Genomic DNA, 71,543 nt, shown 5'->3' with positions numbered 1-71,543 from the left:
ACCCTCCTCTTCCACCTTTCTCTCCTGGCATTTATTGTTGAGTGGGTATATAAATGTACATTGAAACTCAGTCTCCCACTCTCTAAACCGGGATGGAATCCTCTTCAACAGAAGTATTCATGTGCAGCCTAAGACAGACATAAAAGTTCACAGCAGCAGAGCATAGTATTTAGGTTCCTGTCAAGGCCAGCACTGCTAAGCTTTGGGAGAAGCAAATTGAATTTTTATTGACCCTCGGAGTACTTAACCTACACAGCCAGCTAAGTTAACTGAAACAACAAAGCAGCATCTCTTTGGTGCTGTAGACCGATGTGATCCACACATTCGAACGTGTAGTCAGGCGACAGAGGTATGAGTCCCAGACCAGCCCCTTCCTGACTGGGTCAGTCACTTACCCTCTCACAACCTCAGTTTCTCAGCAGTGGAATGAAAGTTACAATAATAGCCACACAGGGCTGTGAGAAATAGATGATTTGTGAAGGTGCCTGGCATATAGTGTTACCCAATAATGTTTGTTCCTTCCTTGTATGGAAAGATGGACTGACCTATAAAAGTCCTTCCTAGTGTTGATAATAGGAAAGCCTTGCTCAGGCATCCTTTGGACCAGGAAAGGCTCCACACTGCTGAGGTTTTACAACTGATCTTCTATTCCATGCTTGGGTCCATTGGGCACCACTACCTCTCCCTCATGTCTACCCATGCTCATCTTCATCAAGGAACAGGGGTCCTGGGTCCAGGTGAGAACTCATGAAGCCCTTTGAAAGGTCTCTTGGAAAAGCTGTCTCACCTCCAACCACGATCCCTGTTTTACATGAGGAAAGCTTATGGGAAAATTCTGGTCATTTATCACTTTTCAACAGGTGCAACCACCATTAAACCTAAAGCTTTGCTGCTTGTGAGCAAATATTTGCATCTGATCTAGAAATGGGGCCCACAGGCTAGAAATGACGCAAAGAAAATAGGAGGAAAGGGGACTAGAAAGGGGGGTGTAGTAGCCCCCATTCACAGAGCTAAGCACCGTTACCCCTGGAGCCTCACTCCAAGTGAACTCTTGATTCCTCAGGGTAAAGAAGACTTGAGCATTGTCTAATTTCTTTAAGAAGACACAAGATAAAGATTTGTAGATTACATTGTTACATTAATTATAGGAATGCAAGGTTTCCATAGTGAAAGTAATTCTTAAAATTTGCTGAAAACTTGTGTCTTCACTTATGTTCTATTTTTTTAATTTCTTGAAAAGAAAGAGAAGTAGTAGCAACATTGTATTTTTTATTTTTTTATTTTTTATTTATTTTATTTTTTATTTTTGGCTGTGTTGGGTTTTCGTTGCTGTACACGGGCTTTCTCTGTTTGCGGCGAGCAGGGGCTACTCTTCGTTGCGGTGTGTGGGCTTCTCATTGCGGTGGCTTCTCTTGTTGTGGAGCACGGGCTCTAGGCACGCGGGCTTCAGTAGTTGTGGCTCGCAGGCTCTAGAGCACAGGCTCAGTAGTTGTGGCGCACGGGCTTAGTTGCTCCGCGGCATGTGGGATCTTCCTGGACCAGGGCTCGAACCCGTGTCCCCTGCATTGGCAGGCGGATTCTTAACCACTGCACCACCAGGGAAGCCCAACATTGTATTTTTTAAATCCAAGTTGTTACCAGGACTTTTGTAAAGTCCTTGGGAAGTTTTTGAAGTTTAATTAAATTTTGATTGCCTTAGAAAAGGTATACCTTCTTATTTACTATTGCCATTTCTTATGCAGCACAAGAAACAAATCAGTTAATGGTGTTGCAACTAGGGTGTTTTAAATTATCGTTAAACGTTTTTTGCAGTTTGATCATAACTGTAATCCAAGTTACTTATGTTTTAAGAGTACAAAACTGAAAGATAACTTAAGTTTTGGATTCAGATTTACCAGGATTCAACGTCTAGCTTTATGATCTTGAGCAAGTTTTTTAATCTCTCTGAGCCTTAGTTTCCTCTCTGTGAAATAAGAATAACTTTTCTATCTTATGGGATTGTTGTGAAATTGTATATAAATGTTAAGTTTTCCTGGGACTTACCTGGTAGTCCAGTGGCTAAGACTCTGTGCTCCCAATGCAGGGGACCCAGGTTCAATACCTGGTCAGGGAACTAGATCCCACATGCTGCAACTAAGAGTGTGCATGCCACAGCTAAAAACCCGCATGCCACAACGAAGATCCTGCACTCGGTGACGAAGATCCCACATGCTGCAACTAAAACCCGATGCAGCCAAATAAATAAATAAATAAATATTTTAAAAATAAATGTTAAGTTTTTCCCTTTTATCACCTTTTTCTTGTACTTAGAAATCATTTTAAATTATTTTTCTGAATAAATAATGTATGTACATGATTTTTTAAAAAGTCAAAATAGTACAGAAGAGTGTAAGGTGAAAAGTACATCTCCCTGTCACCCTGACCCAGTGCCCCAGGCCTCATCCAGCAGTCTCTGTTGCCTACATGTACAGTTCCAGAGAGATTTCATGCAGAGAGAAGCATATTCTTTCACACGCACCTTTTTAAAACAGTTACTAGCATCATATATGATGCTTCCCCCCCACAAAATCTCTCCTATACATAGTTTTAAACATATTATCTATTGGTCACTGATCTATTAATTTTCCTTTATCCCCAAAGGAAAAAAAAGAAAGACATTTCTGAGGCTTTCTGCCAAACCAAAGACAGAAAACAGTTAGATGACAAGTTAGCCTAGGGTGTTTCAAGAATTAAATGTTAACATCCCTGAAGAAAACTTTACACCTTTGAAGTAAAGAAATCTCAGAGAGAGACTCACAAATACTGTCACAAGATGCTCTAATGGTTACATTTGTAAACAATTAGGACTTATGCTTTTGTGAATGTTTCCTGTCTTCATGTTAACCTTACAAGTGTCCCCTAAATGGCTCTACAGGATTCTCTTTAGTTTTTACATCTGCATCAACTATCCCCTTAACTGTCTAAATTCCTTTTTACAAAAGCTTGCAATGTCAAGGCATAGACAGGCTTCCATTTTCTCTTTGCTAGAACTGAGTCAGAAAACATATACTTAAAATTTGAGACCAAGAATTTAGGAAACAATAGGTTATCCAGAAAATAATATGCAGACCATTATATTCTTCTCCCCCAATATTTGGAGATTTTCCCACATCAGTGCATACATATCTGTCTGCCTCATTTTCTTTAATATTAACAAATGCATTGTGTATTGAATCAGTTCTCAATTGATGGACATTTCAGTTACTTAAAATCTTCATAATCTTTATGAAAGTCATATAGCTGCCAAAAATCAATGATATACAGAAGTAGCAAGTGGTGGTTAATTACTGGCTTTCTGATTGTATCTTACTGTGAAAGCCCTTTTTATTTCATGCTGAGAGAGTTCCAAGTTAAAACTATTTAAACACTAATTAGTGGTTGCTAATTGGGATAGTATACATCCCAGTCAGCTCAATTTTATGGAGTATTTACTGGCCCAATATGAAGACACTGAAATAAAATATATCTGAGTTGTATCCATGAGTAGTTTTTGGTCTAATTGGGGAAGGAAGATTAAAAAAAAACAACAACAACAAGTAGGACAACACACATAATCAGGTACTTATATTTTGCAGAGAATTGCAAAATCTTCTCTTTTATCTTTTTAAATTGCATTCATCAATTTCAGGATTTGAAGGTCTAGAAGGGACTTTAAGCCACACTAAGAGAACTCTAAACCAATTGATAATAAATTGATCAGGTTTCCACTATTGGAAATGTGGTTATGTCATTACTAACTTGTTGCAGTTCAACCATCATACCAAGCACAACCAGCAAATATGGAAAAAGCATTTTTTCAAACATTCTATCTTAAGACATTGACGAGCTATCAATGCAGTGAGGACTTCAGGAGCCACAAGCCCAGAGAAAAGGGAAGTTCAACAATGAGCATTTGAGGCATTTGCTAATTCATAAACAATAGCTGTGAAGTGACCAAAATGTGGTGGCTACAGATGGAGATGAGGAGAGCTCAGGCAGTCCTGTTGGGCTTGTGAGACAAAACTTAGAGTTCAGGGCCCACCAAGGAGAACAAACCCTGATAAACACCCTAGGCTTTCCATTGGAATCCCCAGAGGGCTTACTCTGCAACTAGAGGATGAACTAGAATTTGACTAGCCTTCTCAAAAACTGAAGTGCAACTCTGAATTTGCTTAATTTCTGATTGGATTAACGTGACATACCCATACCCTGAAAGTGGTATGTTTCCACCCAAGGCAATAGGAAATCCTCTGGAGGAAGGTACCACCATCAGCAGCCTCAGATTATCACAACACTTTTCATATATAATGTCTAGCAATCCATCAAAAGTACCACGCATACCAGATGACCAAGTGACCAAAAAAGAGAAAAAGCAAAGAATAGAACTAGATCCACAAGAAATACAAATATTGGAAATATAAGACATAGAATTTTAAATAACTTTAAGTATTTTTAGGAAACCAATGACAAGATGGATAATTTCAGCAACTAAATAGAAACAACAAAGAATTATATGGAATGTGAGGACTGAAAAATACACTAGTTGAAAGTAATAACTCAACAGAAGGTTTAACATCAACTTAAACATCACTGAAGAAAGGATTTATGACCTGGAAAGGAGAAAATATGCAACCTGAAACACAAAAAGAAAAAGAGGAGAAAAATACAGAAAAAGGCATAAGAGAGTTTAGATTGTGATGAAAAAAATCTAATTTACATGTAATTCAAGTCATAGAAGGCAAGGAGATAAATTGAGGCAGAGCAATATTTGGATAGATAATGGCTGGGAATTTTCCAGAACTAACAAAAGACATCAAACCACTGATTCAAGGAAACCACACCAATAGTAAAAGTGAAAAAAGAAAAGGGCAAAGAAAAATTTAAAAGCAGTTAGAGGAATAAAAGATACTTCCTTAACTGAGAAGAAATTCACATAACAAAAAATTAACCATTTTAAAGTGAACAATGGCATTTAGTATATTCACAATATTGTGTAACCACCACTTCTATCTAGTTTTTTAAAGTTTTCAACATCCCAAAAGGAAACCCCCTACCCATTAAGTCACTGCTCCCTATTCCACTCTCCCCAGCCCCTGGTAACCACCTCATCTGTGTTCTGTCTCCATGGGTATGCCTGTTCTGGATATTTCTAATAATTGAATCATATGGAATACGTGACCTTTTTTGTCTACCTTCTTTCACTTAGCATGTTTCAAGGATCATCCACATCATAGTATGCATGTATCTGTGCTTCATGCCCTTTTATGGTTGAATAATAGTATAATAGTTTGTTGTATCTATATATATGCCACAATTTGTTCATCCATTCATCTATTGATGAACATTTGGTCTACTTCCACCTTTTGGCTGCTGTAAATAATACTGCTATGAATTGGTGTACAAGAATTTGTTTGCATCCCTCTTTTTTTTTTTTTTTCGTAGTACATGGGCTTCTCACTGTTGTGGCCTCTCCCATTGCGGAGCACAGGCTCCGGACTTGCAGGTTCAGCGGCCATGGCTCACGGGCCTATCCACTCCACGGCATGTGGGATCTTCCCAGACCGGGGCACGAACCCGTGTCCCCTGCATCAGCAGGCAGACTCTCAACCACTGCGCCACCAGGGAAGCCCCTGCATCCCTCTTTTTAATTCTTTTAGGTATATACCTAGGAGTGGAATAGCTGAGTCATATGATAATTAATTCTATGTTTAACTTTCTGAGCAACCTCCAAACTGTTTTCTACAGTGGCTGAACCATTTTATATTCCCACCAGCAATGTACAAGGATTCAAATTTCTCTATATTCTCATCAGGACTTATTATTTTCCTTTTTTTTTTTAATTATAGCCAATTCTAGTGGGTGTGAAGTAGCACCTCATCATGGTTTTGATTTGATTTTCCTAATGACTAATGACATTGAGCATCTTTTCTTGTGCTTGTTGACCACTTATATGTTCTTTAGAGAAATGTATATTCAAGTCCTTTGCCCATTTTTTATAAATTGATTTATTTTATTTATTTATTTTTGACTGCATTGGGTCTTCATTGCTGCATGTGGGCTTTCTCTAGTTACAGCGAGCGGGGGGCTCCGCTTTGTGGCAGTGCACGGGCTTCTCATTGTGGTGGTGGGCTTCTCATTGTGGTGGCTTCTCTTGTTGCAGAGCACAGGCTCTAGGCACGCGGGCTTCATTATTTGTGGTGTGCGGGCTCAGTAGTTGTGACTTGTAGGCTCTAGAGTGCAGGCTCAGTAGTCGTGGCGAACAGGCTTAGTTGCTCTGCAGCATGTGGCATCTTCCCAGACCAGGGCTCAAACCCGTGTCCCCTGCATTGGCAAGCAGATTCCTAACCACTCTCCCACCAGGAAAGCCCTGCCCGTTTTTAAATTGGATTGTTTGTCTTTTTGTTACTGAGTTGTAAGAGTTCCTTATATATTTCAGATACTACACCCTTATCAGATATATGATTTTCAAAGAGTTTCTTTCATTCTTTGTCTATTCACTTTCTTGATAATGTCTTTCAAGCACAAATTTTTAATTTTGAAGGAGTCTTTTTTTTCTTTCATTGTTTGTGTTTTTAGGTGTCATATCTGAGAGACCATTGCCTAATTCAAAGTCACAAAAACTTCCAGAGTTTTGTAGTTTTAGCTCTTATGTTTAGATCTTCATCCATTTTGAGTCAACATATGTATGTGATGTGAGGTAGAGATACAAATTCTTTTGCATGTAGATATCCATTTGTCCCAGTACCATTTGGTGAAGAGATTATTCATTTTTCCCTGTTGAATAGTCTTGGTACCCTTGTCAAAATTCAGTTGAGCATAATATATGAGTTTATTCATGGACTCTCAATTCTATTTTATTGACTCTGTGTCTGTCCTTGTGCCAGGATCACATGGTATTGATTACTGTTGCTTTGTAGTAACTTTGAAATTGGGAAGTGTGAGTCTTCCAACTCTGTTTTTCCTCCCTCACTATGAAATATATTACTTTCTTAATTTTAATTTTATTGGAGTATCATTGATTTACAATGTTGTGTTAGTTTCAGGTGTACAGCAAAGTGATTCAGTTATACATATAATATATTCATTATTCTTTAGATTCTTTTCTCTTATAGGTTATCCTAGAACATTGAGTACAGTTCCCTGTGCTATACAGTTGGGCCTTGCTGGTTATCTATCTTATATGAAATATATTACTTTTAAAGTAGCAACAGAGGACTGACAGTTGGTGTCTTGACAGAAACAATGGAAACCAGAAAACAGTGGAATGAAGTGTTATGGGAAAAACATGCCAACCTAAAAACCTAGGGAAAAAAATTCATCAAAAATAAAGATGAGGGGACTTCCCTGGTGGTCCAGTGGTTAAGAATCCATAGTGCAATGCAGGGGACACCGGTTCAATCCCTGGTCAGGGAACTAAGATCCCACATGCCGCGGGGCAACTAAACCCTCATGCCATAACTACAGAGCCCACTCTGGAGCCTGCACACCACAACTAGAGAGAATCCCTCACACCACAACAAAGAGCCCACGGGCTGCAACTAAGACCCAATACAGCCAATAAATAAATAAATAAATATTTTTTAAAATTATGATACTCTTAAAAGTTTTTTTTAAAAATAAAGATAAACTTATAAAAATAAAGATGAAACAAGACACTTTCCAACAAACAGAAACACTGAAAGGGAGTTCTTCAGGCAGAAGAAAATTATTCCAGATAAAAACATTGAGATGCAGGAAAATTCAAGAGCAACATCAAGGGTAAATATTCAGGTAAAATGACAATCGATGTAATATAAAACACTAATAATAATGTCTTGTGGAAATTAGTTGACATTAATTGCACAAAAAGATGGGAGAGGATAAATGGAATAAAAGTATTCTTAAGACACTTGTATTTACAGGAATAATTAAAAACACCAATTTATATTAGATGTTAATAAATCAAAGATACATGTTGTGATCCAGGGTAACAACTAAAAAGATAATGGTCTCTAGGTTAGCAAAACCACTAAAAGAATAATAAATAATATATAATAAACTTATGAGGGAGAATGGAATAATAAAGTCATCTTTAAGAAGAGTTAAAAATAAAAAGGAGGAAAATAATATGGAACAGGTCGGATAAATACAAAACAATATAATGATAAATTTAAATCCCAATATGTCAGTAATGAATGTAAATGGATGCTTAAATACTCAAAGATAAATATAGACTAGGTTTAAAATTTATATACATATACATCAATGAATGTGTAATAGTTCTTTAATATGAGACAGAAATGTTGAAAGTAAAATGATAGAAAAATATATACCATGTAAATATTAACCAAAAGAAAATTCTTATATAAATATAACAAAATATGCTTTAAGGTAAAGAGAGACACTTCATAATGATGAAGGAGTTAATCCATCATGAAGAAAACAGTTCTAAATTTTTGTACCTAATATATCTTCAAAATATATGAAGGAAAAATTGACAGATCTAAAATAAGACAGTTCCACTATCACAGTGGGAATTTTATTTTTTTAATTAATTAATTTTATTTATTTATTTTTGGCTGTGTTGTGTCTTTGCTGCTGCACTCAGGCTTTCTCTAGTTGCGGCGAGCGGGGGCTACTCTTCATTGTGGTGCACGGGCTTCTCATTGCAGTGGTGCCTCTTGTTCTCTTGTTGAGCACAGGCTCTAGTTACCTGGGCTTCAGTAGTTGTGGCACACGGGCTCAGTAGTTGTGGCTCACGGGCTCTAGAGCGCAGGCTCAGTTGTTGTGGCATACAGGCTTAGTTGCTCCGCGGCATGTGGGATCTTCCCAGGCCAGGGATTGAACCCGTGTCCCCTGCATTGGCAGGCAGATTCTTAACCACTGTGCCACCACCAGGGAAGTCCCAGTGTGAATTTTAAACACACCTCTTGGTAACAAGCAGAGAAATACTCATTAAGGATCTAGATTTGAACAACATAATTAATAGACAAAATGTAATTGACATATATATGGCACTCGTCAACTACAGGATATATATTATTTTCAAGTGTACATAGATCATTTACTAGAATAGACCATATTCTGGGTGATAAAGCAAATGTCAACAAATATATAAGGACTGATGTCATATAGAGTATGTTTTCTGACCACTGGAATTAAGTTAGAAATCAATAACAAAAAGATATTGGAATGATAGGAATGAAGTAATAAACTTCTAAAAAAAAACCTCATGAGTCAAGAAATTGCAGTTGTAATTATAAAAAAAATTTTAATTGAATGCCAATAAAATCACAGCATATCAAAACTTGTGTGATGCAGCTAAAGCCATGTTAGAGGGAAATCTGTGGCTTTAAATGCATATATCAGAACAGAAGAAAGGCTAAAAATCAGTTTTGTAAGCATTCCTCTCAGTTAAAGAACAGCAAACTGAATCAAAGGAAATAATAAAGATCATAAATTAATTTACTAGAAAACAAATATACAGTAGAAAAAAAATCAACCAAGTAAAAGTTGTTTCTTTGAAAAGACTAATAAAATTGACAACCTCTGCTGATCAAGAAAAAAGACCCAACTGACCCATAAGAAGAACAAAAAAGAGGACATCAGTACAGAGCTTACATACATTAAAAATAAGAATAATAAAGTTCATAGAAGCAGAAAGTAAAATGGTAGTCACCAAGGATCAGAAGGAGGGGGGGAAATGGAAATTGTTGTTTAATGGGTATAGATTTCAGATTTGCAAGGTGAAAAAGTTCTTCAGATGTTTCACGACAATGTGAATATACTTAACACTACTCAACTATACACTTAAAAATGGTTAAGATGGCAAATTTTATGTTATGTTTTTTACTATAATAAAAGAATTAATAATAAGAGTATTATGACAACTTTGTGTTAAGAATCTCTGAAATTTAAATGAAAATGGACAAATTCCTTGAAAAATACCAATTACCAAAATTGACACAGAAGAAACAGGAAATCTGAATTCTCCTACATCTAAGTAATAAATTAAAGTCATATTTTAAAATCTTCCCTCAAAGAAAAACTCTAGGGGTAGGAGATTAACAGGTACAAACTACTATGTATAAAATAAGCAAGATACAAGGATATAGTGTACAGCACAGGGAATATAGCCAAATTTTATAATAACTTTAAATGGAGTATAATCTATAAAAATATTGAATCACTATGCTGTATACCTGAAACTAATGTAACATTATAGATATTATATGATTAATGTTATAACATCAACTATAATTTTTTAAATAATTAATTAAAAAAAATTTTAAAACTCTAGGCCTAGGTGGTTTCACTGATGAATTGTTTATAACATCTAAGGAAGAAATAAAACAGTCTTACACAAATTTGTCCAGAGAATAGAAAAAGAGGAATACTTCCAAGTCCTTCACTGAGACCAGCATAACACTAACACCAAATCATGACAAAGACATTACAAAAAGGAAAATTACAAGTTAATTTACTATATGAATATAGATACAAATATTCTAAATAAAATATTAGCTAAATGAATCTGACAATATGTAAGTAGGAAAAATTACAGCCAAGTTAGATTTGTTAAAAAATGCAAGGTTGACTAGGGGTAAAGCAGGAATAAAGATGCAGACCTCCTAGAGAACGGACTTGAGGTTATGGGGAGGGGGAAGGGTGAGCTGTGACAGGGCGAGAGAGAGTCATGGGCATATACACACTAACAAACGTAGTAAGGTAGATAGCTAGTGGGAAGCAGCCACATGGCACAGGGATATTGGCTCGGTGCTTTGTGACAGCCTGGAGGGGTGGGATAGGGAGGGTGGGAGGGAGGGAGACGCAACAGGGAAGACATATGGGAACATATGTTTATGTATGACTGATTCACTTTGTTATAAAGCAGAAACTAACACACCATTGTAAAGCAATTATACCTCAATAAAGATGTTAAAAAAAAAATGCAAGGTTGAAAATCAGTGCGATTCAACACATTAACAGAATGAAAGTGAAAAGTCATATTTTTATCTTAATAGATACAGAAAAGACATTTGCTGTAATTCAGCACCCATTCTTCCTTATCTAATAGTGAGTATTTTCAAAACTACAGCAAACATCATACTAAATAATGAAATATTTAAAACTTTTCCCTAAGATTGGAAATCAAGATACCTCCTGTGATTTCTCCAACATTTTATTGGCAGTCTTAGCCAATATGAAAAGGCAAGAAAAAGAAATAGATGTAAGGATTGGAAAGGAAGAAATAAAACTGTCACTATTTACAAACAACATAGTAGTATATGTAAAAACTCCAAAAGACTCCACAAATCAGCCCTTAAAATGAATAAGTAAATTTAGCAAGGTCAATTTTCTTTCTATATGCCAACAATAAGCAATTAAAAATGAAATTTTTTAAAAGATACCATTTACAAAAGCATCAAATATACATCAAATACTGAGGAATAAATCTAAAAGAATATGTGCAAGATTTCTACACAGAGAACTATAAAGCATTGAGAGAAATTAAAGATGACTGAAATAAATGAATATACCAGGTTGATAGGTTATAAGACTCAATATTATAAAGATGTTAATTCTCCCCAAATTGACCACTGCAGTTTCAAACAGACCCCAGTAGGGGTGTGTGTGTGTGTGTGTGTGTGTGTGTGTGTGTGTGTGTGTGTGTGTGTGTGTAAAATTTGACAAGCTGATTGTAAAATTTACATGGAAATTTAAAAGGCCAAAAATAACAAGACAATCTTGAAGAATGATGAAGTGGAGGAATTACTGAACTCGATATTAAGACTTTTTATAAAGGTACAGTAATTAAGATTGTGAGGTATTGATACAAGGATGGACAAATAGCTTAATAGAACAGAATATGGTCCTAAAACGACCATGCATTTATGAACACTTGAATCATACAAAGGTATCACTGTACCGTAGTGAGTATAAGGATGGTCTTTTCAATAAGTGGTGCTGCATCAACTGCATATCTATAAAGAAAGAATGAATCTTGATTCCTACTTCACACCATACTCAAAAATGAATTTGAAGTGGAGCATAGACCTAAATATGAATGGTAGAACAATGAAGCTTCTGAAAGATAAAGTAGAATATCTTCAAAACCTTGGGATAGACAGTTTCTTAAACAGGACTCAGAAGAGCACTAACCATAAAATAAAAGATAGATAAATTGGTCCACACTAAAATTAAGAAATTCTGTTCATCACAATACACTATTTTAGAAGAAAACCTATAATACTTATAGCAAAGTAATAACTAATACATATATTACTTACATAATGTCATAAGTAATACTTACGACAAAGGACTCATACTCAGAATAAAGAAGGAAAAGACTGACAACCTGATAGAAAAATGAGCAAAAGAAATAAATACATGTTTCAGGATGAGCAAGATGTACAAATAGCCTAAAAACATATTAAAAAGTGCTCATCCTTTTTAGTCATCAGGGGATGTAAATTAAAACCACAATGAAATACCATTATATACCCACCAGAAGTGCAAAAATTTAAAAGTCAGAAAATATCAACAATTAGTGTAGATATAGAACAACTGGAATTCTTATCCACTGGTGGGGGTAAAAATTGTTACAGCCACTTTGGAAAACTGCCAGTATCTGCCAAAACTGCCAGTATATGCATACCCTAAGACCCAACAATTTCACCCCTAGTTTACCTAAGAGAATTGCATACACATGTGCAAAAAAGAAACACAAGAATATTCCTAACAGCAATATTCATAATAGCTCCAAAATGGAAACAAAGCAAACGTCCATCAATAGAAGATTGGATAAATAAATTGTGGGGTAGTCGTACAATGGAATATCATGCAGCAGTGAAAATGAACAAACTACTGCTATATTCAATGACATGGATGAATGTCACAACATAATATTGTCTGAAAGAATCCAGACACAAAACAAGATATACTCTGTTTCTATTTATGTAAAATTGAAAATAGACAAAACTAAACCATGGTCTGAAAAGTCTGGAGTGTGGTTTCCTTTGGAGGAGAAGAGAGAGCCTAGTGACTGGGATCAATAGAGGTCCTTGTGGGGTGCTTGTAGGGTTCTAGTTCTTGATCCAGTGATTTCATGGGTGTGTTCTCTTTGTAAAAATTCACTGAGCTGTATACTTATACTTTGTGCACATCTGTATATAGGTTATACCTCAAGAGTTTACTTAACAACATTACATAGCCAATAACAAAAATAATAATAATCAGTTAATCCGTAAATAGGATGTTTCCAGGTGTTGAAAAATATGCTGTGCTTTCTTGGCAAAGCCAGCATCATGCCTTTCTCTGAAATTCAGCTGCTTGTGTGTTCCTCTCTTGATATTATATTTTTCTCAAGTAAACTGGTTAATAGCTGGGTAGATTACTGAGTAAATTCTGACCCATTATTTATTACCAAAGATTTAGTGTCAGCTGATCAGTACACTAACACAAAAACTTAGGTCATTTCCACTTCTGGCAGCTTTAGTTCTTCCTGCAGAGCAGGAAGCCTCTTCTTTTGCTGGGTTTCTTTTGTTTGTTTGGTTTGGTTTTTAAATCTTTAACCCTGGGACTTCCCTGATGGCACAGTAGATAAGACTCTGCCCAATTCAGGGGGCCCAGGTTGGATCCCTGGTCAGGGAACTAGATCCCACATGCGTGCCGCAACTAAGAGTTCACATGCCACAACTAAGGAGCCCACATGCCACAACTAAGGAGCTGTGAGCCACAACTAAGGAGCCCTGGAGCCACAACTAAGGAGCCTGCCTGCTGCAACTAAGACCCTGTGCAACCAAATTAAAAAAAAAAAATCTTTAACCCTTTAGCCCTGTTGGACTATGCAGATTCCTCTGAGGGTTGAGACTCAGCTGTCAGAGATCAAAGATCACATCTTTTACTTGGGACTCCTCTAAGAGGTCTGCTTATACAAATGGTAAGCATCTTTGAATTCATCCCAGTTTTTTAAATGCAGAAGTTTTTAATATAGGAAAGTTAAACAAGAAAATAGAAATGGTCCTACTACTCATACTAGTGCATGAAATGCTTTCATTTAATACTTGTCTATACTCCTTATAACAGCCTTCCTCTCCTCCCTGCCCATGATATCATTTGAACAATAAGAACAAAGTTACAGAACTTATAATACCTGATTTCAAGATTTAAAAAGCTGTAGTAATCAAGACAGTGTTATATTAGTGTAAAGACAGACAAACGAATTGCTGGAATAATGCCCAGAAAAAGACCATACACACTGATCAATGGATTTTCAACCAAAGTGCCAAGGCAATTCTATTGGGAAAGGATAATCTTATAAACAAATGATGCTGGAACAATTAAATATCCATAGGCAAAAGCTGAACTTCAACCTTTATTTCTCACCATATACAAAAATGTATTTCAAGTGGATCATCTAAATGTAAGAGCTAAAAATATAAAACATGAACACATAGGAGAAAATTTTAATGACCTTGGATTTGGCAAATATTTTTTTATTCAGACACAAAAAGCACAAACTATAAAAGGAAAAATCAATAAATTGGATTTTATCAAAATTCAAAACTTTTTGCTTTTCAAAGGGCATTGTTATAAAAATTAAAAGGCAAGCTACAGACCAGGAGAAAATATTTGTAAAACATATATCTGACAGAGGACTTGTTTCTAGAATTTTTTTTTAAAAAAATCTTACAAGTCAATAATAGGAAGACAACTAAATTTTTTTAGTGGGCAAAAGATTTGAACAAAAGGCTTCACAAAAGAAGATATACAGTTGGCTAATAAGCACAGGAAAAGATGCCAAATATCAGAGAAATGCAAACTAAAACCACAATGAGATACTACTACACTCCTACTAGAATGACTGAAATGTAAAAAACTGACGATGTAAATGCCGACGAGGAGCCAAGGAACTGGAGTTCTCATTCACTGCTGGTGGGGTACAACCATTTTTGAAAAGTAAACATACTTTTCCAGTGATTCCACTCCTAGGTACCTACCAGAGAGAAAGGAAGGCACATGTCCACACTCAGACTTGTACACAGATGTTCATAGCAGCTTTTTATTTGTAAAAGCCAATAAATTACCATATGGTTCCACTTAAATCAAATTCTAGAAAGATGCAAACTAATCTGTGGTCTACCTGGAGAGATAGGAGTAGAGTTGGAGAAGTGCAAGAATTATCAGAGACACCAGGAAACTTTTGAAGGTGATGGAGGTGTCCACTATCTTGATTCAGGTGATGGCTTCAGGGGTGCATACATATGTCCAAACTTGTCAAACTGTACACCTTAAATATGTGCATTTTGTTGTATTTTGTTGTATTTCACATATACTTCTATAAGGCTGTAAAAACAAACAGTTGTTCAGAAAAGGAAGGACCAGAGTAAGCATGGCTCAGCCCTGAATAGCACAAATAGTCAAATAATGTAGACACAATCTTTTAAATCTTTTTTTTTAATTAATTAATTTATTTATTTGGCTGTGTTGGGTCTTCGTTGCTGCCTGCGGGCTTCCTCTAGTTGCAGCAAGCAGGGGCTACTCTTCGTTGCAGTGCAAGGGCTTCTCATTGTGGTGGCTTCTCTGGTTGCGGAGCACAGGCTCTAGGTGCGCGGGCTTCAGTAGTTGTGGCACGTGGGCTCAGTAGTTGTGGCTTGCCGGCTCTAGAGCACAGGCTCAGTAGTTGTGGTGCACGGGCTTAGTTGCTCCACAGCATGTGGGATCTTCCTGGACCAGGGCTCAAACCCGTGTCCCCTGCATTGGCAGGCAGATTCTTAACCACTGCGCCACAAGGGAAGCCCTAAATCTTTTTTTAAATTGAAGTATAGTTGATTTACAATGTTGTGTTAGTTTCTGGTATGATTCAGATATATATATGGATATATAGGTATGTATCTATATATATACTTTTTTATATTCTTTTCCATTATAGTTTATTATAAGATATTGAATATAGTTCCCTGTGCTATACAGTAGGACCTTGTTGTTAACACTGAATTTTTAAATCAAAATATAGTTATATTGGGGCAATGGAAAATATGTGTGGATGTGGTAGAGGGGAGGGGAAAAATCCTCATTTTCCATAGGAGGAGTGCAGTAGATAAAGGCTAAGACTGAAACAATTAGGAAGGATCAACACAGGCATATTATTTAGGGACATGGATCAGCGCAAAGTGGCTGTCTGAGAAAGGAGGACTGGAGATTACTGGTCTTAACATGTGTAGAATTAACCATGTAAATGAACTTTGATATAAATAAAAACTTCTTAATGCATTATCAGAGCTTCAAAGTCACATCTGTCCGTCTGCTCAGCTGATGACTCTGTGCCCACCCTACCCCCACCATCGGGCTCAGCCCAGAACAGGTGCTCAAACAGGAGGTTTGACAGTTCTCCACGTGACCGTGTGTCCCCAGACAGAAGTCTTCAAATGTATAAGTGGAATCTTTTTCTCTTAAGAAAAAGACAGGCAGCTTTTGCTTGAAGAACTCCAGTGGTTAATCTCTTGGGGATCCAAGCACTGGAATTTACGTGTTTAAAGTGTGCTTACACTGAGGGATGCCTGTATTCTTTTCATGATAAGAGCCCAAAATGGAGATATTTGAGAAAATGTGATCGTTTGAAGTAGTCTGTGTTCTTTCCTTCAAGCCATGTGGGGAGTAGAGGCCTGACGACCTATTAAGTCTGTTTTTCTTGTTCCTTTTTTAGGCGGTCACTTCTTTCATCGGAACTCTCTGTCCCCTCGGAGCCTGGTGTATGAAAGTGAATTCTCCACAATCGAACCTTCTTTGGACATGTATGATGAGAACAAAACCTGATTTTTAAAAATGGGCTGTCACCTCTTTTGTGATTTGATTTATGATCACCTTTCTTATTTTGTATTCTTCTGTCAGTGTCCATTTTGAAAGAATGGCAGTGCTTTCCAAGCACAGGTTGGGGCTCAGGGTTAAATTGCCAAGTTCCCCCAAGGTGAGGCTTTGAGGACAACGTTATTGCCCAGGTAGCCTCATGGCACCGAAAACCTACCCAAAGCTAGCCACTGAATATGGGCCCCAGCAAGCCTGGCTGTTTCCAGAGAAGAGGCGGGGCCCAGGGGTTAATGTTGCATTGCCAACGTGTCTCTGAATAATCACATGCTATTCTGTGTTGGGGTGCCGCTGGGGGTTTTTAAATACCTTTTGTGCCCCCCACTTATAATGCATACTAAAGCCTGCAGGCACTGCTTCTTACTGATGTAGGGCACAAGTTGCTGCTCCTTGGCCCCCTCTGTATTTTCCTGTCTCTTACTTTACTTCCTGTTAAAGGACCTCTTTCTAAAGGTTCCTAAGAGAAAGCCTTGCCTTTTGTCCCTCCTCTGAGACTGACCCAGCGCACTGCAGTGGAGCTGCAGGCTGTGCAGGATGGGCAGTTGTCTGTGTTGTTGCCAGCGTCCCTCATAGAGCATGACATAAGGTGACAAGTGCTTATGTGACCACTGAAACACTGAAGGCCCTGTCCCTGAGGCCAGTGGACTTGTCTTCTTGGCAACTGCTGAAGTGTATGGGGAGATAGTGCCCAGGAGGCCAGCTGGGCATGGTGATCCCCAGGTGACGGCCAGTGGTTGTCAAAATCAGAATGTTCTGAGTGCTTTCTTGAGAAAACCAAACCACCTCCTTGCTGTTAGATACCATATAAACACCCGTCTTCAGTCTTCACACATCCAGCCCAGTCCCCTCCCACCAGCCTCAGCTTCAGCATGAAGCAGGCACAGGAGCTTACAGGAAAGCCTTGGTAGCCAGCGTGGCAGACATGAGGGACACACATGCTCTTCCCACATGCCTGGGATAACGTCAAGTTAACATCGCAAGAAACATGTATCTTAAGAGTAATCCCAACACAGAACCACAGTGAGTAAATTTATAAAAATTACGCATCCTTTTTGCTTAAGGACACATCATAGTTCAGCCTGTTTCTCCCATCGATATAAGCTATGGAGAGATGTAAATGTAAATCCTCACATCCTTGTATGAGAGTGGAAACTTCAGTTCCATATGCCTAGATCCAGCAGCAAGCCATGCAGAGTTGCCCTGTGATTTGTATTGACTCTGTAGGACAGAGTTTGAAGTGAACACTTGCCATTTTTCGTGTGCAGCTGGCTTCTCCTCTTGTGATGTGTTGCTAAGATGCCTCAGACACAGTTGTGCCTGGAACAAAACCCCTCAGAGAACCAGGGAGTGACGTCACCTCCGAGTGACCAGCAGCATGTTATTATCATTTGAGGCTGGAACAGTGCAGAGTTTTAAGGTTGTAGCAGCTTTTTCTTTTTACCTTTAACCAAGGGCTTTTGTTTGGTTTTCCTTTGTACTATAGTCTTTGTAATGTAAAAATATTTTTGATAAACAGTTCCAAGAGAACACTATTCAGAAAGACAGGTTTGCCCCACTGGCTTTACAGTGAGAGAATATGTCTCAAGGAGATTAGAACTCAGTCTGCCAGAGGTTCCAGACACTCACCTGCATTTATATTTGGTTTGGCTCACCAGACAGAGAAAATGGCTCAGTTCTGACTATGTCGACCCTACCATGACCTTGTTTTCCTGAACCAGAACTCAGATCCGAATGGAGTATTTTCTTCTGATTAGTAAAATCTTATAAAAGCATATACAGGGGCTTCCCTGGTGGCGCAGTGGTTAAGAATGCACCCGCCAATGCAGGGGGCACGGGTTTGAGCCCTGGGCTGGGAAGATCCCACATGCCGCAGAGCAACTAAGCCCGTGCGCCACAATTACTGAGCCCACGCACCTAGAGCCCGCGAGCCACAACTACTGAGCCCGCTTGCCACAACTACTGAAGCCCGCGTGCCTAGAGCCCGTGCTCCACAACAAGAGAAGCCACTGCAATGAGAAGCCTGCGCACCACAATGAAGAGTAGCCCCCGCTCACCGCAACTAGAGAAAGCCCAGGCGCAGCAACGAAGACCCAAGGCAGCCATAAATAAATAAATAAAACAAATACTACATTTCATATATATTTTTAAAAAAAAGCATATACATTAAATTTCACTCCAGACATTACTGAAAAGAAATGAAATTACTTGAGATGATGAATGAAATTACTTGAAATTAAATATTCAGGTGCCTAAAAGTCCACCTATTAATGTAATATTTGAATTTCTGGTAAATCTAGGCACACATTCACTGTCAAATAACCAAGGAGGCATTTCTGACAGGGGAATTCTCTGAGCATAGTGCTTTAGATCCCAGCTCAACACCCTTTTCCTAAAAATTGGGGCACTTTCCTGCTCAGCTAGAGAATGTCCTGCCTTTGTCAGGAGAGGCAGTAACTTCTCTGGGGAGGTCATATACTCCAGGAATAGCGAGGGTAGCATTTTTCATCCCAAACAACAGAGCTTTGCTGTCTGCTGGGCCGAGGGGAAAGCCTCGGCCCAGCCGCCCCCAGGACCCTGGCAGAGGATAGGGCACCAGGGCTGCTTGCCCTGTGAGCTTTGTGAGAAGGCACTTCTCACCGTGGGCAGTCCTGCCCGTGAGAAGCTTGCCGTGCGGGGAGCCGAGTGCCTTGGCCATGTGGCAAAGTTGGGGTGTGGAGAGGTGCTTCTGCCCTGTATGAGTATCTCAGTTGTTGCAAGTCTTCCGGCTGCAGTGATCATTAGCCAGGAATAATATGATAACCTCTGATTGTTTTTTGTAGGCTTTGGGGGGAAGGGGGTGGGGAGTACTATTTGAAGAGTGGAAGGGGCAGAGGAGTGAGCTTCTTACACCATAAACTCTCTGTCCCTCCGGTGGACTGCTCTGAGCTGGGCCTGGCTCCAGCCTCTTCCTCCTGGCAAGGCCTCTACCTTGTCTCCAAGCTGAGCTGGGTACAGAACCAGCAGGTACCACAGGACGAGGGTGGAGCAGGGTCCGGAGCAGCCAGAACCGTCAGCTGATCTGCGAGGAATTCGGTTGTGACAGTTAAAATGCAAACGCTTACAATTTGGTGATTTTTAACTTCCTAAGGGAAGAACTGCCCATAGCCCTCCTTTCCTGTTATTTTCAAGAGAGCAGAGAGACGGCTGGCCAGATAACAGCCAAACTGTCCGCAGTACAAGGGTCGGGCTTGGTGGTGTGAGTGGGCAGCATGTCTGTCCAGGGCTGCCTGCCTCTACCCCCTCAGGGGAAGACACGTTCCACCACCAGGTGGTTAATACCCCCTGACAAAGTCTGGTGAGTCCCACTTTTGAAGAAAGGCTCCATCTCCTGGCCCCTCCTCAGCCCTGTCTCAGAGGAACATCATGAAGCACTTCCCTGAACACCGGTTTGAACTGATGCATGCAACAGCCTAGCTTCCGAAAGATGTGGCCGCAAAGGGTTTAAGCAAAATAGGATTACTAAATTTGACTAACTTGATATTTCCTGTGGACTTCATAAGCTCTTCTCCTATTTTTATTATCCCTCACATCCAGTTCTTTCCTTGATCTACATGTTAAATGAAACTGGTTTTAATTGAAGAAAAATCAAAATGTTATCTTGCTTGCTGTTCACCTTTATTATCTAGGCAGTGGTTCTGCTGTAGGAAAACAAGGAGATGGTGTTAATGTCAGGTCACCTTGACAATGGTTGCTGCTCATAAATGTCGGGAAACAAAAGCACTATTTCCAGGAAGCAGCATTTAGAAGGAAAAAGGTAGTAAGTTCTCACTATGTACCAAACACACATACAGGGAGTTAAGTTGAATCCAATGATTATTAAAATTTTAGCTGTTATGGGAACTGGCACATTAACAACCAACTGGGATATAAGCCCAAATGAAATGATGGTGAATGGTGAAGAGGGGGTTTCAGGGCATAGATGGAAGGGCACGGTGCAGCACAGGGACCCCACCAACAGGACCTGTGGTTGCCGAGGATGCTACACCCCCAGTGAAGACAGGCCAAGAGAAGCTGAGACCAGCAAGGCTGTGGGTTTCACCTCCTGGGCAGGGACGGCTTTGCTATGGGGAGGGCCCAAACCTCTGTTTTGGAAAGAGAGGGAGATGGGGTCAGGGTGAGCTGGGTAGGCCCTGCAATGCCTGAGTGCTGGGGTCTGACAGTGGGAAAGGAGGGAGCCATGAGATTGAAGAGGAAGCCCAGGCACCAGTCTTGGTGACCCAGTGGTTGTTGGTGGGACACAGGGAGAGAGAGCCCTTGTGGGGACACTTTAGATCTGGGGGCTGGCAGGACCTCTAGGGGAGGCACGGAGACGTAACCTTGGATCTCAGGCAGTGGTTTGGTGAGGCCCCTCTGTGCCTCAGAATCCTGGGAAGCTGTGTTTTAAATGTACATGTCACCTACACCTACCAAAGTAGTCTCCATGTAATCCAGTCCCTCAGGTGCCCCAAATCTCTCCCTCTCCCCCCTCCCACACACACTCACTGGAGTTAGAATCTCCCAGAGTGGGTATCCAGCCAGGCCTGGGGTTCCTAAGCTAAGTTCAGATGATGATGGAAATCAGAATGGGGTGAAAACTGCCCAGTGATTTGAGAAACAGGCTTGGGATAAAGCCCTGGGTACACTGATATTTAAGGACAGAAGGGGCTATAGACAGCAACTGATTTAGAAAAACCACTGAGTGTAACTTCCCTATTCAAGAAAAGTGGTGTTCACCTCACAGCCATGCCAGGAGCAGCCTCACTCATGCCCAGAGATGGGGTTTGGAGTTATTAAACTCAGCATTCACTCCCAACTCCACATACGGGAGTCGACACCCACAGCTTAAAATAAGTGTCTCTTCCCTGTTAAAGGCAGTTGTTACAAGTGGGATGCATCTAGTGTTGCCTTTTCTTTTGGCTTTGTTGGTAAATCATTCCAAAGTCCATTTGGAAAAGGATGAAATGAATGTCGAGTATACAGGTTCATTTGACATCTGTAGATGGTTAAGATCCTTTCAGCAGGACTGGAAAACGCCTTAAAGATTTTGTTTCATAACATCAGAGAAAATTCAGAAAGAAGGATACAGAAGTAAGGTGCCTGTGTTTCCTTCGTGGAACTGTGCTTTTTTTTTTACTGTCCTGCAAAGCTGCAGGAAAAGCAAAGCATGCCAGTTCCCACAACCAGGGAGAAGGGTTTCTCCCACAGGGGCCGTGTCCCCAACTGGCCAGCTTCTATCACTCCTCTGGGAGTCAAGTCAGGAGGTTTGCCCTCTTTCTTAGGGGTGCCCTGAAAGATCCCAAAAGACTGAGCCTTGAAGAAGAGAGTCCAGTGGGTCCTCACCAGACATAGGGTAAAAGCAGTCACCTGTGTTCTCCAGAGCTGCGTCCCACCAGCCTTCAGTGACCACGGAGGGGAGGCGATGCCAACGGTCTCGACTGCTAAAAGGACACGTCTGCCCAAGACTTGGTTCTAATGGTCTCACAAGGCCCTGGTGGGGGGGCCCAGTCCGTAACCTGGGACTTATCTGGGGTTTTGCCTCTTGCAGTTCCACCATAGCTCAAGCCATTTTTTTCTTCACTCTGACTTGGGGAAGAGGGAAGATAATTTATGACAAACAAAAAACAGAGAAATGTTGAACTTCATACAAACTTGAGAATTAAAGTTTCATAAGGATTCAGTGCAGTTGGAGTCACTCAGACCTGTCCCAGGCTTTCCTGGTCCCTCCCACTGACTCTTCCACATACACGTACACAAAAAGATGGAGGTTTGAAGTGACACAGACCCAGTTTGGCAGCCTGAAAGGAGTGACTTTCTCAGAAACAACAGGCCTGGGGAAGCATTGCTGGTGGCTCAGAGGCAGCTGCCAGAGCATGCATGCTCAAGCCAAGGCTGGCGTCCAGCTCAGCTGTAAACACCTTTTCAAACCACACACATTCTTCTGTGGAAAAGCCAAGAGCTGGAGGATGTCATTAGCACATTTTTCTCAGCTGCAGTGGGCCCTTGATCCCCTGGGACACAGCTTCTAGGGTCCCCCCCTCGTTTATTGCTGGGCTGAAACAGCTTATTTGTCACCAGTCCATTTGGGCAGGTGTGTGTGTAAGGAAGGGTCATGCCGGTCATCTGGCAAGTCTGACTGGCCTTAATCAGCTCCTTCTCCCTCAGCTGATTATCACCCTCTCTCTCCAGCTCTCTTTACAGCTATTAGTTACAGATGAATGTTCTGAGCTATTTTTTACAAATTTAACCCAACACAAAGTGAACTCTAATTTGCTCTTAGAATTATCCTTCATCCATAATTTGGTCCAAGGATATTTACACTATGTGATATTAAAGGAGTTTTCTAGTGACTCGGAGGTACTGAGCCAAGATGTTTGTGGAATACAAAAGATGTGGGATAGGTAGACTATCACACCTCAGGCCATATCTTTCCCAGGTGAGTAAGCTGTTCCTAAGCAGAAAGGCTAACTGCCTGCTGCTTACTGCCACTGCATCCCACGTGGACCAGGTCAGTAGGTGCGGCCAGTGCCAGAGTCCCAGCTCCTTTGCTGGGTGCCCAGCCTGAGATGGCATGTGCCATCCTAGAGAGAAGTGGAGAGGGCACTATGTCTGTTCATCCCCTAGAAGCCCAGGCCTGTCTTGCTGACCCAGCTGGATGAGGGGTACCCTCGGACCATGCTTGGGGCCAGAATCTGGTGTCTTAAGCTGAGAATGGAAAGCAGGGTCTACTTCTGAGCAGCAATGGCTCTGGCTAAGGAAACTTGACCAGTGTGATTACAGAAACAGGAAAAGACTCCAAGCTAGGACATGCTATTTGGAATATGGGGAACACCATCACCTAATAGAACAATCCTGTTCCTGTACAAGAGAAGGAGTTGGTCCAAGTCCTAGGCCACATATGTCACAATTGTTTTTTTACCTTCAGTAGCTTTTATACTCATATCAAAGTTACTGCTTTCATATTTAGGTCACTCAAAGAGTTCCTCTTACTCTGGGTTCCTGCTAACTATGCACAACATCTCAGAGGGTGAGTTACAAAACTATTTTTCTAACTGTAGCAAAGGTAATTTGGGGTGGGGGAGGCTTGGGATATACCTAAATGTAGCTAATGACATTGTCCACCTTGAGAGATGAAAGGGAAACTGCACTTAAATTTAATTCACCATTGGATAGCTCGTGCCGTAAAGAACACACATCAAATATCCAAGAAGCAAAATTGATCATTAGCTTAATTTGGGAGCTCACTATAGGGGGGTTACTTTGTCTAGAACACAGGCACCTGCAAGTAGAATGTGAGCTGACTTCTTGGCAATCAGATCTTAGCCCTTTGAAATGTACGGTTGATGTAAGTATAATTAAGTAGTAAACTTGTATGGTATATACCTATATTCCAATAGTGTATACCTGTATGTGTGGGATTTGCTAATATAACCATTTCAATAAAAACCTATTGAAAAAGATGCATTGGCCACATGGAGTACTGTTGGTGGTAACCTGTATCAGTGAAGACTCTTGGTTGCAAATGTCAGAAACCCCAACCCAAACTGGCTTAAGCCAAAGAGAAGTATGGTGTCTCACAAAAGCTTAAATGCCATGGGTATGCTTACGTCACTTATAGCATGGTTTGGCCCTCAGACACTGACACCAGGACACATTTGCTAGCCTTGCTTCCTCCAAGTAAACTGCATTCTCAGGCTCAGAGAGGTCATAGCCCCATCAGCACAAGAGCTGGTTTACTTCCCCAGGAGACCAGAATGGCATCTCCTTGACCCTGATTGGCTTGGTTGGAAGCACATGGACATCACCAAACCACTATGGTCACAGAGGTAGAATGTGCCATTAGCTAAGGCCAACATGGGCTCTACTTCTGCAGCCCAGGAGTGCATTCAGCTTCACCTGAAAGATAGGAGCTGAGAGTTGTAAGGTGTGGTTGCCACAGCAAAATCATGATGCTGCACAGGAAGAAAAGGATGTTGGGGCAAAAACAGCCAATGTCCAATACATGTAGAATAGAGTTGGAACCTTAAAGGTCTGGACATTAATATTACCTCTGCCACTTATTAGTATGAAATTGGCAAATCACTTCACCTGTCTGGATTTCAGTTTTATCTCTTTAATATGGATCTTAAAATATCTACCTCGTAGGGTAAATGAGTGGGGATTGGATTTAAAATAATGAAAGTAGGCTTAATATCATATATCCAGTAACAGTCTAGTATCTGGAATATATAAATAACTCTTACAGCTCAACAATCAAAACGCCAACCGGGGTTTCCTTGGTGGCGCAGTGGTTAAGAATCTGCCTGCCAATACAGGGAACACGGGTTCGAGCCCTGGTCCAGGAAGATCCACATGCAGCAGAGCAACTAAGCCCGTGTGCCACAACTACTGAGCCTGTGCTCTAGAGCCCGTGAGCCACAACTACTGAGCCCGTGAGCCACAACTACTGAGCCCACGTGCCACAACTACTGAAGCCCGCTCGCCTAGAGCCCGTGCTCCGCAACCAGAGAAGCCACCACAATGAGAAGCCCGCGCACTGCAGCGGAGTAGCCCCCACTCAACGCAATTAGAGATAAGCCCATGCAGCAACAAAGACCCAACCAGCCAAAAATAAATAAATTTATTAAAAAAACAAAACACCTTAAGCCTCCAGGGATGATTCTAAAGTGCCCCCTTCCCTCTGGCCTCCTTCCGGATTCTGGCGGCCTCAGGCCAGATCCTGCATCCCAATTAGCCCTGGATATTCTGGATTCATGCCTATTGCCCCAGACGGCATTTAACTGCTCTCTCGTTCACTCAAAAGGGTCAATGTTTGGACTGTGAGGCGGTCGACCCCTACAGGCCAGCACTGGGAGAGCAGGGATCCACATCCCCAGCCTCCCTTTGCTGCCCGCCCCATACCCGTTCAGAAGCCCCTGCTGGCCCCAGGGCAGGCCCTGCCCCCGACCCCAAGACCACTCAGCCTCAGTGATCCCATCTATAAAGTGAGGGACTGCACTGGTTTCTGAAGACCCTGCCAGCCTCAGAGCTTCCTGACAACCTGTCCTGGACTCCCGGAGGTTCTCTTTGTCTTAGGCCCAAGTGCCAAAATTGAGTTACCAAAATCGACTAACCCTTTTCCAGCCACCCTTTCCAATGTTAACACGCACTGGCTTGCCCTGCACAATCAGCCAAAACTGTATCTCCAAATGCTGTTTCTCTACATTTTCCCCGCAAACCCTGGATGGGTTTTTACAAAAGGCCAGAAGCCCTGCTATCTGTGGACCGTGGACTCAACCATTCCGGCCAGAGGCGCGTGGCCCCGGCACCTGGCCGCTCCTCCTAGATGAGGCTGCAGCGCAGGGGCCTGCAGCGAGAAGGGCGAAAGTGAAGCGGACACGGCCGGGCTAAGCCGGCCTGTGGCCCGAGGACTGGGCGGGTGGGCGGGGCCGGGTGCGGAGAGCGAAGGGCCCGCTGGTCCCGGCGGCCGCAAGGGGGCGCCGCCCGCTCGCCTCGCCCCGCCCCGCCCGCTCGGCTCCGCGCGGCGACTACCGCGGCGCTTCCGCCTGGCCGGCCACGGCCCGGTGTGAACGGCGCCGCGATGTGGCTGGGCCCGGAGGAGGTGCTGGTGGCCAACGCGCTGTGGGTGACGGAGCGGGCCAACCCCTTCTTCGTGCTGCAGCGGCGCCGGGGCCACGGCAAGGGCGGCGGCCTTACGGGTGAGAGGCGCGCGGCGACCGGGCCTGTGGGCGTCGCCGCGGGGCGGGCGAGGAGGGGGCGCCGGGCGGCGGGGCCCAGGACTAGCGGCCCAGGACTAGCGGCCCAGGACAGGCCCAGCCTCGGCGCGTCACTGCGGACGCGCACGTCAGCGCGTGCGGCGGGGGCCTGGGGGCGCGAGGCCGGCACTGAGTGGGGGGTGGGAGGTAGGAACGCGAACCGCGCGTGGGAGGCAGGGACGGGGTGGGGTGGTGCGAGGTGAGGACGGGGCCAGGGACTCGAGGAAGACAGATGTGCTCGCGTTAGGAGGCGGATGGGGAGACTTCGGTCAACCAGGGCAGCCAGGAGAAGGCTGGAGGCGGCCTCTGCCCGGACTCGCTGCCCGTGAGCTTCCCAGTGCTTAGCGGAGGCGTGTGCCGCTTCCTGGAAGGGGATTTCACAGCTGAAAGTCCGCGAGATCTTCTGGTCTTCTGCTTCAGTTTCTCCAAGTGCCTCCAAGGAGGGGTCAAGTGATACAAGCATTCGTTTTCTTTTGCCTCCTTCATTCCCGACTCACCAAAGAATTGCCTTTTCAGCAAGATCAGAGTTCTCCCAGCTGCTGCTGGCCTCAGCCCCCATCCGTCCAGCTTCTCCTCACCCACCTTTCCTGCTTCTTGGTGCGTTGGAGCTGCAGACCGAGGCTTAGCCGAATCACCAGTATATGTGTTCCGGTGAACCAGCCAAGGTGCCTCTTTGCCCGTCTGGGTACTACACAGGACTAGACTAGACCGGCACCTCCTGGAGTGTGTGGCATTTGGGATCCAGGGGATGCCTACTGGGCATTCCCTCTACAGGGGTTGTCCAAGGTCCCTCATGCTCCAGGACCTGCCCCAGGCACTCCCAAGCAGACCTGGGTCAGTCTTAGGGCCAGACCAGTGCCTGCGCTCCTCGGGTGGCCCATTGTTGCCATTTAGGACCTCAGGCCCAATGTTGACAGGTCTTCCAGTTATCAAGAGAATTTTCTGTGAAATGTCCTAATTTTAAACATTAACAGCTAATGCAGTCCTACCAGATGCAGATAGAAGCTTCCCATAGGAGACCTCTTCCGTCAGTCTTTCCTGGGCCACACCTCCTGATGTGGAAGAGACTGTACCATTCCCAAGAAACCTGTTCCCTTTGGTGCCTTGAGCTCTTTCCCAAAGGCCTCTAGAATCACAGGAGCCAGTGCTGGACCTGCCTCCTGGACTAGACTGTTCAGTGGAGGTTAGACAGCAGCTCCTCTGGAGAGACTGACCAGTGGTCAACCTTGAAGCCCAAGTAGAAAAGCAATGCTTGGGCGACCAGTATCTTTGGTTGCAGCAGCATACCGTTGTGTCAGATTTCAGGGCTTGTTCTGTGCTCTGTTTCTCCACAGATCATCTCAGCAGGTGGGTGGGTCCCTCTGTGCTCTGCTTTCCTGTACAGAGAAGGCCCTTTCTACCACACTCATCTCTCCATGTCCCCCAAGGCAGAGCTCCCCAGGTCCCCCCTGATAACCACACCTTGAACTCTCTGCTCCAGCTAGGTATGGTGAGTCCTGGCATGGCCTCTGGCATGGCCTTCCCTGTGCCATCATGGACATAATGGCTTCTTAACCACTGTCTCCCTGGGGGAGGAACAGTTAGTGATGTGGTTTTATTCAAGCTGTCTTTTAAAAACAGATACCAGCCTAGATTCTTCATTGAAGAATGTGATGAGATGGCCTGCCCATTAAAAAGTTTTCAAGTCTTGCAGTATGGATATGCCAACAGTATAGGAATTAAAATAAAATTTCTGAGACCACAAGAGAAACCTCAACACAAACAGTAAAAAGCAGTTTATTCCAAACACTGATAAGGCTTGAATATGCCGCTTTAACTGCAATTTAGAGAGGCATTTTAGAACATTTCAGTAAAACAAGTGAGAGATTACAGACTCCTGACTTGGATGTATGTGAAGAGTACCTTCTTTTGTAACTGGTTATTTTATTTATTAGAGACTGGAGGGGGGAAAAATCAAATTAAAAATGGAATATGAAACAGAAATGTTAAAATCGAGCAATAAAATCAATAGAAATTATTCTGATATCAACAGGAAAATGGTAACAAAATATTTTCAGATCATACCAAAAGTAGCTCTTCATGAAAAGGAAAAAATAAGTTTCAAATAGGAACAGTGGACAGGCTTTTATGTAGCTGGATAATTCAATAAATGAAGAAGAATGAATCGAATAGTGGTAAAAGGTAGACATTTTCTCTAATTTATTGGGGAAATAGTGACATTGACAAATGTCGATGACATTGTGATGAGAAGGAAAACTTGAAATGCCCTAAAATGCTTCAGTTCAGAGGTGGAAAAAAAAAACAAAACAGAATCGATGTTTTCCTAAATTGGACAATTCTAAAAATTTGCATGTTCTTTTTATTCATGACTTTTGAGGCTACATTATCTTCCTGTTGTTGATGTGGAAAATGATGTTACAAAATCATTGTCTTATGAAGAAGGCATCAGAGTACACAGCCAAAAGGCCGCACATGTCAGAGAAACATGTCTTAAGAGATGTGTCTGGCAGTTAATAAAACATACTGTATTATTTTTCTGGATTTTGTGATATTTGTAGTATTGTTGTTTTTAATTGTCATTGTTGTACTTTCTCATTCTGAAGAAATACTTGTTTTCAAACCTGATTTTGTATTTTTCTTGAAGAGGGCCTCCCAGATCATCTAAGCTTTGGGCCCCATAAAACCTGAGTCTGTCCCTGACTGCAAGTATTTCTGAGTCAGGAGGACAAGCAGAAGCTTCCAGGAAGAAGTGGGAGGGGATTTTTTGATAGGGATCAGACACTGGCTGAAGGCCTTTGAGGAAAAAGAAGTAATTTAACGGACCAGGGTAATGTAAGGTGTTTCACCCTCTTGGCTGGGGCTTTGGGGGCACTGCTACCCTCATGGCTGCCTCCAGCCAGGCCCAGCTCTCAGCCCAGCCCTCCCTCACCCTCCCCTCTCTCTGCCCTGTTGCCAGGTCTTCTCGTGGGCACCCTGGATGTGGTGCTGGACTCCAGTGCCCGGGTGGCCCCTTACCGCATCCTGCACCAGACCCAGGACTCGCAGGTCTACTGGACAGTGGCGTGCGGTAGGTGCCCTGAATCACAAGGGGTGCTGGGCAGGGCCTGCCCCAGAGAGGGAGGGGACGCAGCCTGCATTCCTGCATTGGACATGGCCCACTGAGAACCTGATGCTGCCCCTTGTTCAGACAGCACAGCCCAGGCCAGCATCCAGCTTAGGAAGGCAGCTCAGCTGTGCACAGATGCAGGGCAAGAGGACATGGGCCCCATGAAGCCCTGCGTGCCTCTCTGAGGGCTTGGCCTTGGGCAGTGTCCATGTTCTCCTGCTAACCTTTTCTCAAGGCGGATACAGCTTATCAGTATTCATGGACTACATTTTTTTTAATTCACCTACTCACTAAAAGTTATCTATAAACCCCAAAATCAATACTTGTGGTACTTTTGGGGTCATTTGTGGACATCTGTGGAAATGTGTGTCTGCAGAGCAATGAAAAATTTGAGTCACCAGACACACAGGTTCCCAGCTGAGGTGGAACAAGGCATCCTTCTGCCTTCTTGCTTCAGCTCTCAAACCATAAACATGTCTCCTTTTAGAAGTTTAAGCACCATGCTTCTCACATTTTGTGTTATCTGTTGGTGACTTTGCTGTTTAAAATGGCCCCAGGTATAATGCTGAAGTGCTGTGTGGTGTTTTTAAGCGCGGGAAGCTGTGATGTGCCTTATGGAGAAAATACAAGTTAGATGAGCTTCCTTCAGGCATGAGTTACAGTGCTTCTGGCTGTCAGTTCAATGCTAGGGTATTAAAAATATATATTAAATGAGGTGTCTTTAAGCAGAAAGACATATAAGACAAAGTAGTGTATTGATCGGTTGGTGAAAATGTTGTGACCAGAGGCTCGCATGAACTTAGCCCTGTAGCTCCCCTGGGAGCAGTACTGGCAAATTCAGTGTTCCAGAAGACTTTGTAGAACATAACCACTGTGAATAACGAGAATCGCTGGTAGTTGTCCTTCTCGGAGGACACACCCACCCTCCCAAGAGTCCAGGAGGAAGTCCCCTTTCAGCCTGGCTGAGGTCCCTGGGATAAAACAGCAGTCATAGCTGGCACTCAGACAGCACTTCCTGCATGCCAGACATGTGAACCTCCCAACAACTCCAGAAGGTGGAACTTTGATTTTCCCCATTTTGAAGATGAGGAAACTGTGGCCCAGAGGGGTTAAGTAACCCTCCCAAAGTCACACAGAACCACAGATCAGACCCAGAGCACCTGTTCATGTCCACTGTGCTGAATATCTCTCTCTGCTAGAAGCCACAGTGTCACTGTCCCCCAGGATAGTGGTTTTCCTTGGAGACCTGAGAAGTGATGGGAGTGTTCACAGCTGGACTCCAGCTTGGGGGGGGTGGGGGGAGAGGTCAAGGGGTGAAGGCACCCAGGTGCCCAGAGTGGGGCACTGGCAGGAGAGAGGCTTCCTATGTGGTAGGGCCCAGGGCAGTTGGTGTGTGCCTGAGCTAAGATGAGATGCTTCACTCTAAAATGGGCCCTTGAGATGTTCATCTTTGTCTCAAGGTGTTCCTTCTCAGGAGAAGGGCAGTGGTAGTGAGAGCAGCCTCTCTGTGGGGAGAGAGGAGTATGGCTACTCCGTGGGGCCTTGTGGGAACCCCATTGGTGGCATCAGGGCCTGCTGCTGGGGAGGGACCCAGATGTACTGTGGAGCCCCTGCCCTGGTCAGGGCCCTGTGCTCATCTGCTCATGCCTCTCTGTTTTTACCCACCACCTCTCTTCAGCTCTCCAAAAGCAGACACCTACTGACACCTGCCACTGAATCTCCACTCCTTAGACTGCCATTAAAGGACTTTTCAGGGTCTGCCTGCCTCCATTTCTGTCTTCCTCCCCCCACCAGCTCACACCTGGCCTTCGGCCAGACAAGACACTTGCAGGGCCTGAAGTTCTTAACTGTACCTGTCCTGGCTGGTGTACCTACAGCGTCGCCCCATGTCTACTTTACTTCCTCCTGCTCTGTTGAGTACCTACGCAGATGTCACATCCAATGGAAAACCTTCCCAGATTCCCCGGACTCATGTACCTACCCTTCTCCCTCCTCTAGACTTGCCGTGTCTCCACCAGCACTTTTGCATTGAAGGCTCACTGGCTCTCCCACTAGGCCAGCAATTCCTTGAGGGTGTGGGCAGGTTCTGCAGCTGGGCAGCCTGGATTAGCGTTATGGTGTGGTCACTTCCCAGCTAGGTGACCTTGGGCAACATACTCAACCTCTCTGTGCCTCAGCTTCATCCTATAAAATGAAAATAACTGTACCTGTCTCCAAGGTGCTCTAAGAATCAAATAAGATAATCCATAAAAAGTTCTGGAAAACAGAAATAGCACTTAATAATTTAATTAGCTATTATATTTTTTATTCCCAGTACCTAGCATAGAGATGGCATAGTTTCAGTGTTTACTTAGTGCTAAATGAAGATTGAGTTGCTTTTAACTAATAATTCTTTTAAGTGAATATATGTAAATATTTATAATTAAAGTGCAGACAGATCCACACAGGCATTGTGGACAAAATTCCTCTGTTTTAGGCTGCCGGGAACATGTGTGTAAGAGGGTTGCATCACATGCAAACTCAACTTCCAAATTCAAATGTGGGTTCTTAGCAAAAAGAGCAAGAAAGAAAGAACTCACTTCACGTAACAACTAGACCTTGGCCTCTGTGCACTAGGGAAAGGAGGCCATAATAGATATACAAAGAAAAATGAAAAAAAAATAATTTATGGATGATTTAGGAACTTCCAGAGGTAATTTCTATTTATAGTTACCTATTGTTATGATTATCACTGTTGTATGATTCTGGGTTTAATCATTTTCACATGGGCATCCTCCCACAGACCATGGGAGAAGGTCTTTCTGTGGAATTGCTTGTTAGGGTGGTGAGCCTCTTGGGTAAATGTAAAGAAACAAACAAATCAACCCTAACCAAGTCAGGCTGGACTGTGACATGTGACAGAGCAATGAGCAGATGCCTGGGCCAGAGGAGATGACAGGGACCAACTCAGCCTGGCCAGGGCGGGGTCAGAGCTGAGTCTTCAGCTGATGGAAAAGTTGTAGCCAGGTAGTGAAGGATGGGGTGACCAGGGATCAGGCGCCCAGCAAAAAACGTCTGTGGTCCACAGTCATGTCGGACTCACGTCTTTGCTAACACTCCCTCCATGCCGAGTGTGTGGGCCTGCCGTGGTCACAGAAGCAACTGGGCCTTCTGGGTGCTTACAGTCCACAGACTGTCCCACCCTCAGCTGCTGAAAAGGAAGCAGAGCCTTCACTCTTTTTCTTATTCTTGTGTTAATTCATTCAGAGAAGAGTTCTTAAGTGCAAAAACCCCATGCCAGACACATGAAAAACCCCAAAAAGTGGGGTGCCAGAGGGGCAGGGGAAGCCAGGCCTGGAAGGGACTTCCCTCATCCCTTCAATTTTCCTCCTGGGACCCCTTTTCCCAATTCCCTGATGGAGGCAGAGAAAACAGCTGCCTCACTCTTTGGGAGTGGCAGTGGGCCGCCTCTCTGAGTTCTCCCATTTCCACTGGGCCTACAGTGCCCACAAGAACCCCTCCCTGAGGAGGGCAGGGACCCCCTCCTAGGTGGGGCAGAAACTGGGGGCCAGCCAGACACTGAAAGGTCAGACAGGGGTTCCTGGAAGAGACGGGATCCAGGTTGGGATGTGAACTGGGATGAGGAGGAGGAGGCAAAGACCTGGGTGGGACATCTGGCTTCAGAGAGAGGGATGAGCACCTCTGGCCCAGCAGGAGACCAGCCAGCCAGGGGCCTGGAGTCCTACAGGAAGCTCCAGCTGCCATCTGTGGATGCCTGCATTCTCAGGAGAGCCACAGTCACCTATACCAAGTCTGACTGTGTCTGGCTAATCAGCTGTACATGGAAGACCACATTAAGTCCTTTTATCTCGAAGAAAAGTAAGTAAGCAAACCTGCAAATGTATAGACTATTTCTGGTAGGGCACAGAGGAAACTAGCAGTCACTCTTACTCTGGGCATTAGAGGGAAGTTGAGGCTTTATTTTCCTCATGACTCTGTAATTCTATTGGAATATTTTTATTTTGTGTTTTTATCAGGACCATTTATGACTTTTGTCATATACATGAAGAAGGAAAGAGTAAGCAGCTCAAAGGTTGTAGTCACTTTGGTATAGCAAATTAGGTCAGCCATTTTAATCTCTCTTGAGTTTATATTTAAGGCCTGGTGATTTTATGATTTTCCTTTTCTTTATGCCACCAAACCTCTCCTAGGTTCTTCCCGCAAAGAGATCACAAAACACTGGGAATGGCTGGAAAATAACTTACTCCAGACACTGTCCATCTTTGACACTGAGGAAGACATCACCACCTTCGTCAAGGGCAAGATACACGTAAGATTCACTTTCCACTACTGGTTCTCACTCTCTTCTCTGGGCTACCAGTGTTCACCTTTGTCATCTTCTATAACTTTCAGAGAACACCGTGTAGTTCTTTCCCCCATTAAACAGAGATGGAAACGAAGGGGCTGATCTTCTTTTAGTGTTGAAAGGGGCAGTTGAACTCATTGTATGCAGGCCCCATCTACTGGCCAGCCACCGGAGTTTAAGCTTAGCTGGGAGTTTCCATTCCCTGCAAAGGGCCTCAGAGCAAATATGCAGATACACAACTCTGATAGCCAGTTCCTTGGCCAACAGAGGAAGAAGTTGGAAATGACAGGATAATTTTAGGTATATTTCTATTATAAAACTAACATTACTTCAAAATGCACAGACACTTTGACCCAGCAAGTCCATTCCTTGGAATTTACCCTACAGTGTATTCATATGTCCAGAATGACGTATGTATCAGGATGTTCCCTGCAACACTGTTAGCAAAAAGGCTGGAAACAATGCCTCCCAGTCCCACGGTAAGAGGGGAAGCAGCTGTTCTTTCCTCTGCAAATTGAGAGGGCTCATACTTGCTAACATAGCATTTATTGAGTATTTTCTTTATGAGTACTGTGCTGAGTACTGTATATTCAGGGGACTTGGTCAGTCATATGTGGTATTCTTAGTGGAATATTTTACAGCTAGCAAAATAATTATGAAGATTGTAGCAATGTGTGAAAACATCACAGTGATGTTTAGATTGTTTCCTCTTTAGTGAATAATTACATAATGAGCATTTATCTGAGTTATCTGTGTGTGTGTGTGTGTGTGTGTGTGTGTCTTTTTCTTTCTGTTGGATTATTGCCTTGGATTAGATTCCTCAGAGAGGTGTTACCAGGTCAAAGTTTCATGATGCAAACTTACTTTGGGCAAGCCCTTGTGACTTCATTATACCAGAACCTCCTAGACCTGGGCAGATGGCACCAAGAGTTCCTCAGCAGTTCTCTGTGTACCTTGGGGTTCAGGGTGGGACCTGTGTTGCCTTTCTAGTTCCAGGAAAATAGACAAAGAGAGCAGAGGCAAGTCTTCACTCTCCTAATGAGCCAGCTGGGCAATAATAATAATAACAGCAACATTATGGAATGTTTCCCTTATGCCAGGCCCAAACAAACTAACCAACGGAACAGAATAAAGTTCTAGATGAGTCAAAGGAAAAAATGGAAATTAGAAAATATTGAGGGAATCCCCAGGCCATCCAGTGGTTAGGACTTGGCACTTTCACTGCTGGGGCCCAGGTTGAATCCCTGGTCAGGGAACTAAGATCCTGTAAGATGCGAGGCCACAAAAAAAAAAAACAAAAAAACTGAGAACTGGGCAATTATGGAAATACTACTGTTTATCAGAATTTGTGAGATGTAGCAAAAGCAGGACACAGGAGGAAATTTAAAGCCTTACATTTTCTGTTTTATAATGTGAGGAAAAGAAGAAAGGGTGGAAATTAATGAGCCAGGTGTCCAATTCAGTACGTTAGAACGCCAGAGAAACAAGGAAATTAGAAAGAAGGAAATATAGTTATCACAAAAAAATACTATTCGCTGAAGACTCAGATTATAGTTAGCATTATTTAGCAATAAAGTATTTTTTAATTAAGATAGGTACCTTATTTTTTTAGACATAACACTATTGCGTATTTAGTATACCACAGTATAGAGTAGACTTAAGTTCTATATGCACTGGGAAACCAAAAAATTTGTGTGACTTGCTTTAGTGTGACATTTGCTTTATTGCTATGGTTCAGAACCAAACCTGCAATATCTTCAGGGTATGCCTGTAACAAAGGGAAGAAGTTAATTCCTTAGAAAATAAAGGAATGATACAGAAGAGCAACAGGTCCAAAAACAGATGTAAAATATAAACAAACCTGTGGCAAAAGTGATCCAGGACAAAAGAGAGAAACCTCAAATAAGTAATGTTGGGTATGAAATATGATAGCATCTATTTAAAACGCAAAGTTAGGGGCTTCCCTGGTGGCACAGTGGTTAAGAATCCACCTGACAGTGCAGGGGACACGGGTTCAAGCCCTGGTCTGGAATGATCCCACCTGCTGCGGAGCAGCTAAGCCTGTGTGCCACAACTACTGAGCCTGTGCTCTAGAGCACATGAGCCTCAACTACTGAGCCCACATGCCACAATACTGAAGCCCGTGCGCCTAGAGCCCGTGCTCTGCAACAAGAGAAGCCACTGCAATGAGAAGCCTGCGCACCGCAACAAAGAGAGTAGCCCCCGCTCGCCACGACTAGAGAAAGCCCACGTGCAGCAACGAAGACCCAGTGCAGCCAAAAATAAGTAAAATTTTAAAATAAAAATTAAAAAAATAAATAAATAAAAGCAGGGTTAAGAAAAAAGAGAGTAAGGGGACTTCCCTGGTGGTCCAGTGGTTAAGACTTCACCTTCCAATGCAGTGGGTGTGGGTTCGATCCCTGGTCCAGGAGCTAAGATCCCACATGCCTTGTGGCCACAAAACCAAAACATAAAACAGAAGCAATATTGTAACAAATTCAATAAAGACTTTAAAAATGGTCCACATCAAAAAAATCTTAAAAAAAAGAGAGAGAAAGAGAATGCCATAAACAGCTTTAAGCCCATAAATTGTAAGAAGTGAGACAAGATGGACACTCTTAAAATAATATGTTTTAGTTTCCAGTTGCTACTGTAACAAGTTACCATAAACTTAGTGGTTTAAAACAACACAAGTTCCTTTTCTTCCAGTTCTGGAGGTCAGAAGTCTGAAATGAATCTCACAGGCTAAAATCAAGGAATTGGCAAGGCTGACTCCTGGAGGCTCTAAGGGGAGAATCTGTTTCCTTGCCTTTTCCAGCTTTCAGGAGCTTCGTATCTGTGATTCTTGGCCCTTACCTTTCTCTTGAATGCCAGCAGCATGGCCTCTTTAGTCAACCAGTCAGTCTCTCAACCCTTCTGGGGATTGGGATGTAAACATCTTTGGGGGGGGCTATTATTTGGTCTACCACATAATAGAACTTAAACTGAGACTCACAAAGAAATAGCAAACTTGAATATGCTTAAAACTATTAAAGAAATTGAATCAGTAATTTAAAATCTGCCCAGTGATTTTTACAGTCCACTTGTATCAGCAAACAAACAAAATCCCAGTCCTGTGGGCCAGGCCGTTCATTCCCATTGGTGAGGACCATTACTCCTGAGTAGAGGCCAGCGGACAATGCAGAGGAAAATGCAAAGCAGAGTGTCAGCCCCTCTGCTCCCTGCTTGGGGGTCTCCCAGGTGCAGCTGAAGGAGTGGGGAAAGGGGACTGCCAACTGAGACCCAGGAAGGTGGCCTGAGGGACAGGGTGCCGTGATGGCCCACAGGCTGTCTGGGGCCCACCTTTCCACTGGTGGGGCCCCTTCCCCAACCTCCCAGTAGGTGCATTTGAGGGAAGCAGAAGACAAGGGCAGGGCCTTAGTAACAAGAAGGGTGCTTTGCCAGAGCCTCTTTCCCAGACATAGAGCTAGTTCCTGCAGTAGTGTTCTGGGGAGGCACCAGAGGCAGCTTGAGAGAGAGAAGAGGTTGGAGTTGCAGCTACAGTGGTACTGGCTATACTGAGATGGAGGTACATCTTACCTTTGGGTCTTCACCCAAACTCCTGGCTGTTCTCCCTGCTCATGGTTACAGGAATTCGAGGCTGCCAGGAGGCTCAGCAGAAACAGCAATCTGGCCCACAGCAGTTGCCTTGAATTACTTTAGCTTATCAAGTCATCATTCTCCTGGAAAATCTGCATGTACATTTTGAGCCACATGCACTAAGAACCTGTTTTACCCCAGGAGGTTTGGGGTTGGCTTTGTGGCCCAGGGTGATGTCTCTGGGCACCCTGAGCCCAGTGAAGATGCTGGTGGGATACAGCATAGATATGCCCTGAGTTGGTTGGCCCTGTGGCTGATCTCTGGACCCTGAACTGGGTAGGTCCTGAGCTGGGTGGGTCCTGTAGCTGGTCTGTGGGCCTTGAGCGGGGGCAAGAGGCAGGAGCCCCGTGGTATGTGGGGGGGGGAGTATCAAGTACAGAAGATCCTCCAAGACATTGTCACAAGAAATGCACGTCACAGAACAGTGCCACAGCAAGTTCCCATTTGGGCAAAGAAAGAGGGGAAAGAGCAGATTGCATGTATTTGCTTACAGGTGCATCAGTGCCAGCCTGTCTGGGAGGAAACCAACAAAGTGGCTACAACAGCAGAGGAGATGGAGACTCCCTTCTCACTGAACACACTTTTTTACTACTTGCATTTTTTTACCATGTTTATGTATTATATTTTTCAGATATTTACATTAAAATAGCTAAAATGTAAATTTAAAAATTCCCTTCTCTGATCCAGTAGAGATAATAGCTCAGGGAGTTAGGGGAAATTGCCCAGCACCTGTCTGGCCAGAGCAGACGACAGGCCTACCTGCTTGTGGCCCTTGGGCCAGCGACCAAGAGTCCTGGGTCCCACCACTTGAGTTCCCTGCGGGAACCAGTCCCCTTGTCCTCCTACAGGGCATCATCGCAGAAGAGAACAAGAACCTGCAGCCCCAGGGAGATGAGGACCCTGGGAAATTCAAGGAGGCCGAGCTGAAAATGCGGAAGCAGTTTGGGATGCCCGAGGTAGAGAAGCTGGTCAACTACTACTCCTGCAGCTACTGGAAGGGCCGCGTGCCCCGGCAGGGCTGGCTCTACCTGACCGTCAACCACCTGTGCTTCTACTCCTTCCTGCTGGGCAAGGAGGGTGAGTGCAGGCAGCAGGAGTGCCCCCTGTGTCCCCCCTAGCCCCAGTCCCCCAGCTGGCCCTGTCATCCTCAGGGCATCCTCCTCTGCCCTCACCCTCGACCTCGCCTCTATAAAGTGTACCGCCTCCCCAGACTGTCGAAGTTCCTGAGGGCTGTCCCTCCTCGGCCCCCGGATATTCTGTCCCCACATACCCACCAGAGAGTCTCCCCAGAACCTAGTGGCCCATGACCAGAACTCCAGACTTGAACCGGGCATCACCGGGCTCTTGGGGGCTCCTGTCATGTATACATCAACTAGCACAGTTCTTCACGTAGTGACTTTCTGCACAGGGCCTCCCCTCTTTCAAGTAGAGTGCCGGGCACCCATCATCCCTGAGCAGCTCCAGGTTACATGGTGCCTTGGACGTGTGCCCCTGCAGCCACCTGCTGCAGGTCCCTCCCCACAGGAAGCCCTGGCCTTAGGACAAAAGGCAGACTCCCAGCCAGTGAACTCTGCTGCATGTCGCCCCCAGAAAGAGCCCCCAGGGCTTTAGCTGCTCTCAGTGTGGCCTTTCCTGGGCCCAGCAAGGCCGGCTCCCAGCTATGCACACACACCTGTCACAACCTCCCCTGCCTTTCTCCCACCTTTGCATCTTCTCATCAGGCAGGGGCCAGCATCCTCTCTGTGCTGGTCACACCATGTTGTGACTTGTTCCCACATCAGTGCACTCCCACTAGGTGGGGCTTCTCAAGTCCAGGGTCTCAGCTAGCTCACCTCTGTTTGTTCATTCATCTCATCCTTTAGCCATTTGGTGGGCAAACCCAGGAGATTCTCGGGGCTGGGCACTGGGTTGGCCCAGGATGGCCCAGTCCCTCCTCGTGGAGCTGGTGTCCCAGCATAGCTAGGCTCAGGCATGGGGCCTGGGGGTGGGGAACGGGCAGGCAGTAGATGCTGCCCGCTCCCCCACATGGGTTCCAAGGCCAGGCAGGAGTCAGGAGCCTGCCTGCCCAGCCCTCCAGCTGGTTTGACCTGATGGTGTGTCTGTCCCCTCTGGTGTCCAGTGAGCCTGGTGGTGCAGTGGGTGGACGTCACACGGCTGGAGAAGAATGCCACGCTGCTCTTCCCTGAGAGCATCCGTGTGGACACCCGGGACCAGGAGCTCTTCTTCTCCATGTTCCTCAACATCAGCGAGACCTTCAAGCTCATGGAGCAGCTGGCCAACCTTGCCATGCGGCAGCTACTGGACAGCGAGGGCTTCCTGGAAGACAAAGCACTGCCCAGGCCCCCCCGGCCGCACAGCAACATCTCGGCTCTGAAGCGGTGCGTTGTGCCTCCCCCACCCCCAGCAGGGACCTGCCCTCCTCACCCTTCACAGCCTCCCTGCATGTAAAGGGGGCCAGGTGAAGGGGTGGTTTTCGATAGTGGGGAGGGCACCAGGAGATTCACAGAGGCGTCGTCCTGAAAAACCTACCGCTGACGCTGACGTGGAGGGAGTTCTTCGTGTATTACTTCTCAAAGCCCTGGAGTGGGGAGGCTCTCACAGGCTCCTTGGTCTCAGACAGGAAGCTGAGGCACAGGGAGGTAGAGCAGCTTGCCCCAGACCCCAGTGCCTTAGCTCTAAGTGAGCAGTGGAGCCCAGCACAGGCACCCCACCACGTCAGCCAGGGCATCCCCAGAGGCCTCTTCAGGAAGGCTTCAGAATCCCAGCTCAGGGTACACCGCCTCCATCCCGCCATGATTTACAGCTCTTCTCAGGACCCCTGGGCCCTGACCCCAGGCCCCAGGAGACAGCCCTGCACAGGTCTGAGGTCTCTGCCACCCTGTCTGTGGGAATTGGTAGACAGAGGAACGATTCACTAGGGCTGGCCCCTCCAGAGCACTCTGTTCTCGCTCTTCCGTTGCAGCTTAGGGGAAACCTGTAGGCCAGCCAGGAGCTCAGATATTCCCTGAGCCCCTGGGGCCCACAGCCAGATTCACACCTGTGTGTGCAGAGACTGTGGCCTAGGCCCAGACTCTTGGGTGCACCTTCAGGACCAGAATGCTGTCCAAGGATATTACTTTCCTGATGCAAGTGACACGGTGGCTTTCAGAACCTTCCAGAAAGAAAATGAGTAGGGCCGGACTTGATAGTCTCTGGCATTGTCCATCGAGGTGTGCCTGCCAGGCCGAGCTCAGGCTGCTAGCGGCCCCCATGGGGCTGGGAAGAGAGAGATGTTTACGAGGACAGGGCCACCGCGGGGGCGAGGAACAGGCTACCGGGCCCCTGCCTCACACAGCCATCGGACTGGCAAGTGTGCATTTCCGTTAAGCAACAGCACCCTGTGTTTTTTTCTTTTGGCTGCACCACGTGACATGTGGAATCTTAGTTCCCCTACCAGGGATCGAACCCATGCCCCCTGCAGTGGAAGCATGGAGTCTTAACCACTGGACCGCTGGGGAAATCCCAGCACCCTGTGTTTTAGTCTTGACTCCACACCTGCCTGTCGGGAGGCCTTGTCTGAGTTTCTAGGTGGGGCTGGTCTTCCTAGTGAGAAGCGGCAGGGCGGGTGCAGGCCCCCTCTGGGCACCACCCACCCTCAGTACCGAGCATGCTGTTTGTTGACCACTCCTCTGCTGGTCATACGGATGTCCACATTTTACTACTTGACCATTCAGTGTGCATGTGTTATTGAACTCTGAGATCCCTGGGCACAACTTGCTCACAGGAGGACCCCCACGAGCCTGAGTCCAACGTGGAAACCGAGGGCATGAGGCCGCCTTGTGAGTGTGCTAGCCCCAACTCTTGTCTGCTTTTCTATCTCCCCCACCTTGGTTTCACCAGAGACCTGGACGCTCGAGCCAAGAACGAGTGCTACTGTGCCACGTTCCGGCTGCCCGGGGACGAGCGCCTGGACGGCCACACAGGCTGCACCCTGTGGACCCCATTCAACAAGCTGCACATCCCTGGCCAGATGTTTATCTCCAGCAACTACATCTGCTTTGCCAGCAAGGAAGAGGATGCTTGCCACCTCATCATACCCCTGCGGGAGGTGAGCCCTAGGTCCTTGCCAGCTCTTCCCTCTCTTACCAGGGCACGTGGCCAGGTCCCCAGCCCAGGAAGCCCCTCAGGATTTAGTGATGTAAGTACAGAGGGCACATGGTGGTTCATGTGCTCCCCGAGCACCTGTCCTGTACCAGGCCCTGGCGGGAGTGGGTGCACTGGATGCCCCCTCAGGGATCAACCTCACCTGGTGAGGAGATACGGTGGGCTTTGGCCTGCCAGCACAGCTCACAGTGGGACATACGAAAACCTCAACAAGGACCCACACCTCCCTGGTCAGAGCCCAGTGGCCTCCTGCAGGTGAGTGTCCCCTAGTCCTGCCTCCTTGGGCCTTGCAGTTAGACTTTGGCAAAGCCCTGCTTTGGCTGGGCTTGGAGGACTCTGATCCCACCCCAGCCCCATGTTACTCTCAGGGGCCACCTCACTGTTCCTCTCCTGACACCTGCCTTGGCTGTGGCTCAGGCTCTAGCAGAGTCATCGGAAGTCAGCCCTTTCAGGAGTGGGGTCAACTGTCACCTGTCAAGGGTGGGGTTAGCTCTCACCTATCAGAGTTATTTTTTCTCCAGTTTCTTGGGCTTCCACAGTGACTCTGGTAGAAACAAGGCCATTTGTCCTGTGCTGCCGTGAAGGTGTAGACAGTGAGGGAGAGCCATCCACCCCTCCAAGGCCTCCTTTTCCTCATGGCCCAACAGGGCATACTGGCTGTTTAATTGAGGTTTAAGTGAGGTTCTTAAGCTATAAGCTAAAACACAGTATTTTGTTTCTATTTAAAATGTAGAGCAGTGGGACCTCCCTGGCCTTTGTACAAATCCCTGAAGTTGCAGGTATTGTTGCAAACAGGTGTGAGGTAGTGTGCTGCCTCAGTTTCCCCAAGGGAAGTCAGAGGCAAAGGACTTAAAGGAGCCACAGCTCCAGGCTCAGGGACTCAGAGCTGGCCCCTGACCCCTCGCTCTCCTTTGGCACTAGGTCTGTGGATTTGTCCTGGGTGCTGTACTGATCTGACCCTGAGCCCTGGGGGCTGGCTACAGGGTCATGTTAGGCCCAGCTCCATTTCTCCTGATGAGTCCTGACATTCCTGATGGCAGAGAGCTCTGGCTGAGCCAGGAAGCTCTTGGGATGGGGCTCTGCAGCTGGTCCTGATGAAGGCCCCTGCCCAGCACTGACCTCAGTATCCTAGCCAGGGGGCTTCACAGGGGCTCCTCACTCATGCCAGCCACACTCATGTGTCCACTGGGCTCTTGAATTTGCACTCCCAAATCTCATCCTCACCTCTGGAAGTGACACCCCTTCCATCCGTTTGCTGAGGTGGAAAGGGGGAGCCATCCTTGATTCTGACCTGGCCTCATTCCCACATCCTGACCATGGCATGTCCTGTCAGCTTGCTCTCCAGAGCATGTCCCTTCCTCTCTACAGCCACCATCTAAGACAAGCTGTCTCCTTGGCTCACCTCAGCAGTACCTTGTCTCCACCTAAGGCTTGAGGACCTATCCTTTAGATCCCATCCTTCCACAGCAGCCAACATAATTTAAAAATCTGCTCACCCTGGGTAGAATCCTCCGGTATCTTCTGTGATTAGAAGAATCTCCAGTTGCCACACACAGACATGCAGGCGCACACACACACACACACACACACACACACACAGAGACACACACACACAGGCGCACACACACACAGACACACACAGACACACACACACACACACACACACACACATACACACACACTGCCCACCCCTTCTCACTCTGCCCCAGCTTCTCCGGTCTTTCTTTGTCCATCACGCCAGTCCAGCCCCCTCCTCAGGGTGGTTGCTGGCCTCTCCCCTAGCTCTTCGTCTGGCTGCACCGGGTCTCAGCTCAGTTACTGCCTCCCCAGAGGTGCCTTCAACAGGAAGCAGCCCAGCGGCCTCCCAGCTTGCCCTGTGGCCCCCACCAGCCCTGGTGACCGTGTTCATTAGCCTGCATGTCCATTGTTTGTACCCACCCCAGGCTGCAGGCCCTGCCCCCTAAAAGCCTATCCTATGCCCTGCACACTTGTACTGCTCTGTTCACACACCTCACAGTCAGAACTGGGCCCAGGACGCACATCAGGAAGTGCTGAGGGAATGAGTGCTCAGGAGGGCTTGCAGGCAGGGCTGCTCACTGTGCTTTAGGGCAGGGACATGACTGTCCATCTTGGGGAAGCTGATCAGGGCCAGCAGCTGGGCTCAGGCTTTACATTCTGTGTCACCATCCTGATGATGGTCCTGCAAGGCTGATATGTTCACACCCATCAACAGCTGAAAAAATGAGGCTCAGACACGCATGTAACTCACACAGCAGCAAGCGGTAGAGTCAGAATATGAATCGGCCAGGCCTGGAGAGCCCCTCGTCCACTCCCTGCCCCATGCCTGAGAGAAGACGACCTAAGCCCACCATGCTCTCAGCTTCACAAAACCATCTGGCTTTACATCCCAAGATACAGACCCCCAAATGGTGTTTTTGTCTTCTCAGGTGACCATTGTGGAAAAAGCTGATAGCTCCAGTGTCCTGCCCAGCCCTCTGTCCATTAGCACTAAGAGCAAAATGACCTTCCTGTTTGCCAACCTGAAAGACCGCGATTTCTTGGTTCAGAGGATCTCTGACTTCCTCCAGAAAATGCCATCCAAGCCGCCAGGCAACAGCAGAGCGGGGAGGAAAGCCAGCATTGTGGACTCAGCCCCAGAGGTGAGAGGACCCTTCAGAGCAGTGGGGTGGGGGTCCGGGCCAGGAGAAGAGCCCAGGCAGCCCTGTGGTACCTGCCTTGGGCCTTGGGTGGGGAGGGTCCCCGCTTGGTGCAGGGTGGAAAACCTAACCCAGCCCCAGTCTCAGGTGTCCTGGCCACACACGCGATGCCTAGGGTCACAGCCCTCTCTGTACGCCGAGACGTGCCCCAGTCCTCCTGAGTGTCACCCCTGCCTGCCTCAAGTCCTATTCCACATAAGAAGCCTTCTCTGCCTGGCCCAGCCACCCTCATCTCTGTCCCTTATGAACTCTGCTGCACTGAGAGCCTTCTGTTTAGGCCTGTCCAGCTTGTGTTTATTTACCTGTTGGGAGATTGATTTCTCCCATCAATCTTTCTTACAGGGTTACCTTTTACTGCAATCTTTTTACTATACCAACAATATTAACAATAATTCTTTAACATCAAAAACTTGTATTTACATTTCCCCAGATGCACATGTTCTTTTTACAATTTAGTCATTTGGATTGAGGTACACATAGGTCATACACATGTTACAGTGGGTTGGTATAATCCCTTTTTATCTATAGGTTTCTACTCCTCCCTCTCTCTCTCTCTCTCCTTCTCTCTTTCTCTCTCTTTCTTTTCTTTTCTTTTCTTGCAGTATTTTGTTGAAGGAATTGGGTCATTTGTGCTATAGAGTTTCTCGCAGTCTGGTGTTTGCTGATTGCATCTCTTGGAAACGCTTAACGGATTCTTTTGTGCCCTGGTTCTTGTAAGTTGGTGGTTTAGTAATGAGATCCAGCTTAGATTTGGATTCAATTGTTTGTGTTGGGGAGTGGGGGGCAGGTCCACTCGTAGGCAGGATTGAGGTGCTGTGTACTTCCACCAACAGGTATGCAATACCTGATTATGTGCTGTTACCAGTCATTGACAAGCATTGCCTAGATAATTCATTAGGTAACTCATTAGGATTGCAAATGGGGGCACTCTAATTCTATCATTCCTTCTGTTCATTAGCTGGAATATTTCCATATAGAGAAATTTACCCTCAACAACTATTTGGTTACCATGAGGCACAGTTCATATAGAAAAGGCAGAATAAATCTTTTTTTTATTTACCAGTTGTTAAAATGATGAATTTGGTTTTCAAATATCCTCAAAATATGACCAATTCAGTTCTTTATGTTTACTTTTTAGTATAATTATGAACTTGCAGATTTAAGCAACTTGATGTGTTTCAGTCCATGACAGTTATTATCCTCATTCCATCTGTGACCAGAGGAAGCTTATTCAGGTGACATCTGAGTCCTTTTGACATCACCCTGGCCATGTTTGATCACTCCCTTGCTTCTTGGTATCTTGGACAAGATGTGTGTGCTATTAACAATCTGGATTTGTGAAAACACTTCATGATTAGAAGAGTCCATATAAAAATCCACATATCTGGCTGCTCTGGAAAAATCAGGGGCCCTGACATTACAGGGCCCACATTCCCACTGAGTGGCATTGGAGCTGAGTGGTGGCATGTACACTTCAGCTCCCCAGAACCCCACCTGGTCTGGCCCATGAAAGCCTTTAAATTTTTCACCCCTGTAATCGATGCTCAGTCAACTATTAAATAGATAAGGAATGGAAGGAAAGGGAGTGGGCAGAATCAGTGTGCAGTGGAGACATTAAGAAAGGTTTCTTAGAGGAGGTTGGGCTTGATCTGGGATTTCAAGAAACAGTGAGGTTGGATTGGATGAAAAGAGATGTGAGCAGGAATGTTGAGCTGCCTTCTCAAGGCACAGTGCAACAAATAACAGGGCCTGACCAGCCAGTGTAAGCTTGGCCCAGTGGCCCCTTCCAAGCACCTGCCCTTCGTTCACCCAACACATTTTGTTGCATTCCCAGTAGGTGCCAGGAACTCTTCTAGGCACTAGGAATAGAGCAGATTAGACAAAATTCATGCCCTCTTAGAGCTTATATTCTAGTGAGAGAGACTGTCCATAAGCAAATAAACATACAATATGTCAGGTGGCAATAAGGGCCAAGGATAAAAATAAAACAGGGTGAAAGGATCAGGATTGCTAGGGGAAGCGGGGGGCTCTGATCAAGTGGTACTTGAAGGAAGTAAGGGAACAGCCCTAAGGTATCTGGGGAAAGGGTATTCGAGGCAGAGGGAATGGCAGGTGCTAAGGCCTGGAGGCAGGATTGAGCTTGGCACAGGCTGCTGAGATGAGTGGAGACAGGGTGCAGGTAATGAAATTACAGAGGGAGTGGGAAGCCAGGTCATGTAGTGCCCGTAGGCCCTTGGGAGTACTTAGCTTTGACTCTGAGTGAGATGGGAGCCAGTGGAGAGTTTGACCAGAGTAGGGACACAGTCTGTTTATGTTTTAGTAGAATTGCTATGGCTGTCATATTGAGAATGGAATAGAGGTGTAGCTGCCCAGTACAGTAGCCACACGTGACTATTGAGCACTTGAAAGGCAACCACACTGAAATGTGCTGTAAGCATAAACTACACACCAGAGGTGGAAGATTCAGTGTGAAAAAGAGAATGTAAAATATCTTGATTTTTTTAATATTGATTCCATGTTGAAATGATAATACTTTTACTATATTAAATAAAATATATTATTAAAGTTAACCTCACAATTTCTTTTATGTTTTTTAATGTGGCTACTAGAAAATTTTAAATTATGTGTGTGGCTCTCATTATATTTCTCTAGAACAGAGCTGGACTAGAGAGTGACGAGAATAGAAGCAGAGATGAGTTGGAAGGCTCTAACAGTTTTCAGGACACAAGATGATAGAGCCTTGGTCAAGGGTGGTAGCAGTGGAGTTGGTGAGAAGTGGTTAAATTCAGGATACATATATATATTTGTGTGCTTATGTGTGTGTGTGTGTGTGTGTGTGTGGTAAAATACATATAACATAAAATTTACCATCTTAGCCATTTGTAAGTATACAATTCAGTAGTATCAAGTATATTCACACTGTTATGCAGCCATTACCACCATCCATCTCCAAAGCTTTTTTCATCTTGGAAACTGAGACTCTGTACTCATTAAGTACTAACTCCTCATTTCCCACCCTCAAGCCCCTACCCCCAGGCCCCAGCAATCACCGTTCTACTTTCTGTCTCTATGAATTTGACTACTCCAGGTACCTCATATAAGGGGAGTCATACAGTAATGTGATCGGCTTTTGTGATCGGCTTATTTCACTTAGCATAATGTCCTCAAGGTTCATCTTCATTATAGAATCTGTCAGAATTTCCTTCCTTTTTAAGGCTGAATACATACTAGTGTGTGTGTGTGTGTGTGTGTGTGTGTGTGTGTGTGTGTGTGTGTATACATATGCCATATTTTGTGTTCATGGATTGGAAAACTTCATATTGTTAAGATGTTAGTATTACCCAAAGTGATCTATAGATTCAGGGCAATCCAGTCATCTTTTAATGGACGTTTCAGTTACTGTCACCTTTTGGCTGTTGTGAATAATGCTGCTATGAACATGGGTGTTCAAATATCTCTTCAGACCCTACTTTCAGTTATTTGGGGTATGTACCCAGAAGTGGAATTGCTGCGTCATATGGTAAATCAGTGTTTAATATTTTGAGGAATTGCCATAACATCTTCCACAGTGTCTAGACCATTGTACACTCCTATCAGCAATGCATAAGGGTTCCAGTTTTTCCCCATCCATTCCAACACTGTTATTTTCTGTTATTTTTTACAATAACCATTCTAATGGATATGAAGTGGTATCTCGTTGTGGTTTTGATTTGCATTTCCCCAGTGATTAGTGACATTGGGCATCTTTTCACATCTTACTGGCCATTTGTATATCTTCTTTGGAGAAATGTCTATTCAAGTCCTTTGCCTATTTCTTTTAATCGGGTTGTTTGTTTTTGTTGTCATGTTGTAGAACTTCTGGATATTAACCTCTTATCAGATACATGATTTGTAAATATTTTCCCCCATTCCATGGATTGCCTTCTCATTCTGATTGAGGATGATTGTGTCCTTTGATGTACATAAGTTTTAAATTTTTATGTAGTCCAATTTATTTTTCTTTTATTGTGCTTTTGATGTCATATCAAAGAAATAGTTGCCATACGCTTTTCTTCTATGTTTCGTTCTAAGAATTTTGTAGTTTTAGCTCTTACATTTAGGTCTTTGATCCATTTTGAGTTAATTTTGTAAATGGTATGAGATAGGTGTCCAAACTTATCATTTTACATGTGGATATCCAGTTTTCCAATGCCATTTGTTGTACAAAAAACTATCTGTTCCCCGTTGAATGGTCTTGGCACCCTTGTCAAAAATCAGTTGAACGTATGTATTGCAAGATTTATTTCTGGGCTCTCAATTCTATTCCATTGGTCTGTATCCTTACGCCAGTACTATACTGTTTTAACTACTCTAGCTTTATAGTAAATTTTTAAATCAGGAAATTTGAGACCTCCAACTTTGTTCTTTTTCCAAGCTTGTTTTGGCTATTTGGGGTCCCTTGAAATTCCATCTGAATTTTAGGATAGATTTTTTTATTTCTGCAAAAATGTCATTGGGATTTTAATAGCAATTGCCCTGAATCTATAGATCACTTTGGGTAATATTAACATCTTAACAATATGAAGTTTTCCAATCCATGAACACAAAATGTCTTTCCATTTGTTTGCATCTTTAATTTCTTTCATCAGCATTTTCTAGTTTCCAGCATACAGCATCTGGTCTTTCACCTACTTGGCTAAGTTTATCCCTAAGTATTTTATTCTTTTTGATGCTATTGTAAATAAAATCATTTTCGTAATTTCCTTTTCAGATTGTTCAGTGTTAGTGTACAGGATATAATTCGAAGGTAGATCTGAGAGAACTGGCGAATTAGATGGAGGGTATGGGATAAAGAAGGGTTTACAAAAAGATGACCCTATAGTTTTTGGCCTGAGCAGCTTAGAGAATAGAATCACCATTTAATGACATGAGGAACAGCAGTTTTGGAAGGAGCAGTCAAGAGTTCAGTTTGGATCTGAGGTCAAGTATCATAAGAACTAAGAATTGACTACTGGAGATGGCAAGTAGAGGTCACGGTGGCCTTTTCAAGAGTTGTTCAGTGGAAGAACAGGAAGAAAAGCCCGGTGGAGTGGCCTTCAACGGGGATAAGCTGTTGGTTATTGGGGTAGCTTTTTAAACCTTACCAAATTTTCCATTAAAATGCACAAAGCAACTTTAAGAGTAAAAATAAAAGCCCACAGACAACAGCTTTAACAAAGCCAGGTGAAAGGGTATCTTACAAACCCCAGACTACAAGTAGGTGAGGCCAGACCACCAACTGCAGCATTATTCTACAGATACAGAATCAGCAGCTGTGCTGTGGTAGTGGAGGGAAGAGAAAAAGGGTTCTGACAGTCCCAAGAGCCAAGGAATCCAGAAATCACCAAAAATACTTCCCCACACACACCCTCCTCAAAAGAGACTACCCACTGAACAGAAACCTCAGCAAGTGACTAAGAGAAACCACCGGTGAAACTGCAGGCGTATTTCTCAGGCTCCAGCTCACAGATGAGTTAACCAACAACACAAAACATGGGAATCCACTGACGAGCTAAGGGAAGATCAGAGAATGCTAGGACAAATCTGAAACACCCAACAAAAACTCCCTTCCAAAAGGAAAGAGCCCTCCCTGAGGAAAAAAGAGCTGGAACTGAGCAGGGCAGGAATACTGAGGAGTAAAGAGAGAGAAGCTTCTGACACTAGAGGAGACAGATCAGGAAGTCCTGGAGGAGGGCTCCATAGAGAGACTGCACCAGAAGACAGACCCCCAACCGTACAGTGCAAACAGCTACCCCATACATACAACATCCTCCTGTAAGTACAGAAAAAAAAAAAAAATTTGGGGGGGGCAACCAGTCAAGAAGGACCAAGTCATTTATGAAGGAATGAAAATCAGAGAGGCATCAGGCTTTTTTTTTTGGCGGTACACAGGCCTCTCACTGTTGTGGCCTCTCCCGTTGCAGAGCACAGGCTCCGGACGCGCAAGCTCAGCGGCCATGGCTTACGGGCCCAGCCGCTCCGCGGCATGTGGGATCTTCCCAGACCGGGGCACGAACCTGTGTCCCCTGCGTCGGCAGGCAGACTCTCAACCACTGCGCCACCAGGGAAGCCCAGGCATCAGACATTTTGATAGCAAAATTTTATACAAATAGAGTAACATTTTGTAAGATATACAGTAAAAAAGCTGTGACCCTAGGATTTTCTGTCTGGCAAACTGATGTTCAGGTATCAAAACCACAGACCGTCAGGAGCATGCAGGAATTCACAGAAGCTATCAGCTTTTGAGGCATCTAATAGTGAACAACCTCAGACAACCAAGAAATGACGGAAGAGGCTTTGGCAGAAGGTCTGGTGGGAGCATTGAATGTATCTAGCTGTAGAAATAGGACTAGATAACAAGGATAAAGGTGACAAGTCATGTGTAATTTTATATGCTCTGAATACATAGAGTACAATGAAAACATGAGAAAAGAAGGTATGGAAAGTAGAATAAGCTCACTGACTGCCTTATTAAGTAAGAGCAAGGTATATCACTTTCAATTATATGTCGGCAGGGAAAGGAGTGGAGGGGGAAGATCAGGGCTACTCGCTAATTTTAGTATTGCCCCTAGGAGGGAGTCCAGTGTATTAAAAAGAGGGGACCCAGGGTACTATATAAAGACATTAGTATAAAGGTAACTGTTAGAACATAAACATACATTTTCTGACACTTTCTCAAGAAAAAATTGGAAAGAGAGGGAAAGGATACAGTGAGTTTAGGCAACTCTTTCCAGAAACTTTGTAGAAAGGCCAGCTGAGAATCACAGGGGTCCCTTCAGGGTGTGACTTTGTAATTGGAGTGTGACGTATATACTCTAAAGTGCATGGATCCTAAGTGCACCACTTGATGCACTTTCGCAAAAGTGGACATAACATGTGAGCACCACCCAGTTGAAGAACGGGGAGGGCTTGTAGGGACAACAGCATGATTCTATGCTGATGGTAATTAATCCAGTGGAGAGGGGCCAGTTGACAGAAGAAGATCCTGGAGGCGAGAGCGGTAGGATCTTGGGCTCGAGTCGGGGGAGAGTTGGGCCTGGCATGCGTGGCCACAGTTGTGGGAAGGTGGGCCGGTGGGGGTGACCGTGGATGGCTGTCAGATTGCTCCTGCTTCTGCTTGCTTAGTTCAGTAGTTGGCAGTAGGAAGTGAGGAAGATGGATGGTTTGGGAGGTTTGCACTGGAAAAATGTGTGAGACAGTTACCAAGAGGAAGGAGAGGGAGACTGGATTCCCAGGCAGTATGGGTCTGTGAGCTCACCATCACCCCAGGAACCTGTCTGTCACGAAGGATGGTTATTGCTGAGGTCACATCCTCGAGTCAGTCTCCTTTCCGGCACTGAGGTTTTTGATTCTCTGCAGTGCTCTGTGGCCTGCAAGTCCATCTGTGTCCTTGTTCCTGCAGGGAACCTCGAGCCAGAAGCAGACTCTCTGCATCAGGATGCTTGGGGTCTGGACTGGGGTCATGTCCCTGGATTCGGGCAGTTTGTCATGAAAATGTATTTTAGTTGATCTAAAATCCATTTTGAAAACACCAGCCAGGGGCAGAGGGGCAGGCTGTGGATATGAACTTAGCAGAGTTCTCTTTTTTTTTTTCCTTTTTATTAAAAACAGTTCTACTGAGGTAAATTTGATATACAATATGCTGTACATATTGAAATAGCACAGCTTGATGAGTTTAGCATGTGTTCCCTGTGAAGCCATCACAGCTGTGGTACAGGTTCTCATGTGGAACACAGAGAGGGTGAAAGTCTCGGGGGAGGCGTCCAGCACCCCTGCTTGACCACAGCCAGTGGGATCAGAGCTGACAGGCACAAGGGCAGAAACTCAGCTCAGACCGGAGCACGCAGAAGGGGAGCTCACTGGCCCACGAAGCCAAGAAGTCCACACAGTTGGCTGCCTATCATCAGAGCTGGGCTGTCTCCACTGGATGAGTGTCACCCCCGGGGCGTGTGTGGCACCAGCATGGTGGTGCAGCCCCTGCACCCTCCGTGGCTCATCCTGACATTCCCTGCAGAGTGGCCGACACAGTACCCGAAGTCCCCGCAGGCATGGGAAATGCTAATTAGCTTGTGGCCACCACCGCAAACCTCAGTGGATTCCACAAAGTGTGGGTCCAAGAGTGGAGACAGATGTGTTGCGCCCAAAAAAATTGGAAGCCACTGCTGGCAGAAGGAGAAGTGGATTCAAGGGAGCCAGTGACCAGTGTCCACCCAAGAGCGGTGTTGTTCCTGCTGGTGGGCACTTGGGGAGCAAGCTGAGAGGAGGACAGACAGAGTGGGCACTGACTCTGTTCCACCTGACCCCCGGGCTAGGGAACAAACTCCCTGCCCAGGCCATTGCCCACGGCAGTGAGCTCACCTTGAAGTCAGGTGCCTGCAGGTAGAACACAATCCACAAGCAGGGGCAGTTGCCTGGTGTCACCCACACTGTACCTGAAGGGTACTAAGGTTCCAGAAAGCCAGGGGAAGAACCCTGAATGTTAGGGCTTCCTTTTAGACCTTTGTCCTTGATGCCCCCCTTTTCTTCTCCCAGCCCCATATTGCCCCCAAGTATGTTCCCAGAACCACCCAGGATCCATTTCTCTTGCTATTTGGCTGTCCGTGCAACGGGAAAGCAGATTCCCAGGTTCCTACACTGGAGAATGGCCTACAGCCCTACCAGAGCCCTGTTTATGGTTAGAGATGGCCCACAGGTGGGGACCCCCTCCCCACACACCTAGTTCTAGGCCTGTGTCTTTATTTTCGCCTCCCAAAGCCCCACAGCCTTGTTGCAAGTGTGGCGGACTGCTAAGGAGAACCCGGTTTTGAGCTGCACAAGTGTCCGGAAAGAGGTGGTGTGGCCCAAGAGATGTGTGGCCACTGTAGACCACACCACACACCAGGCAAGTGGCCCAGAGAGAGGGAGCCTTGCGGACAGCCACCAGCCCTCAGAGTGCCTGGGGGCCCCTTCTTCTTTGAGGGGCCCTTGAGGGTACAGTGGACAGGTAGCCTGAGGGAGGGAGGAGAGGAAAGAGGACTCCTTCCCTCACTCAGCTGTCACTGAGGGCACCCGCAGGAGGCATGTCCTCAATTAGGACTCTGTCAGTCTGAAAAGGGTGAGGCAAGCTGTCAGCCTCGGGACGTACTGGGTGAGCAGGCCTGATGTCACCCTGCCTCTGCTCCACTTTCCCCTCCATGCTTGGGCTCCAGTGGGGGCCCCAGTGCTCTTTCCCAGCACTCCCCACTTGAGCCAATCACTGTGTCCAGGGGCCCCATGGGGCAGCGCTACAATGGTGGGACCCAAGAACAGTCCGGGCAGACGCCACCAGCAGCTGTCCCTACAGGGCTCGGCAGGGTCTGCACCCCAGAGGCTGGAGCAAGAAAGGCATCACAGGGAGCACCCATGAGTGCTGCCAGTCAAGCCCTTGTAGGGGACACAGAGTTCAGGAAGGGGCACGTGGAGCTGTCTCCTTGCGGTTTCTTCTCTCCTGGCCCTGACCTCACAGAGAGGGCCTGACAGGATGAGCACCAGAACCTGTCCCTGGTGAAGGAGGACAACACAGGTGTGTGTCTGGCCAGAGAGGATGTAGGGCTGAGCCACAGCATGGCCTCCTGCTCTTTCGCACACGGCCACCCCGCAGGCAGTGGGGCAGTTCACTCGCTCAGTGCTTTCCTTCCCATGTTGTATTTCCCAGTCTTCCCCAGCTCCTCAGGAGGTGTCAGAACAGCCTGCCAGCCCGACCTCACCCCTCGGTGGCCTCCAGGGGTCCCATGCACAGGAGGCTCCAACCGCTTCCCAGGGCCTGCTCAAACTCTTCCAGAGAAACACGCCCATGGAGGACCTGGGAGCCAAGGGGGTAAGCCCAGACTCGGGGCTCCACCACCATGCAGGCCAGATAGGGGGAAGGGCAGGGCCAGTCTGCGGCCCTTGGGTGACGATGTGCAGTGCCCAGGGACACCCTGAGTGACCTGTTCAGAAGTGCTGGTCATGGGCTTCAGGCCTCTGCAGGGGGTCCCGTGTCCCTGACGCCCGAGGGTGATGCTGTGCACAGCCCAGCCTGGGCTCGTGGCATTTTCGCCACAAGCCCTTGGAGGAGAGGTGGAGGGCCTGACACCTGCCTCAGCACTCAGGTCGCATTCACAGCCCCGCTGTCTGCTGTTCCCCCAGGCCAAGGAGAAGATGAAAGAGGAGTCGTGGCACATCCACTTTTTTGAGTACGGGCGCGGCATGTGCATGTACCGCACCGCCAGGACGCGGGAGCTGGTGCTGAAGGGCATCCCCGAGAGCCTCCGGGGGGAGCTGTGGCTCCTCTTCTCTGGTGAGCTGCCCTGGCCTCACGGCCCCACAGCCTCAGCCTCCATGACCCCCAGTTGGCCTCCTGAGTCGGCCAGGCAGGAACCACCAGCCTTTAGAGGGCGAGAACATGTCTCTCAGCTGTAATGAAGCTCATGTGTGCCAGGAGGGGCATTCCGGGGAGCAGAAACCAGTGAGGCGGTGCCTTCCCACCAGCAGTGGAAGGCAAACAGGCCTCCTGAGGCCTTCTTTCCTTGGGTCAGGCTCTGACAACATTCACACCCTTGGCCACTTGGATGGTTTCAGGAGGGCAAGTCAGCCATTTGAACTTGGGTGGGGTGACTCCTCTCAGAAGCAATCATGAGGGAAACTCTGCCTGGCACCTCTTAGTTGGCCCCAAAGTGCCACTACTCTTCTGCAGTGCATTGACGTCTCCACCCTGCCCTGTTGCCCTCGAAGTCCCGGGAGGGGAGGAAGAGGGAGACAGCTACCAGCTGTGTCTCCACAGGGGCCTGGAATGAGATGGTGACTCACCCTGGCTACTATGCTGAGCTGGTGGAGAAGTCCACAGGGAAGTACAGCCTGGCCACGGAGGAGATCGAGCGAGACCTCCACCGCTCCATGCCTGAGCACCCTGCCTTCCAGAATGAGCTCGGGATCGCTGCACTCCGCCGGGTGCTGACTGCCTACGCTTTCCGAAACCCCACCATTGGCTACTGCCAGGTACAGGGGCTTAGCAGGGTCCAGAGACAGCATCTCCCACCAGAAGCTCACAGGAGCACCTCCGCATGGCTCTGGGCCTAAGTGATGGCCCCACACACCTGTGACTGTGCCCTGTTCCCCCCCCCAGGAAGATCCTAATCACAGGAAAAGATGAAATTAGAAGCAGTGTTCATCGCTCACCTTATCCCCTTGCCACGTATGTGCTTCTGTTCTGGGTCCTGAGGCGTTTGATTGTTTTGTGTGTGTGGTAAAATACACATAACATAAAACTTGCCATCTTAATCATTTTAAGTTTACAGTTCAGTGGCATTAGGTATATCATTGTACAACCATCACCACTATCCATCTCCAGAACTCTTCTTCATCTTGCAAAATGGAAACTGTACCCATTAAACAACTCCCCTGCTTACCTCTGGCAACCACCATTATCTTTTATGTCTCTATGATTTTGACTAAGTACCTCATATAAGTATCATACAGTATTGTCTTTTTGTGACTAGCTTATTTCATTTGCATAATGTTCTCAAGTTTCATCTATGTTGTAGCATGTGTCAAAATTTCCTTCCTTTTTAAGGCTGAAGAATATTCCATTGTATGTATACACCGTGTTTTGTTTATCCATTCATCATCCATGGCCACTTGGGTTGCTTCCACATTTTGGCTGTTGTGAATAGTGCTGCTATGAGCATAGGTGTACAATATCCAAACCCAGTTCTTTTGGGCATTATACCCAGAAGTGGAATCGCTGGATCATATATTTAATTTTTTGAATTATGAGAGTTGTCATAGCATTTTCCACACGAGCTGCACCATTCTTCATTCCTACCCACAATACACAAAGGCTATAGTTTCTCGCCACCCTCACCAACACTGGTTATTTTCTGGTTTTTTGGTAGTAGCCATCGTAATGGTATGAGGTGGCATCTCACTGCAGTTGTTTTTTTTTTTTAGTTTTTTTTTTGCGGTACGCGGGCCTCTCACTATTGTGGCCTCTCCCGTTGCGGAGCACAGGCTTCAGACGCGCAGGGTCAGCAGCCATGGCTCACGGGCCCAGCCGCTCCGCGGCATGTGGGATCTTCCCGGACCGGGGCATGAACCCGTGTCCCCTGCATCAGCAGGTGGACTCTCAACCACTACGCCACCAGGAAAGCCCCTCACTGCAGTTTTGATTTGCATTTCCAGGGGCATTTGATTTTAAATCTAGTGGGCATTTTCATGACCAGGTCAGATGGCTTTCTGTTTCCCTATGACTGCCTCTGGATTTCAGAGAAATCACTTTTCTGTAGGACCAGTGTTCTGCAGGACATATTGCCAGTGCATGGAAAACCAGTGTGCTGGCTCTAAATCATTTTTAAGATAATTTGCCACCATTGATGCTTTTTCTTACAAGCCTTGGTATCAGCTCAGGCTGTGCATGGTCACTACTTTGCCATGGCCTCCCTGCAGCCATGTGGCCATTGCATGCAGCTCACTCACACATCCTTCTGGCCCCGTGCTGCACCTGTGACACCAGACACCACCCCGAAGAAGGCCTCGCCTTCTCAGGTGTCCGAATGCCTGCAAGCCCAAGTTGAGGAACTTGGTTGACCGTTTTGGTCAAATTGATTTCCTGCAAATTGTCTTTTGGCACATTGCCCAGAGCTGGGTGGAAGAGTTTGTTGTTGCCAGGCCTGCTGGTAGAGGATGCATAGGCCACTTGGTGGGGGGTGGACAGCTCCATGACACCCCCTACCTGTCTCTGTGCCCATAGGCCATGAACATCGTCACCTCAGTGCTTCTGCTATATGGCAGCGAGGAGGAGGCATTCTGGCTGCTGGTGGCCCTCTGTGAACGCATGCTGCCTGACTACTACAACACCAGGGTGGTTGGTGAGTGCCTGAGACTGGCAGCTCCCTGTGGGGGTGGCAGGCCTCCCTGGGCCAGGTGTACATTCAGCACATCCCACAGGTGAGCTCTTGGAGGCCTCGCAGCCTTGCCCCAGGCTGCAGACAGTCACAGGTTCCGCTCCATAGATTAGGAAGCTGCTAAATCTTCACACAGCTGAAAAGTAGAGAGCCAAACACAGACCCCAACCGTCTCTCCCAGACTATGCGATTCCCTAGGAGTTGCCGGCAGTGAGAGAAGTTAGCTTGGGGCCTAAATTCACATCCATCTAACTCTTCTTGAACATTTTTATTGTGGAAAATTTCCAGTATCACAGCTAGAGCATATAGTATACCCCCATGTCAACTGTTAGGAACTCACAGCCAGTAGAATCTGTGTTATTAAATGGAAGTGCACTTGCAAATATATTTAATTACATATATAATTAAGTCTGTTATTCTAAAATGTCCTTCCCTTACTGTTTGCTTTTGGGGGTTTCCACTCTTGGGGTCCTTTAGAATTGCATCTGTTCACAAGCTTCAGGTCAGTACACACACAAGCTACTGAGATCACTGTTTACTTCTTTTTTTGGTTTGGTTTGGTTTTTTTGTTTGTTTTTGTTTTTCTTTTTTTTAATTTTTCTTATTATTTTATTTATTTTTAACATCTTTATTGGAGTATAATTGGTTTACAATCGTGTGTTAGTTTCTGCTTTATAACAAAGTGAATCGGTTATACATATACATGTATCCCCATATCTCTTCCCTCTTTCGTCTCCCTCCCTCCCACCCTCCCTATCCCAACCCTCTAGGTGGTCACAAAGCACCGAGCTGATCTCCCTGTGCTATGCAGCTGCTCACTGTTTACTTTTGACGCCCTAGAGAGAAATTAGTATTTCCCAAAAATAAAATCCAAGTATAGTGGAAGAAATCGTTCTTTTCACACAGCGATTTGGAAGTAGTAGAAAGGAAACTTACATAATTTTTTCCGTTCTTGTTTTCTCCACCCCACCTGCCCCCCTCCAGCCCTCAGTTGTAAGCAGAGCTGGCTGGGGACCAGGTGAGCTTCTTGCAACTCAGACCCTGGGGTCCCACATGAGGGCCTGCCTGAGTCAGGGGTGTGAGCTCACCATTCAGACTCCTTCGTTCTCTCCCTAGGGGCCCTGGTGGACCAAGGCATCTTCGAAGAGCTCACGAGAGACTTCCTGCCCCAGCTCTCTGAGAAGATGCAGGACCTGGGGGTGATTCCCAGCATCTCGCTCTCCTGGTTCCTGACCCTCTTTCTCAGCGTCATGCCCTTTGAGAGCGCTGCGGTCATTGTTGACTGCTTCTTCTACGAGGGCATCAAGGTGATCCTGCAGGTGGCCTTGGCCATCCTGGATGCCAACATGGAGCAGCTACTGGGCTGCAGCGACGAGGGCGAGGCCATGACCGTCCTGGGCAGGTGACTGAGCTGGCCTCCCTCCTCCTGCTGGGGAGCTCGCCAGCACTGACTGCAGCACCCCACCCCCCCCAGCCCTATGTGCTTCTTGGTCAGCATCCTGGAACTGTACCTACCAAGTACCCAGACAGGGCTAGACCTGGGGATACTCCAGGGGGGCGGAGAGAGCCTCCTTTCTGGAAGGAGACAGAACAGTACTGGAGTAGTAATAAGTGCTGGGAGAAGGTAAAACAGGTAGTGGGCCAGAGCACACTGGACTGGAGGGCTTGGTGGGCAGGAGGCAGCTGGAACAGCAGGGCCTCCCTCCTCTAGCGAAGGTTGGGTGTCTGTTATTCCCACAAAGCACTCCTGGTCGTGCCTTTCCCAGCTCAGTAGCATCACTGTCGCCCCGTCACCTAGACAAGGGCCCATGTTGGGCCTACTGTAGCTGCTGAATGAGCTGATATCCACCAGGCATGCCTAAGGCCCAGGGTCATCCTGGCTGCCTTGTCCTCCCTCAGTCCCCACATCCCATCCTCATGGACTCTCTCTGGGGTCCAGCCCCTCCCCTCAACCCCTACAGCCTCAGGGCAGACCCATGACACCCCTGCCAAGGGCCCTGTGTCTGCATCGTCACAGTTTTCCTTGTTCCAGTCTCATCCACCAGCATCCCACAGGGCTCTTCCTGATCAGAATCTGACCCTGTTCCTCCCTTGGGATATGGGGACTCCCTGTGCCACTGGTGGTTTTCTGGACAAAGGATCTAAGTCCCCCAGCCTGGTCTTCAAGACCTTTATAACCAGGTGCCTTCCTAGGGGGTCCTCACTGTGGCCCAGGCCCTGAGCTCTATATAGCCTTGCCAGCCCATGTGCATGTATTTGCCCAGCCTGGAATGCTCCTGGCCACCCGGGACAGCCAGGGATGCTGCCACCTGCCTGCCGAGCCAGCCCAGTGCTGACTGGGAACCTGTAAGGGTCCCAGGCTGGCAGAGTTGTTGCTTCTCTGCTATGGGCCATGCTAGCTCTTTGTCCTCAGTGATGACAAGATACTCAGCCCATGGCCAGAGTCGGCAAGTGGTTTTCATGCCCATCTCCCACACCAGACAGATGGGGCCCCTCCTCAGCAGCAGGGCCTGACCAGGAATGGTGCCAGAGCCAGTGGGTGTGTCCCACCTGAGTGTCAGGCCCAGCCAGAGAGCCTGGGAGAGTGTGAGGTCCTGGCTGGGCTAGTCCAGCCAAAGTCAGGCCCTGTCCCGAGGCTGTGTTCCTCGGACACCCCCACAGCAGGGCTCCTCCCTCGCCTTCCTCCTGGGACACTCCTTTGGTCCCTGATTCTTCCTGGCCAGGCAGGTCCTCACATCTGGCCCAGTGACACGCCAGATGGAGGAAGCGTGTCATCCCTCCAGCTGGGACAAACCTCTCTCCTGGTTTGGTAGGGTCTGGACTTGTAAAGGTGCCCCCTGCCGTGAGACCCCAGTGGACAGCCTAGCTTTCTCAGAGTTAGTGCTCAAGCCTCTCAACTGCCTCCAGGGGGCATCCCTGATTTGCCAGGGTACCCATCCCTGATTTGCCTCTCCCCCTCCTCCCTGCAGTGGCTCATCTTTCTCTCTCCTGGAGGATGCCCGGCCCTCAGCACACTCACTCATTGATTGGGAGTCTGGGCAAATTAGGTCTCTACACATCACTTAGCCATGGGTAAGACATCCCTGTCACCTGTGGGTGATCTAGATTTCTGTCCTTTAATCCTTACAGATACCTGGATAATGTGGTCAATAAGCAGAGTGTCTCTCCTCCTATCCCACACCTCCATGCCCTGCTGACGAGTGGAGATGACCCTCCCGAAGAGGTGGACATCTTCGACCTCCTGAAAGTGTCATATGAGGTCAGAACTCACTGGGGGCTTCTTGGCCAGACCACTCCCTTGGGCCGTGTGGGTGCAGTTGGCCATGGTGGGTGGCTGTCCTCTGCTCTGTGGTTCCACCTTATCTCACTGAATCACCTCTGACTGGTAGAAATTCAGCAGCCTGAGGGCCGAGGACATTGAACAGATGCGGTTTAAACAGAGGCTGAAAGTGATCCAGTCCTTGGAGGATACGGCCAAGAGGAGTGTGGTACGGATGGGCCCGGGCTCCCATGGCCCCAGGGTGCAGGCTGGGAGCTAGGGTGGGGATGGTGACCAAGTGGGCTGCTCCTGCCGAGCCATCTCCAGACTTCCCTGAGGAGCAGGGTGCAGAGTCCCCTAGCACTGTCTTGTGTGGGACTGGAATCCAGGAGTGAAGGGGCAAATTTAGGGAAGTGGGGAGAGGGCTGGTCACAATTTTCTGCTTGTGGATTGGTCACAGGGAAGCTTCTCTGATGCCTCAATGCCTAAAGGCTAAGCACGATCCCACTCTGGACTGAGCCCTCAGGCCTGGCTTTAACCCCTGCCCCTGGGTAGCGACACTCAGCCACCCAGCCCTCCATCCACTCAGCCCGCTGACCTCTGCTGCAAGCCTTTGTCCTCCTGTCTCTGGAGGGAGAAGTAACTGCGAAGTTCTAGGTCACCTTACAAAGTGCCAGTGCCAGGGCCTTTCGAGGGATCCAGATAGCAGTGTCTTGATCACCGCCCCTCACCCTGTGTCCCTGACTGGGTGTTCAGAACAGAAAGGCACCCCCAGTGCCCACCAGGAAGGAGCTCAGGGAGTGTGAATTGAGTGACAGGATGGGTGATGAGGGGTAGGAGTGTAGACCACGCTTTCTTTCCTGAATAGACTACCCTCATGTGCTCGGCCAGCTGGCAACACCAAGAGGGCAGTTCATGTCTTCGCCCTCATCCACATGGGGATTCTCTCAAAGAGCAGGAACTTGAGAATTCATTAATACATCCTGTTTCTCTTTCCTTCTAGGTTCGAGCTATACCTGGGGACATTGGTTTCTCAATTGAAGAGCTGGAGGACCTTTACATGGTGTTTAAGGTGACAGCCAAGAGCAAGGGAGGACCACTATCCCATGCTAGTCCCCTAAATTCATCCTCAGGGTAGCAGCCTCCTGCCAGGAGAGAAATAGGTTTAAAAGCATCCTCAGATGCAGTTACTGCAAAGTTCACATGGTAGAATTTAATCCTTCTTGGAGTTTAGGCAGGACACTCTTTTAAGTGGAAGAAAATCCACTCAAGTCAGCTTATATAAAAGGGAATGCATTGGCTCACGAAACTGAAAAAGTCTAGGAATGTACAGCTTCAGGCATGACTGGATCTAGGTGTTCCAACATCCTGTCAAGCTCCCCTACCTCAGATATCACCTGAACTGCTCTTCCTACAGAGTGGCAGGACTGTTGTCAGCATCTCCAAGGTCATCCTGTCCACTCAGTAACCCCAGTGAAAAGAAAATTTTTCTTTCCAAGTGGTTTTAGCAAAAAGCCTAGGGTTAATTGTTGGAATGACGCAAGTTAGGTGCTGTGGCTACAGGAGGGTGTTTGCTGCTGACCCAAAACTGGGCCACGTGCCCACCCCATGGCCTGAGGGTGGGACAAGAGGGGCTCTCCAGGAAAAGTTCAGGTGCTGTTAACAGAAGAAGGGGAAAGGGTGTGAAGAGCAGGCAGAAACAGCCATGTCTACAATGCCTTTCTGATCTCATTGTCGGGTCCCATCTGCCCCTCCAGCTGCCTCTGGTTGAACCCCCAAGATAACCACCCTGCTATGGCCTTAAGGTCAGAGCAGTCCAGCCAGTGCTGCCTCTCACTCGCTGTGGCCGCCGTGGCTGGCAGTCCTAGGGCCCTGTCTTGACTCACACGGCTATAAACTAGCGACTCATGGTACCAACGCAGGAGGTTCTGCGAGATGCTCTGTGTAGCCCAGTGCTCACTATCCAGGACTCTGCAGACTTGGATGGAGGAGGAGGGTGAACACACCAACCAGCCTGGTAATCCTAAGCACCCAGGGGCCAGGAGGCCAGGCCATCTCACCAGGCTATGCCCCCTGCAGGCCAAGCAGCTGGCGAGTCAGTACTGGGGGAGCAGCCGCCCTGCAGCTGTGCGTCGGGACCCCAGCCTGCCCTACCTGGAGCAGTACCGCATCGACACGAACCAGTTCCAGGAACTCTTTGCCAGCCTGACACCCTGGGCCTGTGGCTCCCACACATCCGTGCTGGCGGGGCGCATGTTTCGGCTCCTGGATGAAAATAAGGACTCGCTGATCAACTTCAAGGAGTTCGTGACAGGGATAAGTGAGTGGCTCCAGGGCCTGCAGGGGCCTTTCCGTGCCCACGCCCTTTCTGAGGAAGCCTCCAGATGCCAGCCCTGGCCAGTCTTCCCACTGCAGCGAGCTGAGGGCAGCCTGGAGCCCTTGACCCTTGATAAAGGAAGTGCAGTTTTCCCACTGGAGATACATGGAGGTCCAATGGGAGCCCTCCCTCCCCTCCCCTCCCTCAGTCCACTGCTGGAGGCTGGGTCTGCAGGTCCCAGGGAAGGGGCAAGCCAGAGGCCTGGTGCTCACCCCCAGGGTCCTCTCCAGGAGAGAGTCAGGTGGTGAGGAGGGTCCCACCAGAACCCATTGGAAGGGGAGGTATTCGAATGTGGACTGGCTGTGGGACTCTTGTGCCCTTTTGCCAGCGTGCCTCCTTGCTGGCCTTCCTCCACAGGTAGGATGTACCATGGGGACCTGACAGAGAAGCTCAAGGTGCTCTACAAGCTGCACTTGCCTCCAGGTGAGAGCCTTCTGTCCCACTCCCCAGCAGGGGCTTCTTATGTGTCCAGAGCTGGAGGTGCAGCATTCCATGGCACAGGCCTCTGTGGAGTTCTGGGCCTTGCAGCAGCTAGGGTCCCAACATAGTGGAGGCTCGCCCGTCCTGACAGAGTGGAGGAGCCAGAGCATGGGGGCTGAGGCCCAGCCCAATCTTGGTCTGAGAGCAGGGCCATGACCTGAGTGACCTGGGAGGGAATGTGCAGGAGTCTCAGGGAGGAGTCTGCCCACAGGCAAAGGCCCAGATGGAGCACTATGCCACTCAACTAGAACACCCCCTCGTGAGGGGGACTCACAGGAGTGGATATTCAGGTTTGAATCTCTTGTGTTCATTAGCTTATCCTTAAGTCTCTCAAGGGTTCCTGTTTCTCACCAGAGGAGCGGCCTGGGGGTGCCAAGGCCAGGGAGCCCTGTTGTATGGCTGCTCTCCTCTGGCTTCTCTAGCAGTGCCGGGCCTGCTGGGACACTGACAGTGGATCGTCCGCAGTAGCTGGTCCCAAAGCAGGGGCTCTTGCTGCTTCATGAGCCTAGCTCACCTGGCTCAGCAGGGGTGGCCACTCAGAGTTGTCCAAGTGCAGTGGGGGAGGCCTTCCCCATTTTCACAGGAGGGAATTGAGACGGGCTGGTGAAAATTTGGCCCCAGGGGTTCTGCTCTGGGGTGGAGCTGTCCTGGGTTCCTGCTGTTGTTCATAACCTGCCCCTGGGAGTCAGCAGCTGCCTCAGAGTTAGCCTGAGTGATTTTTCATCCCAGAGGCTCTCACTTGATTGGCCTGGGGCGGGGTCCAGACTGTAGTTTTAAAGCTTCCCCCAGGGTTGTTCTCTGCATCCAGAGTTAGAGAGACAACTGCTCCTGACACAGATATTCTCACCTTTGGCTGGTTGTTCCCTGTAATGCAACAAGGAACACTTCCATGGAAAGACTGGTATAGGCCACCTCTCATTCTGCTGAGAGAGAGGCCTGGGCTGGGCAGACCCCACTGTGCCGAGAGCCTGTCCACGAGGGCACATGCGGCCAGCGCTGCCACTTCCAAGCCGCCCCTGCCCGCCTTGCTTCATCTAGGGCTCTAGTGGCGACCCACACCTGCCACCTCCCCTTGTGCCACACACTGTTAAAACTCGCTCACTTCCTCCCCCTCTGTACAATGGGGAGAATAAGCCCCCTGCACAGAACCAAGTGGATCCGACACCCCAGAGACTACTTATCGCAAAACGAGGCAGGCCAGTATGTGCTGGTGTGGAACAATGCCCAAGTGTATAAAGTGAGAACAAGTCACTTGTGCCTGGCCCGTCCCTGCATATGTACCTGCAGGAGCATAAAACATCCCAAAAGAATCCTCTGGGCCGCATCATCGTGGGGTAGGAGAAAGGATGGCCGCTCAACCAACTCCCAGCTGCACTGACTGGATTTTTATCTGGGATATGTATATATTACATTTTCAAACACAATGCATGAGTCAACCAGAATCAGTCGTCAGCTGTTACCACTGTGACCATCCACCATATTGGTGGGGCTGGGAGCTGTGGAGCACACAGTGGCAGGTGCAGGGAGGGCCTTTGTCCAGGACTCAGGGAGGTTTCGTCTGGTGAGAATCATGTTGTTCCCTCCTGCCCTCACTCTTCTTTTGCTCCGAGCACAGCCCTGAGCCCAGAGGAGGCTGAGTCAGCCCTGGAAGCGACCCATTATTTCACTGAGAACAGCTCCTCAGAAGGTGAGCACTCTGTATACCACTGGCCTCGGGCCCTGTGCCAAGCAACACTGCTGTGGGGTACATGCAGGTGGCCTACGGCCCTCCATGGGCTCGGGGAGTGTGCTGCATGGGGAGGTGCAGAGTGAGAGCCAGGGGAAGCTGCCTCTCTCTAGGGCCAGGCCCCCCGGTGGTGTTCTCACTCCTGTTTCTCTTGTCTCTGCCTTCCCGGACCCGGGCTTCTCCCTCCCTCTGCCTCTGCTCCTCCTCTGCTGTCCCTTCCAGCATCTCCTCTGGCCTCCGACCTGGATCTTTTCCTGCCCTGGGAGGCTCAAGGTCAGTGCCTGGGGGGCAGGGGCGCCCCCTTTGCACTTGGCTTCCCCAGGGCCTTGGGTTTTATCTCCTGAACGCTCCCCTGCATGGTCAGGAGGCCTGGAAGCTCTTAGTTCCAGAGACGCCTCCTGTGTGGCTAAGTTCCGAGGAGGACCCAGAGCCAGCCGTGGACTGGGGTGGAGAGGGGCAGCTGCTGTGCTTGCGTGAGGGCAGTAAATGAGGACACACAGCATAGTGGGTGTTGCACAGGCACTAGGGTGTCACCTCCCCAGGCACGTGCAGAAAGTATTCTGTCATCATGGTCATAGGAAAAACACAAAATGCTATCATTGCAAAGCTGTCATTGTGAAACAGACAAAGCACAGATAGCAGAGGTGGAGGAGAGTGGTAGATGCTTTCTTTGGAAACATTTTCATGTTCCACACAACTTTTTTGTTGGGGAAAAATACGTATGTTGAGTGCCTATTAGAAGTCATCCCTGTGCTACACTTAAAACCTGTTGGGAGTACTGGGTACAGGGTGATGGGGCATTCTGGGCCTGGGATTTGGCAATCAAGCTGGTGGTATGTAATAACACCTAGAAAACCAACCAAAACACCACCCTATAATTTCTCATGGGGGATAGGTAATAACACACCAAGGATAATACACACTCAAAAGTGAAAGTAAAAGGTACTATCAAGATATTATCGGGCTTCCCTGGTGGCGCAGTGGTTGGGAGTCCGCCTGCTGATGCAGGGGACACAGGTTCATGCCCCGGTCCAGGAGGATCCCACGTGCCGCGAAGCGGCTGGGCCCGTGGGCCATGGCTGCTGGGCCTGCACGTCCGGAGCCTGTGCTCCGCAACGGGAGAGGCCACAGCAGTGAGAGGCCCACGTACTGCAAAAAAAAAAAGATATTATCAAGACACCCAAAGCAATCCTGTTGACAGTGCCTGAGTCTTACTTAACTTGACTATGAAGCTTGAGGACCTTGATTTCAAGTATACAAACTAAAGAAACAGATGTATCTTCTGTTATACTCGAGCAAATCAAGGATGCTTTAGGCTTGTCCCAGGCACTTCCAGGAGACGCCAGGAACTCGGGGTACAGATCCCTGTCCTCAGACCTCACATAGCCTCCAGGCAGCAGTCCGTTCCCTGGTGAGAAGCTTGAGCCTGGAGCACTGCGCCCTTCCCTGCCACCACATAGCTGCCAAGGGCCATTCAGAGCTGGGACACTGCTGTTCCACCTGAGGTCCCCCCACCGGCCGCATTCTCTCAGGGAACAGGTCTGCAAAAGCTGGGCAGCCTGCTCACCCCAAGTTTATGGTCACCATAAGGAGCACGGTGTATGCAGACTCCAGCAAACATGTCACTTTAAGAAATATACTGCTGAGTGCAGGATTCACATACATAAAATTCCTCATCAGCTAGTGTGGCAGTTGCAGGTTGAATTGGTAATTAGGACTCCCCTGAGTTTGACCTTTATCATTGGTCTCAGACTTCTTGCCCATAACGTGCGCCATCGTTCACTTAAGAACTGTGGTATGACTTGTATTCTTTTGAAAAGAGGATGTGAGGGTTCAGTGGCTCTGTGGTTCAGGTGGAGTGAGACAGCCCTTCTCAGAGAAGGCAGAGAAGAAGCAGCATCCAGGGCCAGGTCCGCTTCCGCAGGAGAGCACAGACTAGACCGACCACTCAAGGACCTTAGTGGTTTGGAGTCATAACAGAAGAATGTTCTTGTTCTTTTTATTCATCCCATTGTCCAGAAGCACTACAGCAGGAAGAGCAAGAGGGAGCTGGAAATGACATCCAAGAAAAAAGAAGAGGTGTATATATAGGCCAACATCTGCTGATGCTGGTAGAGGTCTCAGGGTGGGTGGGGTCTGGTTGCCCTGTCACTGCAGAAGAGCCCCGTACCCTGGGGAGATGGCAGATGCATGCCTGACACCACAGCTCTCCTTGAGGTGAATGCCCAGCCCATCAGCTGTCCAGCTGTCATCAGCCCCAGGCCTGAATCTCCTGTAGCTGTGAACACCCCCAGCCATCACCGCCTCCCCCTGGGGGTGCCTGCTTCCTGCCAGGACTCCTCTAGGTGCCCAGCTGGCCTCTCCTTCTCATGCCACCCTCTCTCCAGCCTCCACATGGTTCTGTCACCATCTTGGGGAAGACAGATAGGGGCTATCCTCATCAGCTTAGCTCAGACCTACTTCAGCATAACTTGGGAGACCCATGAGTGTTCTAGGGTGTTTTTTCCATCACCACCTCCCCAAATGCCGGGGTGTTTTGTAATAGGGCCCAGGTAACTCCATGCCAGACAATACTTAAACCCACTTACTCCCTGCTACCAGCCCCCAGCCCTCTTTCTCTCATTTGACAGATGGAGATTAATTTTTTTCTCCCAACTCGCAGAGGAGAAGGGAACCAGCCCTCCTGACTATCGGCACTACCTTCGAATGTGGGCCAAGGAGAAAGAGGTTCAGAAGGAGACGATTAAGGATCTTCCCAAGATGAACCAGGTAGGCCCAATCAGAACACGCAACAGATGTTTCTGGAAAATTCTGACCAAGGCTGAGCCCTCCCACCCGGCACCTCACCATCGTCCCAGCACCCCCTGGAATGTAGGGATTCTCCTGCCTACCTTTAGAACCTCTAGTCAGGCAGCAGTCAGGGACTATTCTAGTAGGACAAGGGGTCAGTTTCTTCAGGGCCTTGTCCAGAACACTCCGCTGGTGATGACTTGCTTTGGTTTAATTGGTATCCGTGAACCAGAGGAGCACTGGGGAAGGTTAGCCTCAAAAGGCAGAGACTCACACCACCATTTATGAGACAACATCACAGCACTTCTGCTCCCTCCCATGCCCCGCTCGGAGCTGTGCACACACAGGCCCACTCAACCCACCACCCAATGTTTGTTTGCTGGTCTCTGCGTCAGGACCGTGGCATCTTGCCAAGGGTCTTACAGCCAGGACCACAGACAAAGGCAGTTGTTGAGCTGCAACCTGACCACGGTCTGCTGTGCCCGAAGGGGAACCTTGCAATCTGGGAGCTCTCTCATCCACAGCCTGAAGAATGGGGTGCCCGTGGAGGGAGGTTTCATCCCATTCTCAGGCCAGGAAGCCTAAATATGGTTTCAGGACCTGGAACCTGACCTCTTCACCCTTCTCAACCAACCCAAGTTACCTTACCTTGTCATCACTCTCTAAAGAGCTTCATAAAGGAGAGTTGAAAGCGCTTCTGATTAAAGATATAAAAAACTCAATGTGATTCTAAAACACAGTGAAGAAGTACTTGTAGTCACTGGGTGTAGAAAGGTATGATAGAAATAGGTCTGTCTCTGCTAACAGAATGGACATAGAGACAGGGAGAGACTCCAAATGTTCCTATATGTGCTGAAAGAATGGCAGCTGGAAAAGAAAGCCCTTTCCCTCTCTGCACCTCAGAGTCCTAATCTGTGAAATGGACATATCAAGACACAGGTGTACGGAGACAACTAATGGGACAACACCCTCACACCAATCATAATGGCCAGCACTGTGAGTCTGGATGATCTGAGGGCAATCTGACCCATTCTTTACCATCTCCCTGCCCTTTTTCTGTTTTTCCCCTTAAAAGGAGCAGTTCATAGAGCTGTGCAAGACGCTTTACAACATGTTCAGCGAAGACCCCATGGAGCAGGACTTGTACCACGCTATCGCCACGGTGGCCAGCCTGCTGCTCCGCATTGGGGAAGTGGGGAGGAGGTTCTCTGCATGGTCGGGCAGAGAGTCCAGGGACGGTGCCCCTGAGGAGGGCGAGCCGCCAGCCCCACACCCCCCTCAAGACGTGGCCCAGGAGCTTCAGCCGCCAGCTGCAGGGGACCCCCAGGCCAAAGCGGGTGGAGACACCCACCTTGGGAAAGCACCGCAGGAGAGCCAGGTGGTGGGCGAAGGGGGCGGCGGCGAGGGGTGGGGCTCCCCCCCCCAGCCTCTGTCTGACGATGAAACCAAAGATGACATGTCCATGTCCTCGTACTCAGTGGTCAGCACGGGCTCCCTGCAGTGTGAGGACCTGGCTGATGACACAGTGCTGGTGGGTGGGGAGGCCCACAGCCCCGTGGCCACCACTCACAGTGGGGGTGCTGTTGATACAGACTGGTGCATCTCCTTCGAGCAGATCCTGGCCTCCATCCTGACGGAGTCCGTGCTGGTGAACTTCTTTGAGAAGAGGGTAGACATTGGACTCAAGATCAAGGACCAGAGGAAGGTGGAGAGACAGTTTAGCACCTCCAGTGACCATGAGCAGTCTGCAGTTTTGGGCTGAGGGCTCCAAGGCCTGGGGGCTGGCCTCTCTCTCCTCCCTCCCTCCCGTTCTGTTTTCTCTTGAAGGACACACCCCTCCAGTTCTCCCCAGAAGCAGTGAGTTGTAAATGGAAAGAAGGCTGAACAGTCGCAGTTGGGACCTAGGCAGGGGCTCCCCACCCCCTCATTCTGCCTTGGACCTCCTGGCCCCTGCATAGTGTCAGGGGCTCTCTGATCTGCCCTTGCTTGCCCTGCACTGTGGCCAGGCCACACCCTGTCCTCCACCTCCTCTTCCGCAGCTGCGTGCTCTGGGGGCTTTCCTGCCACTTGGCGCCAGGTGGGGGATCGAGTGCTTATTGGGCACCAAAGTGGTGAGAACTTCAAGATGCTCTCCAGAAGCCCCTGAGCCTGAGCTTCTGGCTGGGGGACATGGGCAGAAAGCATCTGCTGCACCAGGGTGGGTGCCGCCTGCACAGGCGTTACTCTCAATTCTCTTTCAGCTCGTCATCCTCACCATTAACCTTAAAAGCATATCCCTCAGGTCCTGATATATTTCCTTGTATTCATTTCAGTTGGCTAAAAATCACACTATGCTCAATGCCTTAATAAATCCCTGAAAGAACTAAAAACTACACTGTGTATAGAGAATTAATGTGACCCTCAACCACTGCTTTGGCCTCCTGGCTTCTCCCCAGGCAGGTATGGGGCCCAGGCCATATTCCAGAGGTTCCCAACACTTAGTCTCTCACAGGAGGTGGGGGTTCAAGACCCCTAGGGAGGATGGGGACATGGAAGCTGCTGATGCAGGCCGGGCAGGGCCTGTGAAGACCTGCACCAGCAGAGGAAACCTGCTCCGCAGGTATAAACAGCCTGGGTCCAGGTGCAGGACATGTGTGCTCAGGCCTGGGCTGCAGCAAGCCTTTGGGTTCAGAAAGCAGACTGTGGGGACACGGGCAACAGGCTGAGCCATGAGGACCCCTTAGCTTTGCAGCAGGAGCTGATCATCATGTCCAGTGTTTGCCCCCAACACAGGACCACTCTTACTTGTACTAAAAGATAACATCTCTGTGGCTGTTGTTTGGTTTTAAACTTAATAGCTTTATTGAGGCAAAACTTACATACCATAAAATTCACTTGTTTTAAGTTATAATTCAATGATTTTTTAGTAAACTTAGAGTTGTGCAAACATCACCACAATTGAACTTTAGAATATTTCTATCACCCCAGAAAGATCCCTCCTGCCCATGTGCTGCCAATCCGTGTACCCTCCCCCAGCTCCAGGGAACCACCAATCTATTTTCTATCTCTTTAGATTTTATGGATGGTTTTAAAATAATCTCCGTGATTTTACCTTGTTTACAACTGCTGAGTCACTTCTCGATAAATGCAGCAAAACAACATCAAGGAAATGGAACAGCTGTTTTCTTTCTTAATGACAACAACAACAAAAAGTAATTTCCTTTCTAGTATTTACACAAACTGACTACATGCTTTGTCATAAATTAATTTCAAAGAATTTATTGCTAGAAAGCCTACATTCTTGGGACTTCCCTGGTGGTCCAGTGGTAAAGAATCCGCCTTACAATGCAAGAGATGTGGGTTCAATCCCCAGTCAGGGAGCTAAGATCCCACATGCTGCGGGGCAGCTAAGCCTGCCACCACAACTGCTGA

At 47.2% G+C, this 71,543-nt stretch overlaps 1 protein-coding gene across 4 annotated transcripts; it reads left to right on the top strand.

Annotated features, from left to right (window-relative positions):
• Window positions 1–26,396: 26,396 nt before the first annotated feature.
• Window positions 26,397–70,482, top strand: TBC1D9B (TBC1 domain family member 9B). 4 transcript variants are annotated; one of them, XM_082835447.1, is made up of 23 exons: window positions 26,397–26,576; window positions 29,590–29,700; window positions 33,930–34,048; window positions 38,572–38,800; window positions 39,843–40,101; window positions 41,603–41,810; window positions 44,314–44,526; window positions 54,275–54,436; window positions 54,748–54,898; window positions 55,382–55,596; window positions 57,347–57,464; window positions 58,617–58,902; window positions 60,630–60,759; window positions 60,890–60,988; window positions 61,763–61,831; window positions 62,839–63,079; window positions 63,494–63,559; window positions 65,232–65,303; window positions 65,565–65,615; window positions 67,362–67,421; window positions 68,005–68,111; window positions 69,208–69,510; window positions 69,748–70,482. In XM_082835447.1, exons 1-23 carry the CDS (start codon window positions 26,459–26,461, stop codon window positions 69,892–69,894), a joined length of 3,534 nt encoding a protein of 1,177 aa, XP_082691573.1. In that variant the 5' UTR covers window positions 26,397–26,458; the 3' UTR covers window positions 69,895–70,482. The 4 variants fall into 4 exon arrangements, with proteins under 4 accessions (XP_082691573.1, XP_082691571.1, XP_082691572.1 ...); XM_082835445.1 differs by having other exon boundaries at window positions 69,208–70,482; XM_082835446.1 differs by lacking the exon at window positions 65,565–65,615 and having other exon boundaries at window positions 69,208–70,482.
• The last annotated feature ends 1,061 nt before the right edge of the window (window positions 70,483–71,543 follow it).

The sequence above is a fragment of the Leucopleurus acutus genome (assembly GCF_964270905.1).
Source record: "Leucopleurus acutus genome assembly, chromosome: 3".
NCBI lineage: Eukaryota > Metazoa > Chordata > Mammalia > Artiodactyla > Delphinidae > Leucopleurus > Leucopleurus acutus.
Note: the sequence above shows the minus strand (reverse complement) of the source record. Positions and strands in the feature narration are given on the sequence as shown.

Bases quoted from the DNA above. Each gene is read 5' to 3' on its own strand.
- TBC1D9B (XM_082835445.1), top strand. From the start codon at position 26,459: ATGTGGCTGGGCCCGGAGGAGGTGCTGGTGGCCAACGCGCTGTGGGTG. The intron at 40,102-41,602 runs GTGCGTTGTGCC...TGGTTTCACCAG, and splicing joins AACATCTCGGCTCTGAAGCG to AGACCTGGACGCTCGAGCCA. The intron at 41,811-44,313 runs GTGAGCCCTAGG...TTGTCTTCTCAG, and splicing joins TCATCATACCCCTGCGGGAG to GTGACCATTGTGGAAAAAGC.